Here is a 72,089-nt window from a genome sequence, read left to right as displayed (position 1 = left end):
TTTTAAGTCCCTAATTCAGGAGTAGTGTGTACATGTGTGTATTACACCCGTAAATTAGTAGAGTAGAGGCTCTGGCCAAAGTAATCTTTATTTTAAAGTCCTCTTGACATGAATTTAGGTGGAGGATAACACGGAGCTGGAAGAGCCCTTGCCTGGGCACTCCTCCCCATGCTGACCAGCAGTTAACAGAGCTCCGTCACATGCCACAGCAGCTCTAGAGGACAAACTGTAAGATTAAACTTAATTTCTGCTGTGGCAGTAGTTCATTGTTTGCCTCTCCCGGGTGGTGTATAAAGAACTAAAATGACTGATGGTTAGGTATCCATTGAGATGTTTTTTTCCTGTGACAGTGCCCTGTTTTGGTTCTTACTGGTTTTTCATTGCTCATTAGAAAATATGGGAGTCCTTCCAACAAGATCTGATGAAATCAGTAATTATTGAAAGCTGATTCACCAGAGGATTTCCAGGCATAGCTTTTTGCCAGTTTTGTATTCCAGACTGAAAAAAGATTTATGACTTAACTAATGTTATAAAATGGCTAACTTACGAAAAAGTCAGAAGACTGTGGATTAAAAAGCTAAAGGACTCAAATGTACAAAAACCAGAATTAAAGCAGAGTAAAGTGGGATATCAGTTTCTATGGATGTATAAAGCATTCTTTTTGTGTCAGACTATATCTGTATGTTTTCTATTTGAGCCTTAAGCTTTGTTTTACTTTGGAGTGTATTTTAATAATTGCTACTCTAATTACAGAATGCCTGATAAATATTAAGTGTATTGCCTCAAAAGTCTTCAATTGCATCAGAAAGCTTGGACTCCACCCCCCTCAAAACCAGACAATATGGATCGTGCTCAAATAGATGGTGTTTAATAACAGCCCTGAGAAAGCAAGGCCTGTTAGACAAAATACATTCTTAACTTTGAAGTCAGAAAATCTGAACATTTTAATTGTAGAAAGTATCCATAGTTAAGTATTTACAACGTTTTACATGGGGAAAAAAAAATCCCAATGTATGGTTTGTGTTTCTCCAAAAAAACCTGTATTCAAGTTACAAATTTGGGTTATCTATTTAGCTATTTTAACAACTCAGTGTTGTCCCTTCCAAGGACAAAGGAATGATGTACTCCCAAGACAAGCTTCATACTTATATTCCTGCAACAGAGCTGAGCCCAAACAATGCAACACTCTGAGAAGCATATCAGAGTTTCCTGATTATTTAAATTGTTTTTCTTTAAAGAACCTAGCACGGAGGTTTCCTATCCAACATTTGTAACGCTTCTAAATTTGATGATTAGGAGTTGGCAAATATATAGATCATATATACAAAATTTTTCTTCTCCTGATACCTTTAACCTTTCTTTGATCCTGCTGATGGAAAGAGGAAGAGTGAACAGCATATTAAAAGCATCACTCACAAGAGGACTTTTTAATATTACAACATGCAGGCAAGAACTGGTGTCACTAACCTTATATCTGCTATAGGCAGATACGGGTGCATCATTCAAGGGCTATCTTTCTTTTGAAATTATTAGTTTTGGTCAATTCTATTATTTCATGTGAAATTTTGTCAGATTCTGCCAGAAGCTTTTCTGTAGTCTATAGGGAAGAGGTTTGTATTTGTTTGTTTTTCTTTGTTTTTATTTGTATTTTTTTATTATTTTATTTTTATTTGTTAGTATTTCTTTGTTTTTCTCTTTTCTAATTACCTTTTACTCCTTTGTCTGGAGTGCTTGATGCAGCAACTGGTTGAAACCAAATAATTCTGTTAGCACTTGTCAGTGAAGCTTCTGCGTATGCTGATCCCCTAGCCCTGTTCTATACTTTGATGAGTCTAAAGGCAGGCTTCATTTCTACAGTATCAGGGGGTAGTGTTAATTCCCTGTAGGAAAAGAAGCCATGTCTCTGGTTTTACCTCAGAGCCTTTTTTTCAGTGTTGCTTCACACCCATGTTTCCTACTTCCTTCCTTTAGAAAGATGAGCCCTCAACGTGACTTCAGATCAAATCTCCTGTGCTGAAGATGTGAAGATCTGATAATAATTACCAGAAGTTATCTTAAGAACCTTGACTTAAATATCTCACCCCTTCTGACAGCCTGGTGGAAGTTCTGTTTTTTCATCATTCAAATGATAAAGCATTGCAACTTAGTTCTGGCTTTTTACTGCTGTGCTTGGAAACAGCGTGTTTTGGAAAAAGCTTGCGTCAAGATAATGTATTTGTTCTGTCTTTCAGACTGTTACTTGCCTGGGAGTTCTGGAAAAAGAGCAAGAAAGAACTCGCTGCTCTTTCAGTCTATGAAAATGTATTTTTCTTGAAAATTGGTCATAACAAATTTATGGAAATCATTTATTCTTTATAACGTTTTCTCCTGTGCATTATGCAGGAGACGTCTGCAGGAATCTCTTTCCCATTTTCCTTTCTGAGAACCTTTTCCCAGACAAATTGCTGAGCATCGGTCTTTGCTGTAAGTATCTGTATTCATTCAGAATAGTGAAGTAGCAACATCAACTCCTTGAGCATGCATTAGTCTGCGCTGTAATTATTCTATCAGGTTATAGAAGGTAAGAAAATTTTGTGATTCTCTAGGGACTGTCATCCAGAAACTAAGCTGTGAAGCAGAGAAGGAAAATACAGGCAGGATGTGCAGGGAGCTGAAACAGGCCGAGTCTTAGCGTGGACCGTAGTTACTGAAGGAATGTGAGCCAACACAGGCACGGGCCCAACTGGGTGCTGAAATGTACCAAATATGTTTGTTCAAAGGAACTCAGGAGTGTCACCGTCTTCCAAACTGCTTTTCAAAGAAAATAGGATGGAATTTGAGAAGCCCAATGGCCTGTGAAGATGCTGTGCATATATGCAAATGGTGCTGTAGTTTTTAAACTGTCTGCCGCTGCAGGATCAGCACAGTGCTGATCTGGATCGGGTTGTGCAGTGTCAGCCTTGTTTGATGCTAGATGGGAGCACCATACACACACATTTTATGTGACTGATGGCAGCAGAAGTGGATTACCCCGTTAACTCAGGGGAGTGCAAAGCCTCAGTGCCTGTTAACACAAATTTTATTGTGCTCTAAGAACTCCAAAAACTTTTGTCCAGTCTCTTAACTGGGCTACTCTCTCTGTCCCTGCCAATTCCTCCTGCGGTCCTGAGGATTTATTATTTCTGAGCTACTACACTTGTGTGGTACCACTCATCCAGCAATCTCCATTCCAGTCCCATTTTCCAACCTGCTTTACCATTCCTCCACTGCTGGCTCCTGGCCTGTCATTCTTTATTGCAGTGGAGTGCTGCCTGTGGTCTAAACCTGGTGTTTTTTCTTATCGCTGTACTCATAGCTGTATAATAATCCTTCTAGATGCCAGATGCTGAACTGAGAGTTAGTAGTTGCAGCTGATAACAAGCCAGAGAGGGCTTTACCTATGCAGGGCTACCTTTGGGGCAGGCGAACGAAGAGGATTTGTTAGCAGAAAGCAAATTGGCTTTAAAAATAGTCCAGCTTTTGATTTCAAAAAGCAAATGGATTTTCAAGAAAAAATGCATGACCAGAAAGTTGCAGAATGATGGTCACAGCAGGGGTAGCAACTCATTCAGTGGATTAAGTAACTTGCAAGTATTCCCTTCTTCCTTGTTGTCTTTTTCACTGATTACTGTAAAAAAAGCCTGCCAAACTGAGAATGAAGAAAGTAACCCCTGAAGTAGGAATTCATTTACAGAAGATGTGAGAAATGCGCAGAAGGAACAATTTTAATAACTATACAAAAAAGAAAAAAAGAAAGCAGTCTCAGCTGACTGACTACAGAAAATATCAGGTTTAGGTTTGAGAGTTTTCTTTTTTGGTCTCTCATCTCTCAGAAATGTTGCTGTTTACCCGAAGAAAAATCTGGAGGGAGATGAGCCTTGGGATGTAGTGGAAGCATAGATGTGTAACTGTGAGAAGATTCAGACCGCTGTCTCAGGCTGACATCTGGCACCATTGGTCTGGGGTTGCAACTGGAGCTTTGACAACAGCACTAAAGTGGACTTAACCCTGCATCTGCTGCTCCGTGGCTTTTGTTCTTGCCTCTCTTCCATCACCTGCTCAGTAATGGAACTGATCTTTCCACAATGATTCAATCTTGTCTTGTCTTTGAAGGAAAAGAAATCTGCTAGAAACATCTTATTTTTACATCTAATCAGTTCTCTAATAACCTCTTCAGAAGATGCCTGCAGAAATACCCCTGCCAGAAGGGGTGTATAAAAGCAGGAGATACCTTTCTGGCAACAGCAGTAGCTTAAATTTAAGTTGAGCATTTAGTGTGAATGAATGACACAAGTTATTTATTGCTTGGGACTTGACCTTGGACTTGGTAAAACAAAAGGCTGATCACTTTTTTTTTCATGGTTAAAGACTGAAAATACAATTCATCTTCTCTTCCATTTTAGTATTCCTACACACTGCACAATGAAGCAGGATAAATGCAAAAGCTGGGTAACTATGACCACGTAACCACAAAAATATAATTACAACAGTGTCACGACTTAATTAAGAACTGCAGTCTAGGAAGAAATCATCAAAAAGTTGTGACTCATTGATTTGAATGAGGATTTAGAATCTGAAGCCTTTGATGGCACAGAAGTTTTCTGCCAGTTTAGGCTGGATGTTTGTCACCATCAGATGTCAGACTCCAAGTGTCCTGTGGTCTCGGTGAGTTGGCTGGTAGAGTACAGAAAACAGCAGGCTTACCTATTCCAGGTGCTACTTATTTGAGTTTCTGAGGGAAATTGTACCAATTTGTAAATAATATGAGCATTTGTAGCAATTTGGTTTGTTCTTCACATAAAATATCCTCTCCCTGAAACTCAAATTTTGAGGAATTGAGCCCAGAGAAGCATGAAATTAAAGACAACACCTTAAAGAAAGAAATGTCACAGTATACTTCTCTTTTATTAACACTGCTGAGTCGGAAGTCCTCAATTATATGGATAATCATTACTGTCCTGAGGAACTGTGCTGACATCAATTTAGCCTTGTTAATTAAGACTGCTTGTAGGAGTGACTGGGTCCTTACATGCATCCTTAGGGCTTCTTTAACATAACTTTACTATTGATTTTTTGATGTCACCTCAGCTCAGCAGCAACACTATAATATCAAGAAATAATACAAGAAAAAAGATTGCTTTTATGGGTTGCAAAGAGAAAAAGCACAATAATACAGTAGACTATTATTTTACTGTGTGATTAAGTTCTATAGACCATGGGTTTATTGTAAGAACATGCATTTAATTTATGACAATCAATATACAGAATCTAGAAGTAATTCAGCAATGCATTAACTCGGATTGTATTGTTGAATTAGTCTTGTCTCAAGACTGTTTGTTGGATTTTCTGTGCCGAAATGAACTAAAGACGTTTTTGAGGAGAGACCAATGATAACAGATGCTGAGATGTAGGGAAATCTTAGAAGTATTTTCTAACTTTATGGTAAAAACTGAAGTTGGATGTGCTCTCAGCACTGTGAAATGTTTCTGTATTGAAGTTTTTTAAATTTTCCGAGGATGAGAATGAGTTCCTTTTCCTCAGAAAATGCCATTTACTCACAACTTTCATGCATGCCTTTGTATGAGTTTTGAAGGCAGTATTTGTATAGAAGAGAGTCTCCACATCTACTGGCTCTTTGGAGGCTGCGATTCACTGTTGGATTCAGCATAGTTAGGAAGATACTGATTATGCAAGTTCAATACCAGTTAGTAAAAGGCATTTTTAAGGATTATTTTCATGTTAATTATAATGATTCTTTGGGCTTTGCGAGATAAAATATCTTCATTGGTCCTGCAGCAGAATTCCTATGGTTTTATAGTATAATACAGAAAGGATGATTTTTAAGGAGCTTGTCACTAAACTGGGCTGTTCCAGGTAAGAGAACTCAAGTACCGTTTTCAGGGATCATGTTGCTTACAATACATAGAAAGCACCCTTCATTTGCTTGGGAGTTAATTTGCAAAATGTGATTTAAGTAGAAACATAACCATGTATTTAAGCAAAAGCTAAAAGAAGCTGTTATGACACAGAAGACCTCTGCTTTAATACTATAGTTTCAGGTGCCCAAAAATGAAAGCAGAGTGTGAATCAAATCTTACAAAGTGTTTTATTTAAGTCCTTTTCTTTAACTTATGGTAGAAGGTACATACAGTGATTGTGATCAGGCCAATCTCAGGTGGCGATGATTATTTCAGGAAGAAGCAGTAGATAAAAGTAAGTATTATTTATTCTTTACATCTGAGTTTGGTTCAATTTATATAAAAACCAGTTCTAAACCTAATTATCAAGGTTGCAACACAGAAATCAGAATGTTTAATGACATCTTGCATAAGAAAAGTGATGACTGGGTGATAGTGCATTCAGAGTGCCTGTTGCAAAAATAATCAATACTTTTATAACATTGAAATAAAAAAATAACAAACTTTGGTATGAGATGCAGCAACATTTCAACAAAAAATTCTATCTCTCTAGTCTCATACTGTTTTTTGGAGGTAGGCTATGTAAGGTATGGATGCTAAAAAAGAAAAATGAGTGTGTACTAAAACGAAAATCCATAATTATAAAATTAGTGAGCTTTAGTGATTTTCACAGGTATTAAAGGTGATATTTTTATATCCTGAAGAATAAAGATTTTACTAGTTTGAATAAGTACTGACCATGTAGTTCTAAACACCCATTTCATAACATGCAAAGCTTGCCTCTTTCATCACAATTTTAGTAATAATCTTTGCAGCAAGGTGTACAGTGCTGGCAGTTTTGCCTTGTGCTGTCCATGCTTCATCCTTATTAAATGACTCAAACTGGCCTAAACAACTTTCACTTGTAAAATTCTTTTAGTGAGACTTAAGTCCCGGGCTTGTTCCTGTGTTACACAAGGAGCAATGAGAGAAGAGTTATATCGAAGACAAATAACGAAGTCAGCTGCTGAGAACTTGTTCAAGCTACAGAGCTTCTGGTGTTTCTGAGGGGCTGATTGACTCCTGCCCTCACTCAGGCCTTACACATTTCTTGGCTCTTCCCAGCGCTTTGCAAAGCTTGGGAAAATGCTTCCGACAAACGTCTCCACACATGCACACACTCTCTGGCGAGATAGGGAAATACTGACTTCTTCACAAAGCACAGTGAGTAGTTTGCTCAAATCGTCCTTCAAGCTGAGAGTTGAATAGAATTCCCTTTGTGTCCTCTGCAGCCTCTCTCATTCAGATGCCATGCATTCAGTAGGACTCAGCTTCTCATTTTTTTGTAGATCAGAGTATTTCTTCTTCCTTTAACACAGTTACATAATTTCACAGTTGTGCTCTGTTGTTACTGCTATTGTTATTACTTACCGAGTCCTGCTCTATACAGCTGCTCCACATTCAGAGTCAAAATTGCCAAGATACTGCTATCATATCCATCAGCTTTACACCTTTTCCTGCTGGCATAGCTATGCTTTGAACTCCTCATTATTCAGGTAATTTGTTTACTATTAACAGTAAGGCACATTCAAGATAGCTGATAGTAAAGATTTAAAGGCAATACATTGTGGCAATGACATAGGTTTGTCTTAATGTCCAAGTAAAGTTTTTTTGATGCAAGTCAGCCCTAATCAAGTGAACAGATGCATGAAGAATAGCCATTGAAAGGCCTGACTGAAACAAAAGCTAATGAGGTGTTTTTTAGCAGGGGTTAATGAATCCAGATTCTTTAGGAAAGAGTTGCCATGCAGAATACTAAACTGGAATTTTGTTCATTTTTAGTCTAGAGATACATTCTTCTGTCCTAAGTACTGCATAAAATACAACTGAATACATGTCAACACAATACAATTCAATGCTTAGAAGAAATGTGCTGATTTAGCTCTGAATATGCTATCTAGTTCCTCCTGACAGCATTACGGTTGTGGGTTTTGCTATTAATAGTAAAACATCTCCCCAGTAGCCAGGGTGGGATAGCACTCTGCAGTTACACCAGCTAAGGAAAAAAAAAAAAAAAAGTGGAAGGAGGTGGTAGAGGTGTTTAAGAAAGATCCAAAGATTCTAGGTTGAGGATAAAAGAAACTAATAACAAGGGAAAGATGAAAGAAAGTAAAAGATCCTTCTCTTCCGGGGCTGAGGAGGGAAGGGAAAGCCTTTTCGCAGCAAAGATAGGCTCTGATTTCATGTTAAAAAGGTATCACAGTAACTGAGGTAACTAAGGCGAGCAGCCAATAGACAGACACTTGATCAACTGTAATCTGAAATGGTTAGAAAAACTGATCTTTGGAATTGCGATATGAAGGAATCTCTGTTCATACATGGGAAAAACAGGGGGGTAAAATTAACATGAGAGATGGTACTTGAAATATGATAAATGGGTCTTGAAAAAGAATCATTACTACTGCTGAATATGCCTCAGTCAATTATGCTAGCCTGCTGCTCTGTTTATTATAGTTAGGTGATGCCATCTGATTATGATCGGAATCATAAAAAAAAACACATTATTTTACCAGAAATATTTCTTGGCTAGCTTGTTGCTTTTGACAGAAATTCAATGGAGAAGGAATTGTCTTCATTTTTACTGGCTCATGTCCCACTGTAAGCAGAAAACTTCAATGAATGGGGAAAAATAACTGAACATGAATTAATATTTTGTGTGTATGTAGGCATTTTAAGTGCTTACATTTTGTGTATTTATTAATGCTTACTTTTTTCAGAATGATAGAACAGTAGGGCTTTCTGCAACGCGAGGAATAGGAACATGTAAAATGTTGCCCTTTTAAAATTAATGATTTAACAAATATTCTTTTTGTTTGTTTGTTTGAATGGGTGAGAGCTAGATAAACAACTATTATTAAAGAGTAAGGAGATTCTTGTTAAAACCCTGCATGGAGGAAAGGCAATCTCAGCTTGCAAACTGGACTGTGTATTCATCTAAGTTAGGAAAAGGCTGAAAATCCTCATATGAATCTTAAACAACAACAACAAAAAAACCACCAACCTAGATGTGTATGTAAGCTGCATTGAATTTTTTGGCAGTGACTAGAAAGATCATTAATATTTTTTAGTATCTTTGGGATGTGGATGGCTTTTTTATTATAAACAAGCAGTGAAATTTCTGTTAGGGGGAGGCAGCTGCTTGATGTGGTGGGAAACATTGACAGCAGATCAGAACTTTTATGGAAGGGGGAACAAAATTATAATAGAATAATTTTCTACTAGTGAACAATTCTGCAGTCCATGAGAAAAGCATCTCCCATTTCATATATATGAGTATGGTTATATGCAGATGAGTTAACTTTTTCTTTCTTTTTATCAGTTTTGACTTTTGTCTTTAATTTCTGCTCCAGAAATGTTTCTGGTATATTTTCTCAGCAGTCTGGGAATCTGCAGGTAGATGATTTTTTTTTTTTTTTTTTTTTTTTTTTAAGACCTCACAAGTGATACTTTGTACTGCAGATGCTCACTGATTTTCATGTGGAAGGAGATCCCAAGTGCACTTGTTGCCAGCTGTTAGGTTGGCTACAGTACGAAGCTGGACGTGTGGAAGCCTGAAGGCTGGATGGAACGGACGGTTTCGTTCTCTGTGGTACACAGCACTTTAATGTTACTCAACAGTAACACTAAAAATAGAGTATGCATTTGCACGTGACTTGGTGGAGTTGTCTGTGCCTAAACAGGGAGGAGTTTTCCTCGCTTCCTAATGGATTTAAGTTCCCCCAGGAGGAAGGGGCATTCTTCCTTCAATGGATTTCATGGAAGTTTCTGGACAGAAGCCACTTCATATGTAGCTCAAGGAACACGTAAGCTTTCTGTCTGTGGTTTTTCATCATACACAGGTGTGAGTGGACAAGTCTTCACCACAGGAGACAGTAGAAACTTCTTTAAAGAAATGAGCAAGTGCTCACCATTCGTGAGACAATTTCTGGCAGCTTCTGAACAGCATTTGGGCACCAGATGGCTTACTGCCACTATCTAGCCTACAATGAAGAGATGTTCAGCCTCTTTTTATCTACCAAGTCTCCGGAGAGAAGCAGTGTACTGGTCTCAGTGCAGACGGTATGCACAGAAATGTGCAGACATTCTGATGGGAAGATACACTTTATCTAGAGTTTGTACTCTGTGCATCTCCAACAGACATGGAGACAGTTTTCTTGGAGACAGACAGTGTCTTCTGTTAAGTAATACCACATAAAGTCACCAATGTTTTACAAGCACCCGAACGAAAAAGAAGGAAGCAGAAGCAGTGGCTCAAGTAGTGCTCTCAGCTAGGGCCGTAAAACTGGAAGGTGATTTTACCTTTCTGTTTGCTAAAGCCAGATCATAAAGGAATATCATGTGTATCCAGCCAAAAGCATAGACCACGAGACTGTTCCCTCATGATGAGGGAAGACTTCTCATTACTTTCCGAATGCAGGTTATTTTGTCGGAGTCAGTTAACCCAAACATCAAAATGTTTGTGACATGAATTCTTCCCCTGGCTACTGCTGTACTGTATTATCACAGCAGCCTCCCCATTACGTGTGTTGGACATGGGGGCATGGGCTTTGTTCCCATTTTCTTCTCCAATCCTTATGGTGCACTGTTTCATCTCACAGCCTTGCTGCATTGCACAGCGTGGGTCACAGCTGATTTATTTCAAGCTTGTAAATCACAACAGAGTGACAGTCCTGGATTATGATGTTTTAGTTATTTTTTATGATAGTGTGTGTTTACTGTAGCCTCTGTCTATGAATTAATGAGATTAGGGACTCGAGCTTTCAGTTGCTGCAAGTTATGTTACACTGATGGCAAGTCAATATCTGAAAATAGAAGTTTTCTGGAGGTGGTAATCACTGAACAGCAGGACTTACTTTGGAGTTCAGTGCCTAATGCTGATTTCTGAATGACAACACGTTAGCAACCATCAATGACAGCTTGAAATCTATCATGTTGACAATTAAAGACATCTCAATGAGTAAACCACTGTCAAATCTACTAACGTTTGGCTCACCTGTTGCAAAATAATGAGAATGGCTTGCTGACATATATAATTATCCGTGACATGTTTGATTATTTAAAAAAAAATCATCACTGAACACAGTTTATTTCTGTTTGCAAGGGCATGGTTCTCAACTTTTTAGAAAATAACCAGTTACATGGGTGTGTTTGCTGTAGGAATCAAAACCTTGAGGTTTGTTAGAAACTGAAATTAATCAATATTTGGTTTAATATACCTGCAAGATTTCCCAAGGTCTGCACAACTTGTGCCATTCTATGAGTTCTTAAGCATTTAAAAACCAAGAGACAGCTCCTCTTCCCTCAAAATTTGTGAAACACCAGGCTCTCTCCTCATAAAACTTCAGGCTGAAAAGGCCGCAAAACTGAGTACGCCACAAACTGTGGACATTAAGGTTGGGGAGAGGGCATCAGTGTTTGGCTCACTGTCTTGAGACCCCTAGGAAGGTGCAGTGTGTTTGGGCACCCGTTCCTGTCCATTTTCCTGAGTCACGCTGCAGAAGAGCAGTGCACAGAATTCCTCATGCTCCGCTGCTCCTTTTCTTTCTTCAACCCAGTTGGTGGAGACAAGCAAAGTCTCAGAGACACGCGGTGATTTGCTGTTTGGCAAAGCAACTGGGGAGGGTAGAGGTCTTTCCAACTACAAAGTGAGAAAAGAGGCAAAATTTTAACTAATAGAAAACATTGTCTGACAAACAGATTCACCGGGCATGGAAAATTTCCAAAGGCAAATGCAGGAGATGGTGTTTACTCTGATTTTTGAAAAAATATTACAAAACAGGTTGTAAGAAATAGCCTTTTATTTTTATTTATTATTATTATTTTTATTATTTTTAAGTAAAGCAATAGATATAGAATGGGGGAGTTAGAGGGTCTATAATTACTTATATTCATAAATCAATTACTTTACTTGTTTTGATATAGTGTGAGAAAAGTCCTCGTTACCTTTTGGTTTTGTTTGTAGCATACGTGGCAAGAAAAAAGGAAAAAAGTGAACCAATCAAGAAGAGTTGGACAGAATCAAATCCAAGAAGACTGCTCATTTATTCATTTTTCTGATTATTTATTACCTGATCCGGACACGTTTCCATGGTAGATACCTGGCAGTGGTCATTTGTAATGCACTGCAGGTAGAGCCAGAACTTGTTATTGCCAGAGACCCTGCCCACGTGTCCTTTCCACTGGTGTGTGTCAGTGCTACTTTGGCAGGCAGATCAATTGAGGTGCAGAGGCTAAACAAGCAGCCGCAAAGGGCAGCATATGGCACTCCACCTCATCTACGAGACCTGTATTTCCATTTGCTCTGTGAATCAGACAAGGGTTTTTTTTTATTATTATTATTTTTGTTTTTATTTCATCCTGTATTCTTTGACTTAGTCATGGCTGTGAAAGTAATGTCTGCTTCTGAAGAAGTCTCCGCACCCTGATGTTCCCTGTAACTACTTGAATCAAATGCTACAGGAAGGTAGTTTTGCTTGGTGCAACAAAACCAAAACTTTTAACAGGTGCCTCTGAACTTTGTGGTCCAAAGCTCGTGAGGCTTTGCAATTCGTCTGAGTGGGGTCATTTTAACTAAGAACATTAAGACTCCATATACTGCACCAGCTTTTAAGGGGAAAGGTTACCTTTAATAAATTGATCTTAACTTTTGTCCTTGCTTTACTGAGGCCAAAGATTGTTGTTACATCAGGAGGAAGGTAGGTGTTCCTGTAGTTAGGTATCTAACCACTGGGTTATGTCTTGGAGAACCTACTTGTGTGACCAAATACCCGTACAGGAATATGCTTAATATACATGTGTAACTACATTTTGAGTTAAAGCTTTCTTGAAAACATGGAAAGGTCTAAATCTCTGCAATTCCTCGTGGTCATTTTGTGCTTTTCTAACCTTCCTCGTGATTTGATCCGCACGTTTTGTGTTCTTTTGGTTGCCTTGTAACTGTCAGGTGTTCTGGTGCATAATATTCTGTGTAGAGAAATTACTTGGTCTTTGTTTAGTTGTGAAATGATGCCCTGGCCTGAAGCGTGAACACTAGCAATCACAAGAGAATAGGTGAGGCTGAACAAGCAGCTTTCTCTGATGCTCATTAGACTGAGAAATATGTCCCAGATACAGGGATGTTAACTAATACCTCTTGATACATAAGGGAAGTGACTGATTGCTGTACTACTTGTTCTTGTAGTGACGGTGTGTTTGCATTTTGCAAGATACCTGCCCCAGAGTAATTTTCAGTGATCCTATTGTTAGAGAGCTTTTCTATTTTGTGCCTGTGATTCATCCCTTTCAGTACCCGAGTTGCTCCGAAAATGTGCATCATGCTGTTCGGCTTCTCTGCGTTTCAGGTTTAGGTGCAGATAGCTTTCTGCCTTGTCTTCTGCGATATAATGGTTTCAGATATATGTACTTAAAAGTTTCTGATTTTTAAAGGTGGCATTGTTTGGTGAGCTGCTCAAATGCCTTTAGGTACAGGCACAGGTATGGGACATCATGGGTTTTTTGTTTCTTTTCTATCTGTGGTCTTGTGAGAGAAAGCTGGGATGAATTCCTGATTGAAATAAAACCAACATGCAGATTTGCAGCCTGTTCTTACGATGCATTGTGCAGGGTTATATCTGATGGAAATATGTACTTGTGAAGTTAGTCATGATTACTGGCTGGGCTAAGGAGTAGAACTGTACAAAAACTTCCTGAAAACTATTTAGGTTACTGGGTATACAGCTTGTTTTATAAAGATACTGTGGAAATCAAAAGAACGTAGCAAATGAAATACATGCATGACATTTCACTCAAATGCAGTGAATAAGAGGAACACTTCTCCATTAATTAAAAAAAATATACATACTAAGCGTATCTCAGATGTTATTATTTAGTACCTGGTTATGCAAAAATCAATGTGATTTTTTTCCAGCTTAGTCAACCCCCTTGCTGTTCATCCTAGTGCAGGCTTCCCTGCACACAGTGTTCCTTTCGAAGTTGGTCTAATTCTCACTCTCCTAATTAAATTGAAATTACTGATTTTATTAATGGCCCCAAAGTGTTGCTTCAAAAATAATAATCCAGTGTTTCAGAAGCTCATCCTTTCTGTCCCAGGAAAGCTAACAGCATTCATCTTTATGAGCAATCTGAGCACTGGCGTTCAATGAATATTTAATTAAGTTAAATCAATTTCCCTGGCTGTCTCTAGAATGATATACTTTATTTTCAGGAGGCTTTCATGGCTGTCTGATGAGGCAAATGGAGAAGGCTCCCTTCTTTCAGACAGGAGTCCTCTTCCAGTCTGTCACGTTGGGTAGGTTGTCTCTCCCTCTCGGTGAGGTGCTAGTTGCTTTATCAAGCGTAGTCGCTTTCTTTCCCTCCTCTAAAACTGCATGTTCCAGTTAAACGATGGTTGTTCGGGCGAGCTGTATTTTAGGCTTTCAATTTAGAGACTTTTGCAGAGGAGCAATTGTGTGGATAAAAATAAGCAAAGGTTCCTTGAATTCATTTTCTGACACATGCATCCGAGGCCTGTTTCACAGAGGCTAAGGCAAGTATGTTGTGGCTCTCCTCCAGTCTGTATCCAAGTCACCAAAGTAATAGCTTCATTCTGGTGCATTTGGAAAATATCTCCATGGACAAAAAATAGACTGATCTGACGTGTTTTCCTTTTCTTCTCTTTTTTTTTCATAATGTCACAGTTTATACCCCTTTAAGATCTAGGGTGGGTAGTGTTGAATGCCTTGGCAAGATGCTCAACTACTTTACAAGCACCTCCCTTGACTTTGACAGGAATCAGAGCTTCTCAACACTTCAAAGAATGAAGCTCTTCTGCAGTGTGAGAAGCCCTTCCGTGGTGTGAACTGAGTGACTCAAATACAGAAGGGGAGATGACGTTTTGTTTTAGACCTGTTGTTTCAGCCCTTGGTTTCTCAGCTGAGGAGGTGCTAATGAGTGCCAACTGTGACGGAGAGGATTTCTGTTCAAGTTCAGCTGTGGTAGGTCCACATCATTCAACCCATTAAACTGTCCTCCTCTGCAAGCTGTGGTATCAGGGGTATTTTGAGAAGCTCTGTATCTTTTTGATCGTGTCAAGTGACATCCCGGACTGAACACTGTAGACCGGTTACAGAGCACTGCTAGTGAATATCTTGTAGGGTAAGTAGAAAAGCAGATCTCTTGGGTGTTGGTACATTCAGCTTTTTGGATGAGTTTGTCTCAGTGATTCTGCCTATTACCTGCGCTTGCTTTTATGCAGCTAGGAAGCAGAAATTGTATTTTTGCAATATAAGGGTTGTGGCTGTATTGCCTTACCGTCAGGATTCCTGTGCGTGATGCTAGCATTAGTATGCGTTGAAGTATAGACATATCAGTTAGCTGTAGAACAAAAATCACTTGAGAAAGATCCCTGTCAATAAGGTAAACAAATGCATTAAAAGCCAGTAGTTCTAAGGGACTTAGGCAGGATGAAACAAAGACAAAATTGTTCTCGCAGTTTAAATACTGCATCAACAGAGATCATCGAGCATAAACCGTCAAAAGCCAGACTGGATCAAGGGCTTAGATGGAAGTAAGTATAAATAACTGAAATAAATCATTTACAGATTGCAAAAGAAAAAATGACATTTAACGCTGCCTTTCAAATGGCGTGGAGCCACTGCAAGGCCGTGACACCACCCAGGGTCCTACAGCCAGGTGTGTGTGTTGTTGCCGTGCAAGTTACTTTGAAGCATTTATTTCCCACCACACATCTGTCTTGGATCTAATGTGTACTATATGAACTGCTCATTCGGGCAAATCAGGTGGAATTTCAGATAGTGAAAGCTGGCATGGAATTGCTCAGGCAAGAGCTATTGCAGAGTCAAAGGAAATGAATGGGGTTTTCCACTTCAGTTTGATGAGGACTGGAGTAGTCTTCGGTCACAGAGGCGAATGAAATAATAAGAGTTGTCAATAGAAGTCGTTTGACAAAGAATCATGGTTAATGGACAAATCTGAGGTCATGTTTACTGCATTTTAGTCTTATTTGTGTTAAAATGAGTCCTGCAGGCCCAGCTGAGATTGGATTCCCTTTGTACTAAACCTGAAAAAAACACCTTCCAATCTTTTTAATCTGGTTTTAGTCATGCTTAGAAGAAACTTGTTTTTATCCTGAAATTTTAAAGCCTAACGGGAAGATTTAGAACAAAAGATGGTAAAAAGGGGCATAACTTGCTGAGTATAGTGTCTGAATAAGCTAAGACTTGTGTCTCTTTTACCGCATTGCTCACTCAAAATAGCAGATAGAAAATAAAACCAGGTTCATCAGGCATGTTCTTTGCCAAAAATTACTCATAAAAAGATCTGGAACCTGTTTTAACAGATGTCAGAATATCATTACGTGTGCTTTTTTTTTTTTTACTGTGCCATTTTGTTTGGTAACTTTTCGTATTTACAGCATCTTGGATGCCTATTTTTTAGTACATATGCGTTAAGTCAGTAATGTATTCAAATCCATAGCTGTACATTTGGAATGGTATGGGAATGCCCGAAAACCATAAAGCTGCAAAGCAAACATATCAAATTTATTTCTTTGGTACTGACTACTAAATAGTTTAGAAAGACTTCCATAAACCTGTAACTTGAAAAAGTTTTAAGCAGCCTTCAACTAGAAGTGTCCGGAGGTGAGTATTCAATTCCATCTGTAATGCACATTGTATTTCTAAAATGTCACAAGGTTTAGAGAACAGACTGTGTTACATTTCTAATAATTCTGAGATTTCTCTGCAAACAGCAACTGTTGCAAATCAGAAAAGCCTTTCCTCTTGCATTCAGCAGATTAAATTATTTAGTTTAGAGGAAATACCTAAACTCTCAGTAACAACTGGAAGCTAGCAATGCTTTCATGTTTAATCTTCTTTTTTGTTCTCTTTCAGAAAATCTTCTGTCATCTATAGCTATATAATTTTAACAAATATTCAGTTTCTGTGTAAATGAGTGCCTTAGGAGCAAAGCTAAGAAAAATAATGTGTTATGCTCACTTGTTTGTACCTGAATGAATACAAATGAAATTCTGTAATGAAAATATCCGTATAATTTCTGTTGAGGAGCAGATGTGCTCAGTTATGTAAGAGAGAACCCTGAATAATTTAATTAACTTTCTTGCATGCAACTGAACAGTGTACAGTATTTGGACCCCTCTTGCAGATCATCTTGTGAATTCAATGTTAACCTTGCAAGAGGAGAAGAGGAATTGTGCCTTTTCCCCCTGGGAGAACCAGGTGACATTTTGAAAGCCTTCTCCAATCAGGGTGATTAATTTTATTAGCTAACCTGTTTTCTGGCTGTCATTTCTTGTATCACACACTTTTTTCTGCTGCACATGAAGCGTGCAGCACACTAGGTCTTGCTCCATGCCAAGAACTTATGTGGAAGAGAAATAAGTACCATGTTTATATATTATGATTATAAAATAATATTTCTTTTCTCACGCTGCCATCTCTGAGGTGAAACATGAATTCCCTAATACAGTTTTCAGTGTTTTGTTTTCCCAGTGCCTTTTGCAGGCACACAGTTTGATATATAAAAAGAAGCATCTCTGTTAAGCATTTTGGGGGTTCCTGTTGGTTTTCCATATTAGAAGGATGCAGACAGGTTTGTACTTTGATAGTATTAGGCTACTGAGGGGGTGGGAGGGGGAAGCTTTATTGGAATTTGTAGGAAGACAAGTTAAAAGGCCATTTTTTTTCTGCCTATTTCCAGTAAAAGCTTTTATGGTGTGCTCGTTGAGGAAAATGCTGAGCTTTAAAAATGTACATGTAATGATTTCTGTAGCTTGGGGAGTGAATGCTTTCTCTCAGGATAAGCAAGATTAATACCCTTTTTTTCCTATCTTTTTCTACCTCTTTCCCCACTTTTTTTCTTTTTCTTAAAAGTCTTTGAAATAACAAAAAGTCCCATTTAAGACATTTATATTAATTGTTTAAGGGTGCAATGTACTTTTGTATGACTGCAATCACCAGCTGCTGTTTTGTTGCTCTGCAACGAGTAACTTTTTTTTTCTTTTTGATTATTGAGCACCAAAGCATCTCCTGCAAATCTCATTGTTAAGATCACAAACAGAGCCCAGTAATCTCATGCCCATCTGCAGTTTCTTACAGAGGTGGAGGAAGAGCTGGAGACTAATATTTCTCAGTTACAGCAGCCTAACTGTAAAACACTCTTCTTATGGAGGTCACTAATTCAGTAGGGCCATTTTCAGGCTGCCTTATAAATACAGTCTTCATCTGAGAGCCATTGAGAAGAGCGAGAAAGGAGGAAAAAAAAAAAAGTGGGGAGCAGGTGGAATTTACATTATAAGGACAGAAACACAAAATGGATGGCTCTAAGACAATTTGATCTACAGGAGAAAAACAGGAAAATTCAGATGTTGGCAAGGGATTGAATTTCATCACTTTCTTACACTACAGTACTTGGACTTTTATGAAGCACTCAGCCAAGCTGTGGAAGAACAGAGCAAAATGCACCCTTGATTATCAATACCATGGTAAAGTCTGACCCACTGCGTCGATTACTTGTGATAACAAGCTCATTACATATGATAATTCAATTTGTGTGCATAGTCCTGGGTTTTTAAAAGCACCCAGCTGATGCTCAGCTGTTAGAAGTGTCAGCTGCTCTCAGGGTAGCGATGCCACTTGTTTGGGGATTAGCTGGTGTGTAAAAGCTAATCCCAGCATTGATGGCAAAATTCTGGGCCTTCCTCTTCAGTGTGATTGAAAGTAAACATAGAAGAGAGGACAGAAGAAGCTTCCTATTCAGGAAGGATCTATAGGGATGCTATAGAGCATCAAAAAAAAAAAAGGCTTCATGAATGGGCATCAGGCACGTGTGTGATGCGCACACAGCAGTGTTCCCCAACCTCAGTACACACCTCTCCATTGTTTGCCAGAGGCAGCTCCTTCCAAAATTTCAAATCCATGGCTGGCAGGCAAAGAATAGCTTCTTACTCCAGTCCGTTCCCTTTCCTTTAGCTCTACCCTCATCTCTAGGCAGCAGCCTTGCAGAGTTAACAGCTATGCCATGTGCTGCGCCTCCTCAGCAAGTTAAATCAGTGTTCGACTTTAATTCCTAATGGCTCTGGCAGTGATTGGAAAGACAAAAGTAATATCAACAGAGCTTTGTCAATTAAAACCTCAAGAACCTGTCCTAATATACCCAGAAACACATGGCAGCCTGAGCAAGAAGAAAATAATTCAATTCCTGTACTCAATTACCCCTAAAGCCAAGGGCTCCTGGGTACTCTGGTGCATGACCTGCAAGCTCCTTTATCTCCTCCTCAGAGGCCTGGAAAGAATTAAGGCTCTTCTGTAGCAATTAATCCCCAAGCCAAATTTATCCAGTAGAATAGGAACATGCATTTGGGGCTGAAGATCATATTACATTGATTAGGAAAACAGTGACCTAGATCCCTTCAAAGCCGTACATGAAAACGGAGCGATTAGCACACTTTTTCCTCATTCATACCAACCTCTGACACGTCCCCATGGTTTCCCATTGCAGCAGTCATCTGCCAGTGGGAGAGAGAAGAGAGCATCAGCATTTAACTATTTGGTTGTCCAGCATCTCCTTTCTTAATTCGCTGGGTGAATTAATTATTTTGAATATTGTGAATACTGTACCTTGAAAATTCATGCAAGGGTCTCAGCTCTGTGAACGGGCCCTGGAGCTGCGGTTCAGAGGCCGAGGTGCATTGGGAGATTTCAAGTCCTTTTCCGTGAATAGATCTTCTATTTCATAGATTTTGTTCAAGATCCTTCTTTCCTGGCATGTCCCTTATCTATTCTCTTTCAAACAGCTTCTGTGTAACACATATTCTGGTGTACCACTGTGACAGCTAAGGCAAATGGAGTTGCTTGGTGGAAAGGGGTTAGGACCCTCTTCTCCTGCCTTGTTCAGCTCTCTAGGTCCACGCTGAGATGAGAGCTGCCTGTGTCAGAGCTTGTAGAGGCTCAGCTGTGTGGGAAGCTGGATGGTTTGCATCACAGCTGCCTCCTGCTCTTGGGGCCAGACTTCAGTGTGTAGGAACTGGAGTAGGGGGCCCAAAGATTTTGTTATGGCAGGAAGATGGGAGGTGGGTAGGGTAAGTGTGGAGTTTTGCCATCTCCTTTGGAATAGGAGAAATATAAATGATATAAATTTCTTTATGTAAATACATATAGTAAATATATTTATGTAATTTATATGTTTATGTATGTTTCTGATAAATTTATAATTTAAATTATAAATGATACTGTATAAATTTTAAATGTAAATCTAACAGCTTAGTCATAACTTTTGTTGTGGGCCATAAGTGCCATTTCATTTGCTGGATTTCACTGTATTAAGACCTTCACAACTCAGGCTTTCCATTCGTGCTTATGGGCATATCCTCAGAAAGGGAAGAAATTATGATTTCTTTTGGTGTTTCCACTAGTTCTTGTATAGCCTCTGGTAGCTGGGTAATCTCTACTCTAAGGCTCATCACTTTTGGCATGTACTTACAGCAAGCTTCTGAAAGAAAAACAATAACTGGGTGCATATAGGTAGGTTAATTAGTTTAATCCAAGTATAGGCAAATTAGTTTAATCCTCCTGAGCTGTTTCCACCTTGCATGGAGCTGTAATGAGCAGACTTCCAGCAGATCCCGCCAGCGTACTGGGTGACATAATGTCATCTGGGAGTGGGAGCTGGCCAGGTACGTAAGTTAGCCAGATCTCTTCCTGACATGCTGCTTTCTGCAGAAACTGGCACAGCATAATCACGTTAGCTGAGTAGGACAGACAGCTTTGCTACAGACACTTGATTAAAGTTAAGTTCCTCATCAGCCAACCCTGTACTTGAGAATAGAGGCCACGGGTGCTCAGGCTGTTTAAAGTTGATCTACCTTAAATGAGACGTAGCAGAAATGCATTAGAACCCTTTATAGGCTCTTGGATTTGTTTGGTAAGATATTTTTTTTCTTCAATTGTTCATGCTATTTTATTTTTAAAACACATTTAGTTCGAAAATGTTTGCTGTATGCTAAAATACTTGCAGGCTGTTGTTTCTAAGCTGTTTGAACTATTTATTTTTTTTTTAATGATCATCCTGGGTGGTTTATTATACAATACAGACATGGAAGGATGCTTCAGATATGAACTTGCAGACATATGATAATGTGTGCTGAAATTCAGAGCATTCCGTGCTTTGTGAATTCAGCATTCAAATAACAGCACAACTCATAAGAGCAATTGTTTTTCCTTATTTGCAAAAATATTAGTGGAACTCTGAGCTGATAAATTCTGCTTATCAGTCTAATTTATTTATAACTGCTAAATCTGGGCTCTGGATATGGACAGTTGTGTTAGATGTCTGGCATACTCAGATAGGATTTTGTCAGGGAAATGAATTTCTATTCAGTTGCTTTTGTTTTCTCCAGATTTTTCCAAGGGTGAGATACAGTTCAACGAAATACTCTCTTCAGTTGATACTCAGTGAATAATTTTCTGTGCTGTTTACCTAATTATGAAACAAGTGTTACCAACTGTCAACCTTTTATACTGGAAGAGAGAATTATTGATTTTGAATTATTTTACCATGTATTTGGTTACTTTGAGTGACAGACATTATTTTCCAAAGACGTTATGGATGGACATCATTATGGATAATTTCTACCCAACTTGTTTTCAACCTTTCAGGGCCAAAGAGTCAAACTTCATGTACATATACCTTAGCTGTTTGACAATATTTTTGGATTTCTGTACAAGGTACAGAAGGTGCTAGTGCGATTAGTCCATGACATTGCGGAATAGATCACCAAGCTGTAAAACTAAACTTACATGGGATATCTGTTTAAAACCATTTACCTTAATAACAGCATCCTCTGGCTCCTCTGTAGTTTCTTTGGCTAAGGCTGTTCTATCTTTCCGTGGTGCTTGCGAGGAAGTGCTAAGAGGGTGTTTGACCGGTGACACCAGACCCATTATTTTGAGTGCTGAGCTCATTTGTGATGGGGGAAAAATCTCCTGAGACCACCCCATGTTGCCAGAAGGCAGAGCACTCTGACCACACTACGTGAGGTTGAGCTCTGTAGGAAATGGAGGTTACCTCAAAGAAGAGGCAGCCCCCTCAGTGCCCACTGTTTTCGCCCCAGGAGCAGACAAAAAGGGGATAGGAACAGGGACCTTAGGTTAATATGGGTAAACTACTGAGGAACCAAAAGATCTGGTGGAAAAAGAGAGAGATATAAAAGCGTGCCGTGAGGAGAAATGTCTGTTTTATGGGACAGAAGTTCACAATAATTGGATATAACTATACCCAAAGCTTTCCCTGGTTATTCAAGTCGTTCAGCCAAGAAGCTATTCAGCTGTGTTTGAAAAGGAGAGTTTGAAGGTTTCACTTGTTATTTTCGGCTTGTGACATTCACCTGGAGACCACGCTGCTGTGATCCTCTTCCTACGAACCTTACTGAGTTCAGGATGACCTGGAGGCGGTGAAAGAGGAAGGATTTCACTGAGGGAGAAGTCTGTGAGTAGGCGTGGTGTGAGAGACGTTTGCTAAAACGGTACTAGGGAGAGGTGCTGGAAGTGTTTGAGAGCATGGCAGATGGTTACATGGGCATTTTCTTAGTATACACTGGGAAAATAACTGCTTTGTAACGTGGAGGTAGCTACATGAACCGTGTGTGTGTGGATCTGCATACTGGAGATGGTCTGGCCTTGGCAGCGTGGACAAGTTTACCCGGAATAATCTATTAGTTCAGTAATTGTGAGGTAAATTTTAGCCCTCACAGAGCTTGGTGTTAGCATGTCTGCACCATCTCTTGTACCTAAGCTCGTCTGCTGCTAGCTCTGAGGTGTCTTTACATCCTACTAGTAGGAGGAGGGCTGCATGCCTAGCAAGCTATGAAGAGTGGTTTTGGACTACTGCAACGTGTCCATGTGACTGGTGCTGGTGTCCCTGCTATTTTACATCACCAGTACTGCAGTAAAAACCTTAGTGCTGGGAAACTCTTGGAAATAACGATTCTGGAGGCTGTTACAGAGCACTCCTAACAGGCAGGTTAGGTATCCGTAAAAGTAACCATTTGCTGTGGGGATTCTGGTTCCAGCTGTGACCTGATATGCATGCTTCAGCGTTACAGGTAGGAGAGAGGCCGGTGTACCATATAAAGAGCAGTCCCCTCAGGCAGTAACCGTACACCATGTGATGCATGAGCCCATCTGAAACAATCTGAATTTAAATACCCACAGCAACTGCTCATGGGCTGATAAAGAATTATCCTTGACTGGACTCAACAAATCATTTTGAATAATGAAAAGAGAATCACTTAAATCCTCGTGAACAGGAAAAGGCTTGAATTGAACTGAAGGCATTCATTAATACCAGGAGCTCGCTCAACGTTTGTAAACAGTGGTGTATCCTAGGCAATCTCCTGCCTCTTCCACAGCAATGTGTGGAGGTATTCATTAATAAACAGCATGTAGTAATTGGGGCTCTACATGTACATCTCATCTTGAATTGAACAAAGTAGTACAGCGGATTTAAATTTTCACCTGAGCTGTTGCAACTTCAGAAATATTGAAATAAATGCATACTTCACGCAGAGATGAGTTGGTCAGGTTTTGACATTTATGTCAGTGAAATAAGAGGTTCTTGTTCACTGCTGCCACTGAAAATCACCAGTAGTAAAGGCGAAATATCCGTGTTCTAAACATATAGGAATGTTCTTATCTGGACTTGAAAATGACAGCTTTTGAAACTTGAGTTTTGGTCCCTTTCTCTATGCCAGTTCCCCTGCTATAGCATTTTGGAAAATGTGTATTAGTAGTGGTCAATGAGCTTCCTCAGCAGGCAGAGCTATGAAATATAACTATGCTGCAAATAGCTCATGCGTCCAGTTCTGCCAGTGCATCCTAGTATCGGTAATAAAACTGAAGTGGTCTGGGAGGGCAGCTGTCAAGGGATTCCTGCCAAGCAGTTACTGGCTGCAATCTCCCGAATGCATCCTGTACGAGTACCCAGAGCATACTTTGAGCTCAGTTTTCCTCTCAACATCACGCTTTTATATGCAGGACTTGAGACAAAGACACAATAAATCTCTTTTCTTGAAATGAGGTTTCAAGATTTGTGTTTAAATTTAGTCATGTTTAGCTTTTAAGCACAAGCGTAGTCAATGTCAAAGGAATGACAGAGAAAAGTGATACTGAAGATAACGCTTCTGGAGATGAAAAAGTGGAACCTGTCCCATAGCAGGGGAGCTTCCCTGCAAAAGGCAGGTCAGGTGCCAGTTAAATTTTCTCACCAGACAAATATTTTAGAGGCAGACTCCAGAAGGAGCCTGGGATGAAGCAGTAAGAACTGTTTTGCATGAGAAAGACTGATGTCGTAGAATATCTTTGAGATGAGAAGAACCTTCCTGATGCTCTTGACACTTGCTGAAAATATCTGTTCAGAAACGGTCATTAAAATGCAGCCTGCTGTAGGTCCCAGTTTTTGCTGTGCTACAGGATTATCTGTGTAATCCTTTATGGTTTTTGAGACTGGGCTGAGATCTGGGTTAGCACCGTGTGTCATTGCAATGTTTTGTTACGAAAAATGCTGTGATGGTGAGCACAGATTCCTTCATTTGTTGTGTACAGGAGTAACGTGTAACTTCAGAGGAGAGCTGCAGGAATGCTGAGGCTGGGTTTGGACATCCCCACCCCGCCGACATATAGTAAGATTATCAAGAGATTACTTGTTCAACGATCATATCCTAAAACACTTAGTAAGGGTGAGACTGCTCCACTCATTTAAAAAATAAATAAATAAATAAATAAATAAGACAGGTGTGAGGAAGCTGCCATTTCTGCCTCAATATATATCAATCAAGGATCATTAAAGTAATGAGTATGATGTTTTGTACACAAATTAAGATCACTGCAGTCATAGTGTTCAAACTTACATTCATAGACAGATTTTATCAACGCTGATTTTATAATAGCCACATTTAGAAAAGACAGTTTATTTAACAACTACAAATTTTCTGTACATACGTTGCTTAAAAGTTGTGTGTAAGCAGCCAGAAGACTTCATGACATGTGCAGGTAATATATCACTGCCAGGTTAATATGCTTACGCTCATTTTTGTGTGGGGGGGTCCTGAACCTCCTCAGCTGAGATTGTAAACACCTGCGAAGATTTTATGTCCTTAAAATAGAGTGTTTCAGGGAAAAAATAAATAACAATGACTTTCATAGGTACTGCATAATATTTACTGTTGCCTTTTTTTTTTTTTTTTTGAAAATAAGGTGGGTGTGCAAATATGGCATGAGGGAAAATTGATAATGGAGTTGTGGCTTCTTTCTTTCTTTCTTTCTTTCTTTCTTTCTTTCTTTCTTTCTTTCTTTCATTCGTTCATTCATTCATTCATTCATTTTCTTTGTAATGAACAGTCAGGAGAGCCATTAATGAACAGATTTTTTTGCTTCAGTGGATTTTAGATCAGGTCTTGGATAGGAAAAGTGAGACTCTGGAATTGTGCTGCACTTCATGTATCAGAGCAGACTGCTCTATGACCAGGTTCTCTCAGTTATTCTGTATGTGAGGGTTTACTGTTTAATACCAAATGTACGTGTCTGAGGATATTTGATAGGCTATAAGACGAGTACAAGTTACACTCAGCAGAATATAGGAATTGCACTGTACAGGTAAATCACAATACAAACATGACTCCAGTGACTGGTCTCTATAATATGCTCACCACCACGATGCTGGGCATCCGTAGTTGCTGGGAAGGGATATGCATGTGGGTTGAAGCCAGCTCAGCTTGGCCCGTACCAACTCCCACCCTGCTGGTCTGGCTGATTCAGGAAGACATTCATCCACACTGAAGTTTTGATTCACTGAAATCAAATATTCTCACCAACAGCTGACCCGTGAAGTGATGAAGCCAGTCGATCCACCCAACTCATGCAGCCACTGATCTAAAATGGAGGCCTCCCTCTGGTCTGCTTTGGGTTAAGTTCAGCTTTGTTTGCAACAGCCACGGTCAGTCACCCCCTAAATTCCTGGTGGAGGTGTGTCGGTGAAACACCACGTCTACTGCAGAGAAGACAGTTCATGGCCACAGTTTATTTATTTATTTTTTTTGATCTGTTAGCTGAACATTCAGTTTAAAGTCTTTTGGGGGAATTTCTCGCCTTTCCAACCTTTTCTGACCTTTGTACATCCCAAAGCTCCTGTTAGGGTCGCTGGAGGAAGATCTTACCCTTGGCACTAAGATCGAAAGCTATGGGACATTGACCTAAGCAACACATCCTCCTGGAAGTATGTGTTTGATCAGAATCTAACGTTCAGTAAGACAGGAACTTATGTAGAATTCAACATAGCCTTAGAGATTTTCTTCTTCCTTTGAAAAACAAAGCAAAACTTTTCACATATATTTGAAAAAAATATATATTGTTAGACAGAGCTGAACTTCATTCATATCAACTTCATCTTGTCCATTTGCATGGGGGTGAGGCTAAATTATAAAACAATTGAATAGGTTTGGGGTTTATTACATCTTCATTGTAAAGAAAAAAGTTTAAATTAGGTCTTACATAACTTTGTTACTGTCAAATCAATGCACTCAGTAGAAAACCTCACACAATTCAACTTCAGCAAGTGAAGAAGGCTGTTATATTGCAGTAAATGAAACAGAAATGCCACAGGTCAGACACAGCTGAAAAAATGTTTTTTTATGCTATTGGCTTGTTTCAGATAATGTTTAGATTGCAAACAATGCTGTGTATAAGCTGTGACTGTGCTTTTGGACTGATGAATACGTGTCTTCAAGTTCTTCTTTCTGTCCAAAGTGATGCCTAAAAGTCTCACGATATTTGTAGCTAGGCTTCGTCAGCTGAATTGTGACTTTTCTGGTGATACAATATCTAGTTCCGAGGTGGGAGAGCGTTGCCTCTCGCCCATCCAGCGCTGCCCTTCCAGCAAGCGTCACCCTGAAATGCTTTAGGAATAATCATCTGCTGATGTGTGCGGGGAGCTGAGGAAACTCGAAGCTGCGGAGATGGTCTTGGAGTTCCTCCGCGAGCAGCCATTGAAACTCACATCCCTCAGAGCTGCCTTCTTCTTGCGGCTGGCGTGGGAGCTCTCCCCGTCATCGAGCACTACGGTCATGCTGGACTCCATTCGGGACACGGCATAGAGGCTGCTTTGCCGGGTGGGGTGAAACCTGGCCGCCTTGAGCTCCAGCTCGTCGTGGCTGGACACCTCGATGAAGGGGCACCAGCGGAAAGCTCGTTTGAAGCCAGCTCGGAACCTGGAGAGAAAGGTACCTGGTGAGAGCCAGCCACAAGCCTTCCCCTGAAAACACGCACAGAGCTGGCTTAACACGAAGACCTAGCTCATTACTTTGCCCCTGATACTGTTTGTGGGCAAGGCAGTCAGAGTTTGCTTGGATGAAGTCTTCTGAGTAGGGGAAAAATGACAGTGGTAACAGCTTGTTTCTAGTTCTGATTTTTTTTATTTACTTTCCCTGCTTTGTAACATGGATATTTTCCTAATACTCATTTTCCCTTCACTTGCCCATGTCTAAAAATAAATATACAAATAAATAAATGCCAGCTTTCCTAGCACCGCCTTCACAGAAATTGCTGTGATTTGACTTGTGATGAAACCTGCATCTATGTTTTAGTCTTCTTTCAGCAGAAACTTTGTAGCATCCTTTTTTCTTAACTAGCACCCCAGCTTCCAGATTCCAGTATCCCTGCTGTTTCCCTCTCTGTCAGAAACACTGGAATGGGAGTGATGTAATGCCTAATAGTTATTCAAACAAAATATTTGGAAAACCGTTCACAAGAAAGATCCTAGAAAACTGAGTACTGAATGTGAGCAATATATGAACAGCAAAGAATTTGGGGGCTTTGGCACGCTAGTGCTTGCAATACTCATAAATGGGTACTTTTTATTAGTTTAATTTATAACTTGAAGGTTCAATATAAGGACTATTATTATTTTTTTTTTTTGTGTGTGTATGCCTTTGCAGCATAGAAATGAAATTTATTAGAAAAACAATTCACTGTATATTTCTTGTAACCTGAAAAAGAGCATCTTTTCACCTTGACCTCAAACTTAGCAGGCTTCCTCGTTTCTCTTGCTGCTGTGGGTTTTGTTGCAACGATGCAGCAATGTTGCTTATTGTGTCTGTAAGCTTTGTGGAGCATTGATGACCAGAGAGAAAATCTTGGATAAATTGTTTAGTGAAAGCTGACTGATCTCACCGAACTAACTACCTTTTCTGCTCAGTTTTTAGAGGCTAATAAATACGTTGAACGGATTAAAAACTATTCTTCTTTCATATTTTGCCACAGAGATGCTGTATGATGACAAATGACCACGTAGCTTCCTGTTCAGCGTTCCTCTGTTTAGAGGCAGTCTAAATATAGAAAAAGTAGAACAATAAAGCAAGAGCCTCTAATGGAAAGAAGCTTAGTGTAGGAAGATGTAAAACCCAAGCATCTTTAGACTGTATTATTTTTTCATCTCATTTTCTATGTTCTTCCTTGTTCAGGGCTTGGTTTTTCTTCCTCTTGAAATAATGTTATCTCTATTTAGATACATAAGTAATATCCTAATTAGCCTGGAAGATGAGGCTGGGCTATTATAACCCCGTCTGATACCAGATCCAGCAGAGGTAACAATATTGTGTGAATTGTCCTGACTCCCAGCAACAGGCTGTATTGTCCTGCTATGTGAAAAGGAAGCAGACACTCAGGCTTCTTGATTTCAATATGAAACTTGATTATAAGAAAACTCTCACCATTATGTCATTATTGGATTGAATTCTGAACCAGGTGACCTTTAATGAGCTTCAAAATTAGGAATATTTCTGTTGATTTCCATTAAAGAATCCAGATGTTTAATGTTGCAGTGTATGAGTGTCAAAATATACTTAAACCACATGAGCAGTGTTAATTTCTTTAATGAGTAACATCTTCTGTAGCTGCCATAAAAAACATGACCTCAGAAATTAGTAGAAATATAATGGCTAGGTTTAAAATACACAGTAAATAGTATTTTGTTATATCCTTCCAGTATTGCAAAATGAAATGATGGCTACAGTTGGTGAACAAACAGATTGCACTGTATATCACTAATAACTGCCATTAATTCCTTACTTTGCAATGTTTTTTTCAAGCCAAAACATAGGACAATTCTATAGATGTCAAATTTTGCAATTGGAAACGGGAAGGGTTGGTCTCTGAATACTGAATTTTATTCTGAAATTTTAAGTTGACCAAAGTATTTGCTGGAAATGCACATTTGGTTCTTTGTGGTCATGTCAAGTATAAACCTAAAGGATTTTTTTTTCTTCCCACTCATTGAAAAGTATTCAAGTGAAAAAATTGTCTTTTATCACATTTAAACCATTTACTTTCTCACTGAAAACATGCACACCCACTGATTCATAACTAGCTCTTACCTCTTATTAAGGCAGCAGTAGATAATGGGATTGTACATGGTAGAGCTCATGGCAAGCCAAAAACTGGCCAAATAGATTTGCTGAATGTATTTCCACCGATTTAATTGCTGATAGATCCCAGTAACTATGAAGTAAGTGTGGTAGGGCAGCCAGCAGATGGCAAATGTCAACACAACCACAATCATCATTTTTACCACCTGAAAAAGGAAATGATAATGCTTTTTAATAATATATATATTTTTATTTTTAATATGACTAGTATTTAATACCCATTAATTCTTGTATTTGGTCACTGAAGTTAGTCACAGCACATATGAGCATGCCTTTGTATCATTTTCCTTTTAAACTTTTCTATTTTTCTATTTTATTTTTTCAATTTTTTTAAATTGGATTGAAACCTCTTTTTGCTAATTAAAATAATATGAAAAGCTTCTTTAACATATCTGTGCTGAGTCTTACAATAAATGTTTGCTTACATTTGGCTATCTAAATATTATTTTATTCCATGATTAGGTGTCTAGTAAAAGGTTAGAATGTCTAATACGGACACCATACGATGGCCTTTATTGACCCTGGTGATTTTTGTGTTGCAGTCCACAAGTATATTCCTTGTTCCCAATTAGTAGATGTGATTTGAGTAAACACCAGGTTGTAGGAAATGAGCAACTGCAACATCCTCTTTAATTTTAGAGGCTGAGAATTTCCTTGGCTGGTGTTCCTAATTTGTTGTTTTCTGCAGGCAACGTAACATCCATTAGCTTCCACAGCTCCCATTAAGCACACAAGAGGAGAAGTCGAGTCACGTGGAGTTTTCACTACTTCTTTCTGCCTTCAGCCGTGTGAACTGCTAGCCTGGCTACTATTTTCAACACAAGAAGTCACACAACAGATTTTCGTTTTGGGGGTAGAATGAAACCAGACATGATGGGTCTGTGCTGGGCATATGCTTGTGCATTTGTTCAGTGCATACTGAAGAATAACAGGGATTGCTATCAACAGTTCATTCCTCTGCACAAGGTGCTGATTTTTCTGCTGTTAATAGTTTTGCCAGAAAACAAACAAACAAAAAAAAAGAGAGACCTGAAATTTCCTAAGTTAGACTAATATTGTTAGAAAATTTCAGCTAATTTAGTTAAATAATTTTACGTCTGAGTGTCATGGTATTATCCTTGATTCTCATCTTGTTGGAAACAAAGCAATTTTTCATTTAACATCTGGCACCAAATTTATGAGCTTACCGGCAGGCTGGGATTGTATTGTACAAGACAAGAATGCATCTTATTGCAGATAAATACATATTGACAATTGCTTAAAAACACAAAAGGTACCTTTCATACAACATTAATAGTTGGTTCTTCTAAGCCACTTTTCAAGAGTTAACTGTAAATCATTGCAGAAGGAAGATGAGTATTATTATAAGGGAAGGCAACACACCAAAACATAGTGTCACATACACCTGCTGTGGATGTGCATCCGTATGTCTATATCTAGGCATGTATAAACAGATATATGTGGGACTATGTGTGAAGGTAAAGATGCCTTTTTTTTTATTTTTGGTGGAGGAGGTATCTAATTAGACATTTCTGGACTGAATTTTATATCTGAAACAATGCCACAAAAATACAGTCAGATCACATTCTTACAGCATTAAATAAGATTCCTTTTCTACTCCCTTGGATTTCCCATGTTCTTCTGCTAAGGATTTACACCTCTGCCTTGCACACATTGTGCAGGTAGAAGACTTAACTCCAGAGTTTCACCACAGTCCTAAAGCTCTCTGCCCACTGATTTCCAGGTGTGCTTTGCTTGTTGCTGTGCTTTTCTGTCTGGTTGGAGTCATTAGTATTACTTCAACGCTGTCCAGGAATTCTGTAATTTCAGAACAGCTGAAAATTGAATGACTTTCCTTCACATTTAATTAGCAAACCTTGCAGTACCAGCTGTGCATGTGAAATTATTCTTAGAATTATTTACCATCGGAAAATCATAGGTACAAAATGGAAGCTTTTGAGGCCTGATTTTTGTCTCCATTTTTTTTTTTTTTCTTAAAACACAACAAAACAAAGCAAAAACAACATGAACAAAGCAAAACAACACATATCACACTCATCTTGATTAGCAGTGAGAACAACAAAAAAAATGTTTTTGTCTGGAAATTTGTGCTTAAATACTCAGTCATCATCAAGCACAACTTTCTAAAGCAAATTCTAAAGTTTCTAAAGTTAAACTAGACAAGCAAAAGATGATGTGAGGTGGCCATTAGGGTTTGATTTCATTTGTGAACACAAGTCACTGAAATGACGGACAGTAAAGCTCATTACATTCTGAATGATTCAGTTTTGCAACTGTTCTTAATAAATAGCAAAGATTACCTAAAAAGTAGCATTTTCCTCTCAGATCAGTCTATCTCAATTTGGGTTTCACTGATCTGAGTGATGGTATGCTGATAAACGTATGTTTAAGGGAAGACATGCAGTGGGGTTTCCTCATTAATGTGCAAAGTATTTTTTCCTAGAAGAAAAGAGTACTAATTTTTCATGCAAAAAAAAGGACATTTAAGAAAAGTCTTGGCTTTAAAGTCAAGTATAAGTTGCTATTGAGTATTTATAGTGCAATGCACTCGTTGGCACGTTGCCTAAGGAGATGGCGGTAAGTGAGATGTTGCAAGGCTGCAGTATCCGTGGTATATAATTGTTAGAAACACAGGCAAGTTGCAGCTGAATTTGAAGCCAACCACAAAAGTTATGAGAGAAATCAAAAAGCACATTCATGGGCTCAGAATGCTTATGGGTTGGCAGAAATGTTGGAGAAGAACAAGAGGAAGCTGAAAGGAGGGAGATTATTCCCAACTTCTTCTTTTAGAGAATGTGCAAGACTGCACCTCACGGTTTATAGCTGTGGTTCCTGTCCATCCCCTTGTTCTTTCCAAAGACTGCAAAGCTCCATTTCTTGGTGCCGTCAGTGCAATGAACAGGGGCTGCCTTCCAGGTCTGTAAACCTTGATTTCACTTACCAATAAACAGTTAAGCTCAATTAATTAGGGCACAAGGAAAGTAAATGAAAAAGGCTGAGTATGAATTTGCTACAGAAGCCTGTTTGTCTTTGTGCTGTGGTGATTCACTAAAAAAATCTCCAATGAACCTTTGCAAGTTCAACTGCAGAGTAGAAAAGAAAGCCATACCTTTTTGTTGCTGTTGTTTGGAGTATTTAGACCTGTGGTTCTGGCAATGCAAAGTTCTTTTATTTCATTTCTTTTTAATATGCCCGTTCTCCTTTTTCTATTTCCTGAGATATCACCTTTTTTTTTTTTTAAATTGCTTTCTCCCCTGTTCTGCATTGCATAGAGTTCAATAATAAGTTTGCTTTTGTGCATTAGGAAACATCACTAAAGTAAGCAAACCAGAATGCAACCAAATACACTTGTTAGAGCCCAGTTCTGCTCCTACCCCCATTTTACAATGGAGTTTACTGAAATGTGTGATCCTAATGGGTGTCTCCAACCTGTGTCCCGGCGGCACCCAGTTCCCCTGGTGCTCTCTTCAACCTCCCCTTGTGTACTCTGGGCAGTGTGGCTGGAGGAAAGAGGGGATCTTGCTGTCCCAGGACTTCTCCTTTCTGTTAAAATTAGTTGTACTGAGTCCCTCAGCAGTTGTGCAACCTCTAGGGAAGTCCTGAGGCTAGATTTGGAATCTGATGGCAAATCAAAGCATTATATATTCTGATTTTCATCGACATGTTCTGCTGATATTGATCTACTTCTGCCTGTGTCAAAGGAAAGCTACATCTAGAGAAAAATTATGTTCTTTGCAGTGTTGCCTGCTCATTTAAATCCTTCCCTTCCGAATTAGAAACATTATTTCATTAATAAACGGGTGTAATGAGACAAAATGTATTTAAAAGAACAAAGAAGACATCAGTTTTTTGAAGTTGGAGTTTGTGGCTTTGCCTGTGTTTTGGAACATCTGAAGCAGTACAAGTGAAAAAGAGCTAACAGATCCTATTACACCGAGAAACAGCAGCAGATACTTTTTTTTTTTCCCTCCTGTATTTATTTTGCATGAAAAATAGTTAGAAAAATGAGTCTGAATTAGATGCAACAGCTCTTGCAAGAATTTAACAACCCAAACCATGTAAGAATGTCTTCATTTACCCACGCATGGATATTATTTATCCATGAATACAACTTAAACATAGTTCAAGACAATCTCTGGGAGCCATAATGTGTGCCTTTTTCTGCTCTGCACTCTTTTGGAAGATGTAAAACACCAAGCTAACATTATGCTAAGAATTTCCCCTTAGGTGTTAGCTTGCAAACAGTAAATCCTCTTCCCAATCCTGGGGACATACGTCGCACTTGTGCACTAAGCACCAGAGAAGAAGCAACGCCATTATGTCCTTTGCTTCTCCACAACACTTAGCTGGAGTAAGATACCCACCTTTTGCACGAAAATTAAGTAGCTAGTAATTCAAAGGTAACTACTGGCTTCAGGATAGAGATTGGACTGTTTTCTGAGATACAGGTGCTGTGGATTTTCATGTATTTTCTACCAGGTCAGGTATTTTCTGTGCTCTTTCAGAAAGGGTAGATTCTTAATACCTGAAGTAGATGCAGATTCAGAAGGAGAAAAAATCAGCGAGCTTCAAAGTGCAGGAAGTCTTTCAGTCAGATAATGCACATGTCAATTCTAGTGCTCCACAAATAATTTTCTTCTGACTTCCCATCCATTTTTTTTTTCTCACTTTCTTGATATAAAGCAACTACTTTTCATTTCAGTTAGCATAATCCCTTGCTGCGGACCGAATTCACAATCACTTGCTTTGTTATTTAAGCTGTAAAGTTGAAAAAGATTGTCTGTTCTTGTATGAAGTAGCTTTGAGTCAGATTGCTGTCTTACAGATGCTAAAATGTTATTTTTTTCCCACAAAATCAAAGAAATTCTGACATTTTTCATAGATGGTCTTAGCTACTGCCATTTTTAATTGCACGTATGCTGCATGGCTCTCGACTTTTCTTGGGAACAGTTCTGAATTCTGTTAAATGAATTTGCTAAAGAGCCTTTTTGAGGCACAGCATTGAAGGTCTGCACGTACAGTACACAGAGGATACAGAGCAGAGAGAACGGTTCAGAAGGTGCACTGTAAGTTCTTCCCATTTTTCACTGTTTGAGTAAAATTCCTGAGGTGGCCAGGGATCATTGTGCTGCCCTTCAGCGTGGAGGAGCAGAAGGAGTTTATGTTCTTGAGAAAATGACTCAGAGTGGTTGCTGTGGAGCTGGCGTTACCAAATATGATTATCTACCTCGTGCTGAAAAAAGTGAAAAAAATGGGCTCGTGCTTATGCATTTTAAATTCAAACTATTGCTTGGATTACCACAGTTTTCTTCTGTAAATATGACCTGGAACAAATGACAGGGGACACTTCAATTTTGTTTCTGCAAGCAGAGATGAAATTTGGTGCAGGGGAAACAAAGTATTTGTATCTTTGTTTGTTTTCCCAGTAGGAATAGTTGGTTCTTAAGTCTACTTTCTGCTACATTTCTGAAAATGCTCTGGGACCTTTAATCCTCACCGAAAGGCTCTCCCAGAACCTTGCCACTGTTCTAGGACTCACCTGAATTTTCCATATCAAACTGCAGAAGGATTGGTACACGTGAATTTTCTCTCTTTGAAACAAGGCCTTGTACTGAACATTGCAATAATAAACAAATGAGGCTATGCTGAATTACACTAATTAATTATGCAGAGCAGCAATCCAGGAAGCTCAACAGGCTCAAAACTCAGGCTAAAATTAATTTGGTTTTGATTTCCCTCCAGGAAAGGGCTACCTGTGAGCTCTGTGTTCTCTGCAGGGCTGTGCATGTGGTCACAGGGTATTATATTTTACGGGGTAACTCGGCTGCAGATTGGATGGGCCACATTCAGAGGCAGTAAAAGACCTTTTGAGGCTTTCAAGGTGTGAGTGAGTAGTCTTGCATGGTTTGTGCTGCTGGTGGAATTGGCCTAACTCTGTAATTTCTAGTCTTGCTCCAGATCCTTGTTGTTCTTACCACCTCTATTCTTCTTTAGTATAGTCGTATATGTGGTTTTCCAAAATTGACAGTGCAAGGTTTTTGCTTCAGATTTTGACTTAGAAGGTGAGAATTTTGGAAATACTATTTCAGGAGGTGTTGTTCCTCAAAATGACATCTGAGTCACTAAGAGGAATAACCATTATGTAATGCATGTGGCAGTCATCTGGTTAGAAGACTGTAGCACGATGCTGGTATGACACATAATTCTATGGCTTCCTCCTCTGGGAAATAAATTACCAATTTTAGTGTATTTACGCAAACTGTAGACATATTTGTTGGCTGTGGTCTCTCTCTCAGAGAAATCATGGCATTTAATTCAGACAATACAGAAAACTAAAACAGCGGGTGGATGGAGAGAGAAGGTCCATGTGGAATAAAAAACAAACAAACAAACAAAAAAACAAAAGACAAAAAACAAAAAACAGTGGAAGATATTTTAAGGTATTACTATTCAAATTTACTTCTAGTCTTGAAAACACTATGAAAACTCAGTAAGAGCTGCAAAAACAAAACTGGTACAAGGGAGCAGAAAGAGATGACAACCAGAGTTTATACAAATGTAAGAAAGAGAGGTCTCTTCGTCATAAATGAAAAGGTCTAAGCTGTGAAATACATGTAAACAGTCTGCTGTTTTCATCACCTTCAGAGGTGTTAGAGGGGAAAATCATAACTGGACTTGAAACAAAGCAACCTTTACCATTTTATTACCATTTTATTTCAGGTTCATTCCACTTGGCTTACGCTTGCTCTTTAGATCTGAAATTGCTCCTGAGAATTCCTTCTTCTTGGGTTGTTTATTTCTTTTCTTTTAGCAAAAAATGTGCCTATGTCAAAGGCAAACGCAGATAAAACTGATTTTTAAAACTCGCCATGTTCTCAGTGACACACAATCACAATCTACAAACTGATTTTGTTTTTAGAGTACTTTCACTCCAAAGTCCAAGATACACCCAAGTCTAAGATGTATGACTCGGTGACTCAATTCAGGTGAGACTGACTTAGGAGCAGGAAATCATAAATTCAGGCTAGTTTCACAACATGCAAACAGTGAGAGATTTAGAGACAATCACTATAGAAACTTTTAGTTCAGTTCAGTTGCTTGTGTTTTTTGTAGAAGAAAGGCCGTGGATGAACATAAGAGGTGGTGCTTTTGTCGCACCTTAAACTGCCTAAAGAGATGCACGTTTACATGTAAGGACTGGAACTATTAAAAAGTATATTTTTAAAAATTTTTTGTTATTTTTTTCTGGTTGTTGAGTTACAACAAAGCAGCAGAATGCCTAGAATTGCTGCTAGCTGGGTAAATCATCTTCCAACCTGTTATTAGTTAGCCTTTTTGCTTTCTGAATTTGCATTACACCATCATGAAGCTTTGGCCTGCATGGTGCCTGCCAATAGTGCATCCATATTTCTGATAAATTATAGTTTATCTGTAGCTATATGAAATTTCAGATACTTAGGCAATATAGGAATCCATACATTGTAAGCCACAGTGCTATGTCTGTCAGATGAGTGAGACCACCTGCTGATAAAATAGTTTAATTCTTCAGCTTCCTCCTGTCTCTTATTTCTGTTCCAACACACCCCTCTTGGTTTTTCTCCATTTTACGTTCATTATCAATCTCTGCAAGGCCAAAGAGTAGACCCGTTTACAGAAGAGGATTGCTGATGAATAAAAAAAATTACACAGGCACTTCTTTTTGGCCCGAGGCACATAGCATTTGTAACAAATTGAATTTCTGCACCTCATCCCACCATGATGGGATGGGTAGGTTGTTTCACGCATTGTAACTTCTTGGAGACTGGAATGCTGATTCTCATACTGGGAGAAGCTAGGAGAATACAGATTGCTTAACTAGCTGGGAAGATATTAAACTTACCATGCCTTTGTATAGTCCCCTGGGATAACAATTATTGTCCAGCCTTCAGGAAGACTAAACAAATCTCTTGGAAAAAAGGAGATCTTCAAGATGGTGTTTGAAATAGGGAGCCACATGCAAGACAACTACTTGGATCCACAATGTCATAAATATATATATTTTTATGGTTGAATGCAGTCTTTGTGAAGTTTTATGAATAGGTTGGTACCTAAGTAGTCTGTTTGTCTAGACTTAGTGGTTGTGTGTTAATAATAAAGATCTTTACATTCAGAATTACTTACCATGTGATATGTGAGTTCACAGTGTGAGGTTTTCATCACTTGTTTTTGGTGACTAAACCTTAGATTATGAGTATGGTCTTGTTTTTTCCTGTCTTTGTCAGCCTTAGTAGGTCCTTATAATGTTTTGGGCTTTGACTCTTGCTTTTTATTTCTGCCCCTTAATAAACTACACCGCCCTGATACAGTTTATCTTCTTTCTTTCATTGTGCCCTGGTCAGCTGCCATTTAATGTCAGCAAAAGTATCATTATTTCTAGCTAGATTTTTTCTTATTTCATCCACTGATGTATATTAAAATGATTTCATGTCATGTATTTGTATGTGGTTAAAAAAAGAAATCTGTCTTTTTAGTAGTTACACTGCAACTCAGTGAGAAGCCAGGAATAATGTGCTGAATAGCTGAACTTTAATAGCAGTACTACTATTTAAAAAAGAAGTATAAGGACGTAAGACAGTCCCTCTTGGATAGGACAGTTTTCCATTATCCTAGGTGCTTGTTTGGGGAGATCCCATGAACCATTTTCCATCTTCCATTTACTAATACTGTCCCAGCATCCAGAATTGTATTAGAGCAGAGTGGGTCCCTGCTTCCGTCTTTCTGTATCTATGAATTTATTAATTTTTAATTTGACTAATCCCTTTCTGAACCTGCTGAGATCATAGCATCTGTAAGGACAGAGTCTCAGAAGCTCTGTACAAATGAATTACTCTCTCTTTTACCTGCTTCAAGCTGCTGTCTGACTAGTTCCATTGGGCACCTTTCAGTTCTTGCATTTCAGGATATGGTGATCAACAGGGGGGAGGAACATGCCCAAAACAGAGACCTGTGTGAATGATTATGTGTGAAGTGCTCACACCACACACTGGTTCTTACAGAGACCATTTGTCCAGATCCTGTTTGTTGTTTACTTCTGTAGTCTGTGAAAAAAGGGAATATTCCACGTATTCGTTTCCAAAAATTCTTTAAAATTGTTGAGATGTCTTTCTGTAGTATGTATTTGTAGTCCTTCCAACACTTCACCTGGCTATTCCTGTTTATCTGATAAAAGCTTCCCATATAGTAATTTTCAATGATTTTTCAATTTACATGTGACTGTTGTGACTCCCCTGACATCATTATTCCTACAGTTCCACATTGATTTCAACATATTTTTCTTTTCAGATGGCAGTCTTAAGTTTTCCACTTTTTCATTTTCTCCTCCACTGTGTTCAATGTACTATATTAACTGGTTAAATAGGTACATTTGACCGTAAATTGATATGGCATGTCTACTTATGTCAAAATATATATATAAAGCTTTGCAAATTTTTTTATAAAGCTAGGCTGGTAAACTTGACCATCTCTCTAATGCTTTCTGTAATAATAGTGTGAGTCACTCGTAAATGTATTTTTTCTTATTTACATGCATATTTACAAAATAGCTTTGATGTTGGGAAAATGTGACTTTTATTCAATCTTCATTGCAGTAAGAAGCAGAGGTGATGCCTCGGCCTGACTGTGGCAGGAGAAGCAAAGAATACAAGAGGAGGCATGAGTATGGAGGAATCATGAACACTGCCAAAACAGATGCACAGTGAAGTATTATCATAAAGTTAACAGAAGGAAGCAGAAATGTAAAGGTAAGGTTTAAAATGAAAAGAGTGTTTTCTGTTCTTCTGTATTCTTCCTGTTGGGTCAAAGCAATGGTATCTTCTGTTGGGAAATGTTTTTTCAGGAAAAGTTTTATCAGAACTGTATCTTGTGACAAAGACAGTAAGTGATTAATTTGATTTACACTACATAATTATTCCCTCTTATAGGTTAAGTAAACTCTGGAGAGGGATTGGAATGAAAAGTTAGCTAGAAAAAACAGTGGGGAGACAATATCTGAGGGCAGGTCTACGTCTGCCTTGAATGTGAGGAACACTGGCCTAGTAAAGCTGATAGCAACATTAAGAGCCATGTATAAACTTCCTTTATATATAACAGTATTGAAATTATAACTCTATCTTTTGAAAATGGGAGTTACAGGAGAATAAAGTAGCTGAAGATCAGTCAATATTGTGCCAGTAGCTTTAAGAAGAAGGGTTAAAGTCTGCAAAGTCCGCACATGTAGTGGGTGGATGTTTAAAAGTTCAAAAGACTCACATTAGGCAGTCTTAAATGAGTCAGTCTATGAGACATCCGATCCCTCAAAGAAGAGGAAGAGGAAAAGAGAAATGTGGTTCAAATGTTGGAGCATGAATTAGGACAGAAAGTAACTGATAATGGAGTGGGATCTGAAGCCACTGGTGTAATACTTAGTCTAGCCCTGAACTGACAAATTGTATGAAAGGTAGATAATCAGTTTCTGTCGTGAAATAGCTCCTCCCAAAATGTTTCCTCAAGTAATCTTATCATTCCCATCCACTCCTGAATTTCTACAAATTTGAAATGTTTGACCCCCTGACTAAGTATGACTTCCTGTTGTCCAACCTATATTGTGTAGAATGAAATTCTTTGAGTTCTTTATCCTTTGTGGTTGCTTTCAGAAGAATTCAGGGTGCCTTGCACTGTCACATAGACAAAGTGATGTGACTATATTAACAATTTCCTCAACCTTCAAATCTTTTCTTGGCAAACACAGTTTCTTTAATAGGTCTTACATGAAATGTTCACTAATGTCTTAACACCAAATACCTTTTCAAACAATCCTAATCAAACATGCTTTGCATTGTATCATTGCGTAACGTGGAAGATACAGTCTGCTGCTTTATAGTTCTCTGTAGTAAGTGCAGCCAGTACAGACTTTTCATATGCTTAGATATCTGCATACAAAACAGGAGGAAAACTAGATGGTTTCTTTGTTTGAATAAAAGAAAAGCCATAGCTTTGTTATCAGAGGCTGGCTGAGTGATAACTTTATTTGGATTCTTGTCTATTAGTTTATCACCCTGAATGACCTATTGTGATTCATCTTTCCAAATATGAGTTATTTCATAAATCCTGTTGAAGAGAACAGCAGTAGAACTGAAGAGCTGTCATGGAGCTCTGCCAGTGAAGTCAGATATGCAGCTAAAATATATCTGCACATAATTTCATCTCCTAGTTGCATGGGTTGAAAGCATGAATTCCAATACTCTCACACTTAAAATGCTTAAATTAAGGATTTCTTCTCTTGCATATATTTAGAGTTCTTAAGGAGTGCTGTTTTAAAACTATTCAAGTGATCTAATTGGACATATCATACCATATATTAAGAGACAAATTTTGTCTTCAGAGACCTTTAGTGTATATGACATAATAAACAAGTATAATAAACATCTTATGATAAAAAGCAGTTCTGTTCTGGGATCTTCTGCTTCTCCAGGTTACTGCTTTTAGTAGTTACTGTTTTTAATACTGCTTTCCACACTTGCTTTTGCAAACTGTCTCTCTTATACAAAATGATCCCTCAGCTTGTCCTCACAGTCAGACCCCAGGCACCCTCCACTGAGTATTTTCTTCCTTTTTTTTCAATGGGTGAAAGGGCAGTGTTGGTAATAACAGTTAATTGACCAGTGAAAACTATTTCTGCATATGTCCTGTAGAAAAGGACATTCTGTAACTTTGAAAATACACTTTTGGTAAGGGATAACATGGATGGGAAAAACTGTAATGATAATGTTGGACTTTTATTGATAATGTTAAGGACTAAAATGCTGATCTTGTGACGTGCTTTCAGTATTTCTGGAAATGAGTTTAATAGTTTAACCTTGGGGCATATATTCAAAGCATACTGGTTAGTTTCCCATGATGACTTTTCATCATTTCCTCTCAGTTCACATACCAAAATATATTTGAACTATTACAACACAACAGTAGCGATAATATAATCGCTTCCTATGGAGAGGCCAACACTTTTCCCTCTTAAAAGAGCTACATGAAGTCCAAAATAAATAACACTTCTGGTATCATGGGAAGCACTGGGTGTCACACAGTGAAGATGTCTAGACATGCCTATTATTGTGAAAACTGAAACTTGGTATAGAGCCTTTTGGATGTCTCTCATGCGTATGAAGAAGTATGAATGAGAAAATCCTAATCTTTCCTTTGATATATGCTCTGTCATAACAACAAATATAGTATCTGGAAATAAACACTTTCATATTCCTGGCAGTGTCCTGAAAGAAATGGAAACATCAGTGTTCCTCAGTATTGACAGAAAATTTCCTCTTGTCCCAGGACCTAGCAAGTTGCATTCTGCTAATGCTGCAGTGTGGTGGCATATACAACAGGTTCAAATATATTCATGTTATCACGAGTCAAAGTGGGCATTTGAAAATATGCTCACCACTGGTAAGTTAGGCTCCATGTTTGGGTAACATTTTTACAAATCCTAAAATTCAAATGTGTTGTAGTATGAAAAATTGTTAGAAATAAAAAGCAGAAGGGCTTGCTTATTGTTTGCTCTACATTTTGTTGCTTTTAAAATATTTTTCCTGTGCAGTTAAGAAAAAAATACAAGAAAGAAGCCTTCATAGCTCTGAAACATCATGAAATGTGAATTGGAAATAATCAGGTCATTAGTAATCCACAGTCCTGTTAGACTAGGCAATATTTACAGTCAAATAAGTTATCAGAAAAAATGCTGGAAAAAAAGTTTTGTGTATTTCTCATCAATAGGTATTTATGTAAAACCTAGAACATTCAATATGAACAGGCTGATCAGCACTCATCTCAAAGCTGCATGGTCCTTAATGTATTGAAAATTACAGTAAGATTCACTGTTTTTTCAGTAGGGTGAGAATCTGAGCTAATGGTTTGCGAATCCATTGTTCAGAACTCAGTATTTTAGGTCTATAAAGGCTAAGAATTTGGGCTTCGTTTCCAAATATCAGACACACTCACATGTCACTAGATAGGGAGTATGAAGTTAAAATCCCAAAGTTTTTATTTAATGAGGAACAGTGAAGTTAGAAAAAGAACAACTAGCCAACGTAGAAGACAACTTGTCAAACTTAATTTTTTTATTGAAGTAGATCTCTTACGACTGTTATTTCAAATGACTTTGTTTCTGAAAGAAAACACTGGAATACTTTGCAACACAACTGCAGATGATGTTATTAAGATTCACGTAGTGAGGTTTAAGGGAACAGTACCTTTCTCTTAGCTTTGAGCTGCTCATGATATTTGTCGGATGTGTCGCCTGGTATTTCTCCTCCCCAGAGAGTAATTCCCACTATGGAATAAGTGATGCCCATGACAAGCAGTGGGAAACAGTAGACCAGCACGATCACAATGACATGATACCTGCAATGAAAAAGCATTAGGCTGATAAGTGCTTTCAGAGCTGATGGAATGGGCTGCTAAAAGTCAAGTGCTGTTGTAACGCGAAGCATGTTTGATATTGATTGGCTAGTCCTTGGTGCTTTCACTGTCTTTTTGAAAAAGTCTTGAATTGCACTGCAAATTTAGTTACATTTTAATGCAAGTGCTTTCTGGGTTCTCTAGCTCTGATTCTACTAGCATAGATTAAGAATGACTCTATAGTAATCATGATTACTGACTGCAGAATAAGTTACCTTTGTCCATGGCTTGCTGAATTGATTTATTTATTCCACAGTCAAGTATCCTAAGGGCAAGCTAAGGGTTCTGAGCTCTAGGCTTGACCATAAATGAAAGAAGAAAACCAATACTGAAATACCAGTTTTATACAAAGACACTGATAAGCGTCCTCTGTACGTGTACTTCACATGCTGTATCTGTTGTGCGGTATCGGCATCTCTGCTGACTTAAACATTGGTAAAAAAGGGTAATTTCTTTTGACTCCTGTTAGGTCCATGTTAAATGCCATCTTCGCATAAAATTCCAGTGAATGATCAGTGAAGAATCCCCAGCTGTCTCTGAGAGTGGCCTTACTGCCCTAAAGATAAATACCTGTGGATGGCTCCTACAGTGATACAAATTATATATGATGAGGGCCTCTTTCACCTGCCCAAAGGAAGAAGAAAGGTCAAATTCAATGATGTGTGGTTGCACAGGTTTTCAGCCTTGGACACAGAGTTCATCTTAAATACCAATGAGGACATGAAAGGGCAAATGATGTTTCTGTGCCTAGATAACCACTTATTCCTAATTCTGCCAGAGGGACAAATAGAGAATATATTCAATTTAAGTGGCTGTTATTCCACACTTTCAGAAACTGGAGTGAATTACAAGATTTACAATTTTCTTATTCAAACTGATGTTTGAGATAAGTAATTGTGATAACGTAACAGAATAAGGTGGGAAGATCCAAACCTCTCACAAAAAGAACCGGAGGAAAAAAATCTGACTGTGACAAGGAGAGGCTGGAAATGCTTGTTTTCCTGTTAGGATAAACTGGGAGCTTGCTTTGAATTGGGAATTCTTTCCCCATTTCTGACCAACTCTGTCTGTATGGAAGTAGTAATTTTAAGCGAGGCAATGACAGTAAACATTGCAGCATGGAATGGAAAATGCTCGTGGAAGAGAATAAATTTTTTTCCACTTATCACTTAAATGCACCATCTTCCTAGCTCAGAAGGCCTGCTCTCAATGACTGATGCTGTTAGCTATTCTGTGTAGCATCCACTGCAAGTGTAGACATCACCATGCACAAGTGTAAAGGAACAAAAGCTTACGTAAAATGCTGTTTTGGACCACCTGGCCATGCTACATAGCAAAGAGTTCTCCCAGGCATCACCTTGGTTATGGAGTAGAGGCACTGAGGAAAGGCTAATAGGAAAGCCAAAATCCATATGCTCCCAATGACCACCTTGGTAGCAGTTGCAGAGAGCCTGGGTTTCAAGGGATCGATAATGGCCATGTACCTGTAAAAGAAAGCAAAAATAAGGAACCCTCAGAGATTTGCATGCATCTAGAATCACCTAAAACTTAGGACCAGGAGAAGGATAAAAGCAGAGATATTTATCTTCCGTGAGTTCTGATGGCATTGTGCTGTTTGGGTGGTTCAGCTACCTTGCAGGCAATGCCAGAAGAAACAAAAGGCTCGCTGAATTTCTGAAAGCTGTGGGACACCTGGCCAACCATGAGTATACTAGTAGAACAACAATATCTCAAGGCGTTAGTAATCCCGCTACTGCAGGATTCAGAACTACCTGACTGAAAAGCAACAAGGCATCTGGATCCTCTCTTACTCTGCTACATAATACAGCATTTGTCTCTAATTAAAAATTAACAGCCAGGCTGTCAGGATTATTAGTCATCTGTCGAGTAGCTACAGGAGCCTGGTAAGTTCTCATGCATTTTGTTCAGTAGACATTGACTGACTTCAGGTTGCTGGCCAAAGAACCCCAGGCTGCAGCTGGTTCATGCACAGATGTAAAAAGGAATCATACGAGCTTTGCCTCAGGTAGTGGAGAAGGGATAAGAGCATCAAGAGAAATATATGCATAAAGCATGAGAACATCTCATTTGCTTTCTCAGTTCCCATGTTCTAGGGAGGGATAGCATTCTTCTTGCTGCCCTATGATTGTATTGGCAATCCATGTATATCAAGAATTTTAGAAGAACACATGTAAAATAATTAAAATATTACTCTAAATAATTACAATTTCAAAGCTTAAAAGAGAGTAATAGGAAAACATCAAGACAGACAGTAACAGAAAAGCACATCTTGCTTTCTGTCCTTTGATCTCTGTATAGGTGCAAGGAACACAGGAGACCCAGAGGTTTTGTATTTTACATACTTTGTACCACAAACTCCATGCTTTTTACATTTTCTTTCCATGACTACTGCTTTGATTTTTAGACTCAACCCTAAATCGACATCTTTTTAACCAACTTCCCTGATCACTCTATTTCCTTTCATTTATCAATGACCAAATAATGACCTGCCAAATTATTAATAGTTTTAGTTAAATACAAACAGTTCCCAATTTATTTCCACTATTGGTTAGAATACTGTCAAGTATCAACCAGAATCACATTTATACTTCTGTAAAACTAGGGAGATACTGTCTGCATACACATAAATATATGTATACTGAAGGAGCATACCGAATAACTAACTACGTGGTTTTTAATCTGACACACTAATGCTTTCCAAAAAAAACCCACAAATAAATTGTTTTTACATTTATGCTTTGCTCCCGAGCCAGAGGGTTCCCCAGGCATATTAGAAAAATCTTTCTATTCAATATTGGAATGCAGAGCTGTTTGTGAGTGAATGTAGGAGGTAACAGATCAGCAATTTAAATCAACGTATTTCCATGGAAGTATTCAGTGCTTCTTTGGGAGACTGAAGATCTGCCTTCTGCAGTCGTTGAGAGCATTTACATTGTACACTGTGCTTCTGAAATCAGAATTAGAATAGTGATGTTGTAAGAAGCTCCTGAGGAAAAAACTAGGACAAGTCAAAAGGAAACAAATTTTAAATAACTCTTTTCTGTGTTTCCTCGTGTTTGTTTGTTTGTTTTCATATAGTGTGAAAACACCTGAGGCAGGCAGCGAATTGTGACGAATATGAAAACCAGCTTGAATTTTTCACTACTGACAGTTTTACGAAATTCTAGGAGAATGCCTGGATTAGTTTCAACAGTTTGTCATCAGTCACGGAGATTAATAGTGATTCAGGAAGAAACAAACTCACTGCCAGGGAATAATTATGGCCCATATACTTCTACTGTCTTTCGTAGTACGTGTCAAGTTATCTGATCATCTTTGACAAGATTATTGGAATATATCAGGGATTTCCCAAAGGCCCTCTTGTTTGTGACTTTGTCTTGGCTTTCACTGTAGGTCTCCAGTCTTCAAGCCTGGTTACTGTCATTGTCCCTGTCTGTTTCAGGTTTTAACGGCAATTAGAAAGTCAAACTACACCTGTTCCTGCCTACGTGTGTAGATAAAATATTTTCACCTCTTTTCAGTACTGCTTCTCTCCTTGTGTCATTTATACCTTCTAAAGAAACTGCAGTAAGTAGTACTGTGATTCTTCATCTACTCTTTCTATACATTTCTATCTCATATAAAGATGGAGTGGGATAGATCCAGAGATTTATTTATTTTTTAACGGAAAATTATGTACGCATTAAAAAGCATTGTATGGCAATACTGTATCCTGAAGGTATCGAAGAGTGTGAAAAAGTATCACTTTTTCTCATTGTATTTGTATATTTTTTTCTATTGTTGAGACTTTAGGTGTTGCTGTGGGGCTTAGAAGTTATAACATCAATTTATGCTCACAGGTAATGAGTGTAGGTAAGGTTGAATCAGAAGATCCTCTTCCAAAGTGACATTTATATGTGATTAGTTATTTTTCTTGTCTATATTTGTCCTTTGGCCATTCATAGATCATAACATTTTCAAAGCCATTCATGACGTTTACTTTTTATGTTCTCATCTTTGCCTTCAGCTTTAGATCATGAAAACCTTTCTTACAGTAGTAGGCGAGTGCTTGGGTCTATGTACTACCAAATTCATACAGTTTGCTAGATTTTTAGGAAGGCTTAGAATTGAAGTCCATTGAAATCAGTGGAGAAGCTTCCATTGATTTGAATCAATCCTTTTTCTGGATGATAGCTCTGATCTACTACAGTTACTCATTTAAAACAAAGGAAGGTGTGATTGTGATTTGTCCTCATTGTTACATTACACATGTTAGACTTGCCCAAGTCTATAGGTACAAGCCACTAATATTTATAGTAGAAATGCTCTGGATAAAAAAATATGCAAGTAATCTTTTGCATCTGTATTTACCTGCTATGGCAAACAAACTTGATTAGTTGATTAGTCAAGATATTCCTACTTTTTGAAAATTTCATACTTGAGAGATAGGTAATTATAGGATAGATATGTGGTTTAGCAAAAATATCCCTCAGTTTATGGTTAACCATCAGACACATGATAAATCCAACATCTGCCATCATTGTGGCATTCAGTCCCCGATAACATTTACTATGCTGATACCTTGAAACATCTAAATGCTCAAATAGTAGCAGATCTCATGAAAATACGCATCAGTTGGATTGTTACCCTCTACCCCTTAGTTCCACCCTCCTCCCTCCCAGCCTGGTAATGATAACATAGTTATGAATCCCGACTCTCAAACTGATCTAGTTTGAGTGTGGGTTGCCTTATACTGTCCAAAGCGCTTGATCATCTGTGCCTGCAGTAGGTGGTAACCCATAAACAAGTCATCATTTTCATATGCCTGTAGGACTCTTAAGGCAGATCCTCCCAGCCTGGGGTCATTCCTTTCAATTGCTAGTTTTCTTCAGATTGCAGACTGACACTATTTCATGTACTATTGTCAGATGTTTATTACGTTCAAATTATTCTTATTCCTAGATATATTATTCTTATTCCCAGTCGGTACCAACAATACTTCTCTCTGGCTAAGATAAAATTGTGTTGTTATACCTCTCTGTCTGGTGACTGCCCTTTAAAGTGCTGCCTCGTTTGTGTGAAATGACTCATGCGGCTGTGCTAATAGAAATTTTAGCTGTTGGCTATCTGGGCGAGATAAGCCAAAGGACAGGGATCAGAAGAAAAGCACTCTGCTTGTCTTTGTTGATGAAGTTTGAGTGATGAGCTAACTGCCTAGCTTTTGCAGAAAATGGATTACAAAAACGTAGCAGTCAGTCATTCTAGCAAACAAAATGAAATGGGAAGGAGGTGGAGGAGCCTTGAGTATACCTTCAATAACGCCTTCGTGTAGGACAGGCTTAGGTGACCAGAGAGTATTGACAACTCTCTGTTACTGAACCTTTGATAACAAACCTGTTTTATTCTAATTTACTAGTAGAACAACAATTACAATTAAGTATCTAATGTTCCCCGAGTGGCTTTTCTTAGAAACAAAACTGCTTAATTAACATAGTGAGATATTGCTTCATAGCTGCAATTGTTACACGTGTTCAACTTTTGTCATATGAGTTTGGTTGTGTTCATTTTTGCTGTGGTGTTTCACAGAATCATAGAAAGGTTTGGGTTGGAAGGGACCTTAAAGACCTGTTCCAACCCCCTGCCATGGGCAGGGACACCTCCCACCAGACCACATTGCCCAAAGCCCCATCCAGCCTGGCCTTGGACACCTCCAGGGATGGGGCATCCACAGCTTCTCTGGGCAGCCTGTGCCAGTGCCTCACCATCCTCATAGAGAAGAAGTTCTTCTTAATATCTAATCTAAATCTACACTTTTTTAGTTTAAAGCCATTACTCCTTGTCCTGTTACTCCACTCCCTGCCAAAGAGTCCCTCTCCAGCTTTCCTGAAGGCCCCCTTTAGGTACTGGAAGGCCATTAGGAGGTGTCCCTGGAGCCTTCTCTTCTCCAGGCTGAACAGCCCCAGCTCCCTCAGCCTGCTTTCACCAGAGAGGTGCCCCAGCCCTTTGATCTGTTTCATGGCCCTGCTCTGGACTCGCTCTAAGACATCCGTGTCCTTCCTGTGCTGGGCCCCCAGAGCTGAACAAAGAACTCCAGGAGGCTCTGAGTAGAGGAGGAGAATTCTGTAGCCACACAAATATTATGCAGTGAGTTGCTGTGCCCATTTGCTTTGCAGTCATTGGACTTGTGTTGTTCAGCCTCTCACTGAGATCTTCAGTTTCAGGATTGGACTTCTGATGCTTTCTTACTCCAGAAGGAGCTGGTAATAATGCCACAGATAGTTTGTTCCACACAGTAAAGGGGGAGGGGGAGCTGAATCTAAAGTACGTATCAACTGAGAAGAATTATCTTATTATGCTCATTTATCACTATAAGCAAAAACCATTATTACCCTATCCAACATAAACACTAACACTTGCAAGGTAATTATAAAATGGACTATGCACATTTAGAAATTTAATAATGTAAATATGTGCAGGTGGAGATTCAAGCCAACACTTGCAAGAATCTCATTATTCAATGTCTGCGCTGTGTGTGTGCATTCTCTAAAGAATTTTTAGGTAGCACTTTAATCACTAGCATCACTAGCCTGCTTGATTATTATTATTATTTTTCTGTGATCACAATATATCTCACTGACATCACTCTTCTTTCAGCTTCGACTGGTGTTACTCTTTGTTCCTAGCTAATTACTGCTGAAGTCACCAAGAGCCCTTCCATTGAACCTGATAAGAAATCAGTCAGGCTGCAAGGTGTAATGGCTGGCGCATGATGATGTGCTTGCTGCAGTGCTCCCTCCCTTCAAGACAGTTTTCTTATCTGCTAGGGTTATGAAAGATCAAGTTTCTTTCAGATCTGCTCAGTTTGGCTGAAGTCCACAACTTACCATTTGGTACTTGTTTCTTAGGTTTGTCAAAAACAAAAAAATCTGTTTTCTCTGAAACCATAAAACAATCCTCATTTGAATAACATTGGTAAACCCTTTAAATTACTGTTCATAATGACAGTATAGTCACGTAGCTGTGTGCTTGCTACGGTTTGCAAACAACCTGAGAGACAGCTGCTTAAGTACTATAAAATCATCCTAAGTTTGTGTATTATGTTCCTGACAGTAGAAGGTAAAAAATAATCCTAATTTAGCTTGTTTTAAGACTGCATGCATTGGTTAATACAGACAGGAACATTTTCCCCTTTTAACACATTATTTAGAAAATTGTTGCAAAAATACATTGGACGCTTACAAAAAAATGCTGCATTCAAAACTGGATCCTACAAATTCCCATCTGGAGATGCAGCTGGAATCCTTTAGTCATCCTAAGTGATTTGATTCACCTGTTTACAGTGTGTTTATAAACTCCAATGGAGAGTTCAGCCCCAGATTGCAACAGGAAATTTGTCAAAGGGAGGGATTGTAACGGGGATTTGGCAGAGGAAGAGACCGAGAGAAAATGATAATGCATGCATATAAGTGGCTCGTCGATGGCAGATAGCAGAGTGCACTTCATGAACACACAGATGCTGTTGTTCCCTAAATATAGCTGATCTGAAACTTTGTCTCCTATCATTGCATTTGGAATCAACTGGTAATTAAGAAGCTTAGTTACGGAAATTGCTGTGATTCCATGTCCCTTATTTAAAACGTGGTCCTTGAAAGTCCTATAAAATGTCTCTGTAAGGTGGGTAGAGTAGATTAAAGGAGATTGAACGAAGGGATAACAGTTTTCTGTGGTCTGTCTCATAAATTGGACTAAGGGACTTCTCCTGACAGGAGGGCTTCTGTTTCTCCTTTTCTTTGAGTTCAATCCACCTGGGCTACGAAGAACCAATTTCTATGCAAAGTTTGAAAAAAACAGCTCCATCTGCACAGACCACAGCCTGCTCTGTTATTGCGTACATTTCTGACACTGCCATCTGAATGGCTTTCTTCTTTCTCCTTGCCAGGATGAATAGCCAGGACAGATACGGAGACAGATAGGTTATTCCATTCTCTGTGGTTAGCTCAGACACTGTCAGATTATAAGATCGTTGACACCTTGGTTCATTAACTGACTATAGCGATTGGTAATGAGTCGTTTATTATGAATCAAGATTGAATTATTTCAGTGCAAGGTATGAAAAAGAACCCTTCACAACAGTAAAACACACAGCCCTGTTACAGCAGTCATTTATCTGCCTATGTGTGAACACCTTTTGTGATGAGAAACTTTCTGTTTTACATTAGGATGACTTCTGCAGGTAAGACCAAAGGAGAAATCCCATCAAAATCAGGGTCTTTTTATGTGGTCAGCAAAATGTATCCCTAGGAAATTTCTGTTCTCATCCCTAAAATTGATTTAGAGGCCAGTGATAGTTCATTTTAAAACTTCGACTTAATCCATGTTAAAACTGTAAAGATGAGTGCGATAGAAAACAACCAACCTCGGTTATCCAGCTGTGAGTTATACTTAGGTTCTTGTCCTGCTATGGGGTGCTAGGCTGCATTTGTTTTGAAATAACTTGATTTTGGCCAGACACAAATATTGTGAATGATACAAATTTGTCTCTTCTTTGCTAAACAATCAGGAATACATGTATGTAAACAATAATATTCAAGAAAAATAAACAAACAAAAACAAAACCAAGCAAAACCAAGCTCTCAACTATCTTTGGAAAAGTGCTGCAGGTTATATTCCACAATAGATTGTTAAGCTATGGATAAGGACACTTAAAAATGTATTTAAGCCTAAGAGACTGTCTAAAATGAACTTATCATTTGAACATATGGTTTGAACTTGTCAGATGTTGTTTCCTGCCTTGGACGGGAAGACTTGGGGTTAGTTGCTGTTGTAAATGTTGCTTGGGGGCTGGAATTAGATGATTTTTAAGGTTCCTTCCAACCCAAACCATTCTATATGATTATGCTGCTGCAGAGATTGGCTTATCAACCTCCATCTTTTCACCGCGCTATATGAAAGCAGCTTGTTAAATAGAATATTTATTCAATGCAAAACAAGAAGAAAGCTGATGTGCCTATATTTATTCCCAAACTGTCTCAGTATGTTACCAAAAATGTAACTCCGACAATAATTTTGACAAAAAACCCAAAGGTTCTGTATTTTTGCTTGATCATCGTGAACTTATACCACAGCAAGAAATGGCTTATTTTTCCTGTCTCTGGCAGTCTGAATCCTGTAGCAATTGGATCAGGATATTCTGCCGAAACCATTTCACCTCTTTTCTCAGAAAGAAAGAAAGAGAGAATTGTCAAACCAAGAAAATCATTTCAGGGTGCCAAGTCATGTGGTGTACTTACAAATGACATTTCAAAACAGAATCCTTTGTGTTTCACCTCTTGATTTTTGACTCCTTAAAGCTCTCCTGTTCAACTTTTTCTCTCTAGTTCTGAGAATTAATATTTTTAGAGGGCATCCTGGATACTGGAATCCAGAAATATCACGATTCATCTAAAAATACACATTCTGGGAACATGAAAAATGGGGAAGGTATTTCCCATTTGAATTCTATTGTTTGACTGGCAAAGTAGTAATAGTAAAAATAGAAATACACTAGTAATAATTTTAAAAGCATGTATTTGCATTTTTCTCTTCATGATATTTAACGACCAAGGCTGATGCAATACTATAAAGTCTTCCATTAGTTTGGACAAAAAGCTGTATTAAGCTTTAGTTTGGGGGAAAGGCAGATGGTATTCTGTGTACAGTCATAGGATACCAGAGGCAGGTAAAGCTAAATAACAATCAGATGTGAAAAAACAGCATTGTGGGGTTACAGAAACTCCCTTCATCCATCTTTATGGATGAAAACGTTCTCAGGTATAAGGGGGTTCTGCCTGGGGAAGATAGTTTGTAAAGCACAAGAAACCTGGAAGGGAACCCATATGGGCTTTGTTTCTCATCCCTATGTTCATCTCTAGCTGGTTTTCAGTGCGAGTTCTCTCTTCTCTTCCCTGTACATGGAAATCAATTCTCTGAGACATCTTTCCTTTGAATGACTTTCAGAGAGAAGGGGAATGAGAGGCCACAGTCTGCAGGTTTGTTTGGGCTGAGCTGTGTGCAGGTGAAGGCAGCTGGCTGGGCAGTGCGGGTTTTCTCCCTGCCATTTCTTCAGCCTCCTCTGTGCAGTGGTGAGCCAAGCACAAGAAGCTTGGTACCATGCCCCTGTACGAGCTCAGTTACCAATACAAATACTAGCATATATGTTTTTGGCATGCATCTTTTGCTGATGCTGCTACCCTCCGACCACAACATGATGGCGTGCCCCGTTCACTCCATATCCAGCCTATTGGACACGTTTAATGTCATTATTTCACATATGCATTTCCCTATTCTTTGGTGTTTCTGAGCGCATGGGACAGGTGACACTTAACTACCATTAGTTAAGGTGACGCTTAACTACCATTAGACAGGTGACATTAACTACCAATGCCAAAACAGGCATTTAACTACCAATTGAGATGATGTTATTCTACAGCAAAGATGCACAAGTGCAGTTTGACAGGTTTATCCATTTTGAAATGTTTAAGGCACGTGAAGGCCTTGAACAATTTATCCCAGGAATAGAAACTCATTCAGAGCCAGATGCCAAAATGTATTCTATTGGAAAGAACGTGCGTTTTTCCATCTGCCAGCTGCCTACTTCAGGATTTCAGTAACAGATTCATTTACAGGGCTTGCGGTACCGTTTTGTGACAATAGCCCTTCTGGCAGCATACACTTAGAGAGCTTGGAGAGCCTAGGTGGTATTTGAGTGATATCTCAAATATCAGTACACATGATGAATTCTAGTTCTGTTTGATAACCTGAATCACGTGCTTACAGCTTGCAATTGTCTTCTATTACAAGCTGGTATCACATTACTTGCGCTGAAGCCTAATGACTCTATGACTATATAGAGGAATTACTGACAACCATTAGTAATTGAGCAATGTTACTGGAAAACAGAAAACCGACCCGTTTATATGTGTACCTCTGTAGATATATTAGAAGTCTAAGAAATAAGGTGGAAAACAAGAATGACAAGTTTTGAATAAGGATATTGATTCGATAGATACACTAGGAAATTGATAGGAAGAACCTAGCACTGTAATGTAAAGGTTCATAAAGGAGATTAGAGCATTCAATAAGAGGAATGAAACATCATTTTAAATATAGTTTAAAATCAAGTCAGATAAAACAAAAGTATTTATAAACAATATAAAATTTTACAGTTTGAAACCCCAAATGTGACTGAAAAAATAAACTTTAGGATTATACACTCAGATAATTTACAGTAATAATGGGGAAATGCCAAAGGAAATTAGAAAGGCTGTGAGGGCTGGTCATACAATAATAGAAGAAGATAATAGTGACTTTGGTGTAGACGTAAACTAAATGCTTAGACAACGTTAATGACTGCTTTATGGAGTATCTACAAGGAGAAGCCCAAAGAAGACAAGAGGCTCTTGAGATGATCTCAAACAATGCCTAGAATCTGGCTTAAATATTAGTTTTCAAATAGTGGTTAGAGTGTGCCCACTTTTAACATCTTGGAAGAATCAATAAAGGCCCAAAACCGTCTGCTATAGCAATGTTTGATGTAGAAAGGGGAAACAGTGAGAACTTAGGGAAGCTTATTAAAAAGAAACGAGAAGGCCAACCAAAAGGAAGCAGAGACTCTAATAACAAGACTCAAACATGTTCTGAAGCGCAGAGATTCTACAATTATCCAATATTTTGTTAGGAAAGGTTGATTTGATTTTGAGTTTGATTCTTGTTCAGCAAAATGAGTGTAGGGGTGCTGGGAAAGAGAAAGTAGGGCCCATGGCTCTTGGGTTCTGATTTTCCTTCTGCTGCAAATTGTTTGATTGTTGATTTGATTCTTTGTTTGAGTCTGCCAAACTTTAAAAAAATGTAATTTTTTGATGTCCTCATATCAACCTGTTATCCAGGCCAACCACATGGTGCTGTGTAGTCCTGCTTAAACAGTCTGGGGTACCAGGAATAAGAGTGCCAAAGTACCTGTCTCTCAGTTCTAATTTTAATAGCCTCATTCCTCCTAAAAATATAGTTGCAGGCACAGTTCTGTGGGGGGCAAGAAAAAGCGTGTTTTGCTCTATCAGAAGGACCAAAGAAGATGAAGTTATTATTGAAATTTTAATGGGACTTTGGTACATTAAGTTTAAAAAATGGTGATTTACTTCAATTAGCTTCTGATTTGAAGTTAATTATGGGACTGCCATTATTAATGGCTCTCTGAGGCAGCACATTGCAGCAGCTCTGGAGTTTATGTGAACACAACATGTGAGGGAAGTTCCGGGATTAAAAAAAAAAGTCCACAAAATTTGAATTCTCTTTAACATAGGACTTTATTTTGTCATTATTGTACTGTAAGAGCTTTGACTCCCCAAGTAGCAGACCTGAAAAATGGTCTAGGACTTCTTCAGAGCATAGGGCTAGGATAGATGGGTAACATTTGGCAGACTGATCTTTCAAAAGATTAGGCCAAATTCATGGTTTTCTCTTTTTTCTTTTCCCAATAATTGGTAAAGAATAATTACTTACAACCTTGATACCACCACACCATTTTGATGCTACTGTGTTCACCTGTGTTGAGCAGCAGTGAGCCTTGCAGGGTGTTTTGCAGTAATGCAGGATTTCAATGTATTGTAAATGTAATTTTTTATATATAACTATTTATATTTTATTTATGATTTGTTGGCATATTTATATATTATTCTTTTCAAGTACTTTTGCTTATGAAGATACCTAATGCCTAAGTAATAGTTCCTCAAAAGTTTGTTTACACACTAGGAAGAAAAGAAGTAGTAAGATGCGAACAGGATCAGCAACTACTCACTGTCACTGTTGGAATACCTTGTTTAATTCCACAGCAGTTGCTTTTACAAAGAGTTAAACCTAATGAAATACAGAAATCGTAGTGGAATTGCTGAGAAAACAGTACCTGAGGAAGTTGTTTTGTAGATGTGCTAACAACAGGGAAGAAAAAGCATAGAAAAAACCTCCTGTTCTACTGAAGGTATGCTATTTCATGCTATGTTGCTACATCTCCAAACCTCCACTGTAGCCCTCAGATATGTGCAGAGGTTTTCTAGACCTGTATACTTAGAGCTGGTCCTAGAAAGAGAAGACAGTCTTGGGTCTGAACATAAAATACCAGCATACATGAACCACTACTCTTTCTGCATGCTGAATGCTACTAGGAATGGGACAGTGGGTCTTCAATGGATGGATCCAGGTGGCCTATCCCCTGTTCAGTTCATTATAGGAGTATTTTAAGAGTTTGTCCCCGAAAGGTAGCTAAAGGAACTACAGTGACCACTGGAAGTGATGTAACTGTGGCACTGTGCAGCTCTGGGCATGAACGACAGCAGAAGGAACAAATGACTGCCTGTGGAGCAGTGCAGAGTGAAATCTGTGCTGCTTCTCACACTTGAGCTGCCTTGGTTAAAACTGCCTGTGGCACTTCTGCAGTACACTGCAAACAGCCTGTTGGAAAAGAAGCAGAAGGCCACGAAGAAGGGGTGGTCAGAAATGGGAATAAACCCACACGTTTGAGTCTGTGTTCAGTGGCCAGGCAGCCTTATATTGGGCAGGATAGTAATCTTGGATGTTTTCATCCTCAGCACCAGACCCAGCACATCCTACTGTAGGAACTGCCTACTCCACAGAAGTCTGTGCCAGCCCAGCAATTTCACGGTGTACACATTTTAGACAGTATCGTCTACAGAAACCTTATACACAGAATCAGGCATGAAAGGAAAATTGTGCTGCCTGTGACCTCTTCTCAGTAATGTCTAAAGTCACAGTGACTCATTCATTCCCTGTGAATGTTAATATGGTCTAAAATGATCAAAAAAGCAAATCTTTTTGATGAGCTGCAAACCATGACTTTTCCGTATTTTGGGATGTTAACACTTTGTACTGCTAAATCACCTGATGTGATCCCATTCTTTCAGCTCCCTTGCTAGCTTAACCCTGATTTGTAGTATTATTATTTTTTCAAATGAATATAAACATGTAAGGATGACTTTACTGGGCCAAAACTAAAGCAGTCTCCTGTCCAAAGCATTGGCTGAACTTTTACAAAAGGCAAATAGGAATCAATGTTTTAAAATATATCCCCCAGCAGATCTGTGCCATGGAATAGGGCAGAATGTACATCCAAGGAGATTCTTCAAGTTTCATTTCGACCGTCAATTTTTCCTCTTGACTCTGCAGAGAGCTAGCCAGGAAATGGTTAAAGGTGCTGAATACATCAGATGTGGTTTGGTATAAAAGGAAAAGGAATGGCAGTGTGAATCGGGAAGGAGTGTCAGAGTGCTTTTAAGTTTGTCTTAAATGAGGCTCCTTACTACTACAGAGAGCTCGCCTAAAAGCAGCCTGGCATCGTTCGCTGAGCTCCCCCGAGGGAATGTTTGGAGTTGTCTCTGTATGGGGGCAGGTGAGCTTTGAAACTGTGGTGGTGGGGGGAAAGTTGTGATTCTTTTATTTATTTATTGAGACGAAAGATGGATCAGAGGAAGTAGCTGCAGTAACTAACTCACGACTGAGCATCAAGTGTTTGGCACTGATAAAGCAAGGAAAACATTCCAGTGTGTTGCTATCTGATCACTGCACTTCTGACAGTCAGTGTGGAGCAGAGCTATTCTTCACTCACTCCAGAAAAGCATCTTTCTGTATCCCAAGGAACCGTATTACACAAAACAACTTCTTCATTTCCAGTTTCCTAGCATATTTGGGAACTCTCAGGATGGTACATGCTACATCTCTGTGGATATTTGTGTCAGAAAACTGTAAAGCCCTTACTCAGAACATCCTAGTAACCTGGCTCAGCCAAAACACTGACAGCTCCAGCAGTAACAGTTAAATCCTCAGCATCAACTAAAAAAATGTAATCTTTCTGAAAAGCCCAAACTAGATGAGAATCTCAAATTAAACCTGAATTGGCAATTATTGGAAGAAACCTTTGCCTGGGTAAAGATAGTATCACTGGCTTTACACTGCCTTCTCCTTTATTTGTGGAAAGTAACACTTGGGAACAAAGCATCATTGGCAGGAGGAAAGTGCACTGATCTCCTCCTGTTTTCACCCATCCCAAGAGCAGAGAGGTAGAAGAGCTGCTATGAATCTCATTTCCAGTAGTATTTCCAGCTTTACAGAAGAGGAATTCTCAGCATCTGGCTGAGAATGCCACCTAAAATCTGCAACGAATACAGCCAATGGGAAATCATTATGTATTTGTGCACAGCACCAAGAAAAGTGCAACATATTTCCCAGTCTTTGCACCTGGAAACAAGACGGTTATAAAGTTTTGGAAGATGGCTTGAACCTCACAAAACCTTGACTACCGTCACCTGAAAGTTCTGCAGCTGTGCCAAGTCACTTCATGCAGGACCCGTAACATGATTTTGGTATGTGGAAGGGAGATTCGTGAGTAATTTCACTGCATTGCTAAAAGCAAAGTACAAACAGTCTGTTTTTCAGAATGAGAATTCAGGAATTCATTGGTTTTCTGAAGCATGTGTGAAGTTATCCCTCCAGCACAGCACGTGTGAAAATGATCATAAAGAAAGGACCATTTCCTACCAGAGAATCACAACATGTAAGAAAGACGGTCCATTAAGGCATCTCTGTTGGAAATCTGACAACTCTATCTCCCCTTTGCCGTATGGAGACCACAGCTGTCTCATTCAATTACTGTCAAGAGCGCAAAGGTAAAGTTTTTTCCCCATCCTGTTTTCTTTCACAATCTCAAAGGCTGCTTTGCCGCAAGTAATCAGAAAAAAAAAAAATCAAGCACTTTGAATCCATGTTCTTACCAGACCTCTGGGTATGCACAGATGGCAGCCTAAATGGTCTCATTAGTTAAAATCAGGAGGAACCAGGCAGCTCAGAGCTTTCTGAGAGGAGAGCTATTAAAAACAGAGTCCGGAGTGATTTCTGAGGAGGAGGCAAATGCCTCTGCCAGATGCAGAAATACAAAGAGGAGGGAAGTTTGAAATTCCCTCCCTTCACATGCAATCTCTACAGCTCCTCATCATTATGAATTAGATGGCGTCAACTAGGGGAGAGAGACTTTTGGCAGGTGGGGAAAGCAAAACCCTGAGCAATGGCTGTTGGCACAGAATTAGTACACGAAGATGGAACACAGAGAGCAGCTGGAGTCAAAGAGAGGCAGCATTTATTGTAAAGGAAAGCAAGAGAGTAAAACAAATGAAAGGCTGAAGGAGAAAGACCAAAGACAGAGAGAAAAACAGTTTTAGGGAGAGATCCTGAAGAAGGAGAAGAGCACAACCCATGAACTATTGAGGACTCTGCCTCTCGTCACTTACTAGTTGTTACCTTTGAATTTTTATTTCAGCAGCAGATCTGATCCCAATCTCTCACCCCTGTGCTTTCCCTCTCCTTTCTCACCTGTCCACGGCAATCGCCGTCATGGAGTAGATGCTGGCGAAGACAGCTGTGATGGGGAAGAAGTTGTGGAAGCGGCAGTAAGCCTCCCCAAAGTACCACTCGCTGTGCAGCGCGTAGATGAAGTTGATGAGGGTGTTGAAAGCAGCCATGGAGGCGTCGGAGAAGGCCAGGTTCACCAGGAAGTAGTTGGTCACCGTCCGCATGCGCTTGTGAGCCAGGATGATCCAGATGACGATGAGATTCCCAAAAATGGCCACCGCCACCACGGCGCCGTACGCCAGGGACCACAGGGCGATGCGCCAGGAGGGCTGCACAAACTGGTTGGAGAAGTTGGCTGCCACGGGGGCAGAAGCATTTCCAGCTGGGGCGCCCAGCGCCTGTCCCCAGGGATCGCCCAGGCTGCTGTTCCCCCTGCTGCTCAGGCTCCAGTTGGCTGTGGGGACAGAAGTCATCTCGGATGTTCCTCTCCTGTCTTCAGGGAACGGCTCTCCCACCTCCCGCTCCCCCGACCCTCCGAAATCCCCCCCAAAGATAAGAGGAAAGGAAGGAAACAAGAAGTTAGGCAGCACAGCCAAGTGCTGGGGAGGAGAGAGCTGTCAGAAAAAGCTTTGGCTGTGCTGGCCAGCCTGTTAGAGATGCTGCTCTAGCTGAAGCAGGAGAGCTACCTCTGGGTAGAACAGAGTCCCATTCCTCCTCTGTACAGCCACCTCTTGCTTTTGGTTTTGCTGAAGGAGCAGGGGACTGGGAGCTAAGGCACGTTTTATAGGCTTAGGAGTTGCCAGCGTCATGAAGGGAGCGGAGCGATAAGCTCCATCGGCTGGTAAGTTAACACCTCTTTCTCTCTGTTCTCTCTCCTCCCCTTTTATTTCATTCACTGTCAGCAGCAGTCACTTTCAGGAGCTGTGGGAAGCACCACGGGGAGAAATGAATTCTTGTCTCTTTTCTGCTGAGATTTGTTTTATATTGCCTTTCTTGAAGTCATTATTGCACATCCTTCTTAAACAGCCTTTTTGCCCTGCCTGTGCAAAGCTAATTAGTTGGCTTAGTTGAATATCCAAAAGATCAAGACTGCTTTTTATTAAAACTCTTTCCAGATCTGCTTTTCTGCTACTGTCTTTTCATTTCGTGCGTGCTTTCCTTGTAATCATTCTGCTAACTACAGATTTGTGACAGTGACCTCTTTCAGACAAAGAAATACATCTTGTCGCTCTCCAATTTCACTTCGCTATCTGTAATATGCAATTACCATCACAAACATTTATAAAATTAAAATGTGACTACCTTTTACTTACAACGCTAATGCTGGTGCCTGTAGACCCGTTTGCATATTCATCAGACACTGTTTGTTGAAATATTATGCAGCCCTAAACATAGATGTTCATAAAGATGGGTAAAATAATAGTGTTTTGTTTTCTTTGTGTATTTGAAAAAAAATGTATATTTTGACTTCTTTTTACTTACTTGCACTTACTTCGCATGTAATTCTGTAATCACTTTGAGCAAACAGCATTTTTAGGTCCAGCAATTTCTATACTGGCAGAAAAAGTTAAATGAGTAAATGTAATACCTGATATTTTCACCTCGAAGAAGTCAGTTTTCGTGTTAACAGCTGGCACAGAGATTGCATACTTTGTGCGAGGGTTGACTGCAAAGGACTTCAACTAGCAAATCTTTGCTACTCAACAGGCTGCAGTCTTTTGGGGAGAAAATGTGTTTTAGTGCTGATCTGCTCCGTACTTCAACAATTTAGAGCTGCTACTTGTCATCATCAGAGCCTTCAGCTATGACAGCAGGAGAAACTGTTGAGTACCCCTATTAGCAATGACACATTCTACCTTTTTTGTTCATTTGTTTTAATAAAAGATCCAGATATTCCCACGTGCCACTTCTTCCCTGTTTTATTTACCCAGGGGAAGTAGTGCCCGCACTTTAACTCTCATGTCTTACGGACACTTCTATATTGTTCTGAGGTCTCACCAGCTGACACGATCAAGTGGCAGCCCACCCCAAGCTCAGAAGCTCTGCTGAAATCCACCCTTTGCTACAGCATGTCTAGGATCTATCCATCTGCGGCATGTCCTTGTCACAGGCAAGCCACTGGAGTTAATCCCATGGTTCCCTGTATTGCACCCTACATCTTCCATCTGCATCAACCTTTGTCCTCTCCCTGGGGGTAAGTATGAAGGAGGGAATAGTAGTTTGCACGCTGTTTCCCTACCAGCCTTTGTGCCATGTTCTCGTGAAATACCGCGATGAGAAGCATTGTGCCAGCAGAGGCTGTAGTACCGCTGCAGTGGGTTGAACTACTCTTTAAGTGGGCTCCACAGTGAACTATGAGATACATTTCTCTGCCCTTAAAACTTGTGTAGAGGGGTCTTTGGGAAGATAGTGAAGAATAAGCAGTTGAGTAACTCAGGTGCACTTTCCTAGCAAAACCAGTGGGGTGCTGGCCAGGGGGACCTGATTTCTTGCACGTGGTACTGCCAAGCACGCAGCAGAGTGCAAACAGACAGGAGCAGCACACCAAAGCACTTGCAGAAACAATTTCCCCTGGGTGGAAACACAAAGAACTGCATTTGAACTATTTGCCCTGTGAAGTTCAGGGAGTTACACTCTGGTCATGTGTGAGCCATTCACATGTCGAACAATGTACCTCATGGGGAAAATAAGGCCATTGTGAGACCTTAAACTCTGTTCCCTCATTCTCTTTCAGCAGTTCTGCAATGCAACCTTTACAAACACTTCCACTGTTAATTACATTTCTCTCATCTTAGCAAATTCTGTCTCAGTGGTGGATTCCCCTGAAAAAGGTGTGATATGCAGTAGTTCTGCACTAATGCTGCAAATTAGGGTCCATATTATGACTTTGGGAGCAGCAATCTCATCTTTTGTTCCTCTTTTCTCACAGGAATGAAGATTGTTCTAGCACTCTGCCTTGGAAAATTGTTAGCCATTGCATACTGGTATTCTGGAGAGACCATTTCCACGTATCTTTCCCCTGTCCTTTACAGTAGCCCCAGGGAAATTGCTCCTCGGTGTATTCCTACTCACAGGGTGTGAGAAGTCAGTACAAGTCATCATCTCATTACACAAGCAAAAAAAGCTATAGGTAAATTGACTCCTTGAGATTTGGTTGAAAAAAAAATAATAATCTGGAAGCTTTTTGTATTCTATTTCCGAAATGTCAGCCAGACCACCGATGTGGTATGTGAATCATAAGAAAACAGAAGTGTCAGCTTTGTAGCATAGAAATGAAAGTGTCATTCCTCTTAGTTTTCCTCTTCAGAGGAACCCTGAGCAAATATTCCCCTCCTGTAGGGAACTTTTTAAACACTTCTCCTAGAGGAGCAGCCTGGTACAATCAATTGGAGCAGAACCAGCTCCTGCTACATCCAGAAGACTACAACCGAGGTAGATGTAGGTTAACCTGTCCTTTAGCTCCTGTCTTACTAGCATTTAACTTAACTGATTAAGAAAATAGATTAGGAAGCCAGCAATTGGCTCTTGCCTGGTGGAAAAGTTCACTTGGACAGTGAAGTCAGCTGTGCTTTTTGTCGATATTTGTATCGATTGAGGTTTGGTCAGCTGAAGCTTATCAGCATTCACCTTCTCAAATAAGTTGGACAGCAGCTTTGGTGAAAACATTTGTATTAATAACTTCTGTGTAGCAAAACCTGCCTGACTGCTGAAACTCATGTAAAGGAGCAGTACAAAAGACCAAGATCAGGGTTTATTTTGCTTGTTCTCCTGTAGAAAAATCTAGAAGTTGTAAAGGTTCTATCATTTATTATCTATCATCTATCATCTATCATTTATCATTTACTTCTAAAACTGTTTTCGGTATATGATTTCTTATGTTAAGTTTTGCCTGCTCCAGCTTATGCATATTCACAGTGGGAATGTTTCATTTTTGTCTAGGGAATACTGCAATCAGTTTGAGAGTGCCTGCTCTCTGATCATCTGCTATTTGCTGCTCTCTTTTGCCCTCCCACTGATAGCTGCTTTGTGTTTGTACAGTCACTTGTGGTTAAACTCGTGCCTGTTAGTAGCTTCCCATTCCCAGCTTCACAGAATTACTCAGCAAAGTGTAAGAAACATCCAAACTGTGATCAGGGAAGTAGCTGTGACTGTGGTTCTTCCTTTCCATTACATAGCTTGAAGCTATTTTTTTTACAGTTCCAGCCAAAGTTCTCCTACCGAGCTCAAAGTGGAAGTTAAGCTCTTGACTTAGCATTTCGACTCCAAGGTAGATTTAGAAATGTTTCTGTTCTTTGGTATTTATGGGACTATGATCTCATTTTCTGCAGGTCTTACGGCGTACTCAGAGTTTTCATCTGAAGTCACTCTTCTACTAAATTCACATGTACACTATGAGGAAGAGCCAGAGAATATCAGCAGGAGCGCACAAACAGGGATTTATGGCACACTTATGTAGCATGAATGCCAACCTGCATCATTGTAAATTACAGCAGTTTCATTTCACAAGACCCATTCTGTGGGGTTCCATTCTTTTGTATTTAGCACCAAGGCTATTGCTAAGTTGTTTTTTGTTTTAAAATTTGCTCGCTTTCTTAGACTTAGCCTTATGACTGCTTGCTCCAGCCCACAGCTGGAAGGGATGATCCTTTCTCAGAAGCTGTGGTGGTCCAAGACTTTTTCTTCATTGGGATGTTACTTAGCTCCTTTGACATCTTCTGTTCATCAGTCAGTCATGCAAAGTTTCAGTTATGGTTAATTTTTGCAATTTAAGGATATTCAATGCTATGTCATATTTGTTATGACTGTGCTAGTATTTGCTCCATATTAAAGAACTAAAGAAGCAACCAATTATCATGCAGACTTACTAGCTCAGTAATTAAAATCATGCTTTCTTACAGTGATTGGAATTATATTTTACCTTTTCTTTTTACGTGAGAACTAACTGAGAACTTTCCCCATAGACTGAGGATTGCAACTGGGTGAATAGTCTTGATAGATGAATAATAAACTAATTAAAAAATGAAGTTTTGGGCCACCCAAAGATAGCTCTTAGTAGTTAAATACAGTTAATAATTGTAGCCAAAAAATGTGGAGAGTAGGAGAGTTTCTAGTGTTAATATGGTTAGAAAGAAACTCTTAAACTTTGTTTTAGAAAGTTATTTTGCTGAAAAGAGAACACCTCTCCTCCCACTCCCTGAACACACCGGCCACTTCGGAATCAGTGGAAATTGTCCTATTGATCACCATTTTTGGTATAAAATGGATTTTTGCTGTAAAAAATGATTGGTCACAAAAAGTAGACTTTATTATTGATTTATGTTTCTTGCAGTCATGGTTGAGAATCTACAACATTCCTTACATGTATTGTGCATGGGTCTAGTCGGTGATCTGAAATGCATATTTAAAACTACCAGATATTTCCATTACTTTGTGATTTTTCTTTCTTTTTTTTTTTTTTTCTTCCTCTCTTTTTCTTCTCTTAGTTTTCTTTGTGTTTTCTTTTTTCTGCCTTTTTTTCCCCCACTCTGATATATTTATGCCAGCTGCAACTTGTAATGAAGATTTTTCTGCTATTTCCAGTCTCTTTCAATCTCTTAAACTAAACACAAATAGAAGATAATTAGAACAAATAATGACCATCACATTTTCTAGAATTATGTTTTGTGTATGAAGAAGTATTGAGAGAATAGCTGTGTCAAAACTCATAAAAGATTTTGGTAGGCATTACTGGTATGGTACGGTAGGGTTGCATCAGCTGTCACTGTGTTTTTTTTCAGGTTTGGCATATAGTTTTAAAGCTACTGCTTGTGCCAGGTGCTTTTATTTTCCTTTTAATTTATCTTTTTACCTCATATGTAAGAGAACTGTTAGGCTTCTTCAGTGCACAGACGTCATTTCCCTGTAGCAGGATTGTAGAAAACCATCTTCCAGAGGCCTTTGTCCTGCTAGGCAGCTGTTCAAAAGAATTTCATTTTCAAAGCACCTTTGTTTTCTGTTTGAAGGGTCATATCTGAAGAGGTATTGACTAAAAGTGCTTTCCTGTCTGTAACTCTACACGCTTGCTAGAGTCACTTTTTATGGCATTGTATTTTGAAGTGTGACATGCTTCTGGTACACACAATGTTCAAGTGAGAATAGGCATAGACTTACAAGACTGAAATTTAGCATAAAACATAAAAATTCTAACAAAATAATTGAAGAAAGATATTTTCCCAGTATATTTAATTGTCCAGTATTTTTGTACTTAGAAGAGATCAAGAAAATTCCAATATGGAGCCTTCAGAAAAAGGATATTACTTAGAGTTATGTAGAAGTAACGCAAACAGCTTGGTTGAATGCCTGTCAGCCTTTAGCAATTGTTCCAGCCTTTTCTCAGTGTGGAATAATTAGAATCTAACATGATTAGTTCTTGAAGTGAGGACTTGATTAGACCCCAGGGTGGATCCGAGGCATTCTGTTGTTTTTGGCTGTTGTAAGACGTGATGCCATACTTAATACATTATCCCATTTCTCACATAGCTGCAACCAATAAATTTCTTGACGCTTAGGTTATTTCAAAGAGTTCTTCACTTCAGAAGATACCTTTTGAAGCAACATAAAGGATAAGGAATTGAAATACTTTTCACAGTGCCATTTCACTGGGAAGCGTTTGCCTCATTGCCTTTGTTAGAACTACTTTCTTTAAAATACCTTGCAAATAAATGATTTACTATCTGTAATGGCTCTGCATTTATTAACTGCATGGGAGCCCAGAGGATTATGCAGTCCTCTTTTGAGCAAGAGCATCATAACACTGCGGAAGTGTTATCAGATCATTGCGTTAGGCTTTGCACACATAAACAAAAGTAGTATTTTAAATGGGTATAGGATCCCTTCTAGATTCAAATAGTAATGCTTTTTGGTCACCTTACAAGTCCACTGTGTGATAGATACGTTAAAAAAAAAAAAAACTGGAAAGCAAGAAGAACCCTTTCATATTGTTGCTAAAGTTATTATGCCTTGCCATTTGGGTTCACACTGTAGTTGAACCAGAGGTTCAGATAGCCAGTACCTTGTTTTCAGACACTTCAAGAAGAGAAATCTGCAGCAGGAAAGGGTAGGACAACATAGATCTCAGTTGGATGTTGAATATTTAAAACTAGCTGAAATTCTAAAGAATGGTTTTTAATATCCTTTCTTAATGCTTTGCTCGTTGGTGTATCTGTGGATATAACAGTGCAGTTGCAGTTTCTCACTGCGTGGTATTTTTGGACTCATGAACTCCATAGTCTAGTTATGCATTGTATGAAAAAGTCTTTTGTCATTTAAAACATCAGACTTTTAATTTAATTGTGTGCTATCCTAAATATTAGTCACAGTTTTTCTTCCACTTAGGCATGTCTATTCTGAGATTTACATAACTGAAAAGATAATGTGCAAAATTACTCAATGACCTTGCTTTGTAACACTTCTTTGTTTCTAAGTCTTCATCTGTTTTGTTTTTTTTTTCATTGCACGTAGTTTCCTTTGCTGAAATTTTGCAAGAGATTTTTATAAGAAAAACAATACATTTAATTCCTGATTTGAACTCAATTTTCATTTTGTGCAGATTGTTTTCCCACCCACACCCTGTGCCTTTTACCAGCTACACTAGGAAAAGATGACCAGTTGGTTGGGGCGATACAATCTAATATGCTCAAGAGTGCAGGGGATCTAAGTGCATTTCCAAGCGCTTATCCTGGCATTACTTATTGTCAAGATTTGGACTTGACATCACGGCATGTCACAGGGTCTTCTTGGTCCCCTGTTATCCAGATCAGAGGCCACACTGAAGCACACAGCTGTTTTCTTCTACCGCCTGCACTCAGCTGCAGTTTGCATCAATTCCCGAGTGGAGGAATGAGTGAGGAGGTGCCCTACAAACCTCGATGCTCGTACATGGTCATGTCTTGCTCAGGTCGTGAGCCCAGGCCCAGGATGTCAGAGCTAAAGAACTGATTAATGACAAGCTTTCTTCTAGGATATGATGCTGAGGCACAACTACACTGAAACTACTTTTAGAAAAAAGTAATACTCGGCACGCGTCAGGATGAGTAATTTCTGGGAGATTAACTAGCAATAAACAGCATTGAGACTATTCTGAGTTAAAGATATGTTCACAAATTATTTTCTAAAGGAAAGCTTTCTCTTTGATGATGAAAGAAGTAGTAGTGTGTCTTTAGATTTGAGAGATTGATCTTTGGATCCTACAAAGTACTTGGCTTCAGGTGTTATTTGGATTTCTGTTGTCTAGCTGTGGGGCTCTGATTACTTGTGACAGTGGTGTATGTAGGTGTATCTATAGCTGCCCTTTCATTCTTGTGTTTTGGGAATACATAAATCCATGATAATTTGAAATAGTATTTCGAAAAAAAAAAGCGAGAAAGAAATCATTACACATAGATAGAGCTACTTAGTTAAACTACTTACATAATACTGACGTTAACGTGTCTACTAAACCAATTAGTCTTTAATATGTGTTACTGGTGCTCATTTTAAAAAACGAATAAAGATTTCAGACTTCTCTGACAAGCAGTTTCCCTATTATCTTACTTTCACTGTTGTATCAAGAGAATACTCAATGTTACTTGCCTCCTTCATTAGAAAAGAATTTTTATGAATCATTCTCCGCACAGCATTACAGGCAATTTGTGGATTTGGAATATTATCTACAGAGAATTTCTTAAAAAAAATAGTATCATCATCATCATTTTAGAGGACTGTCTGATTGGTACGCTTGGATGAGACCATATTCTGGTAGCATAGGGATAGTTTCTTACTCTTTTCTTTGTTGTATAAGGAAAAAAATACAAAAGTATAAACTTCCATGTGATAATATTTCATTCTTATCAGTTTTGTCAAAATATTTTAAATTCTAAGTGCTATAGAAGATTCAGAGTCAAGTGAGTTTTGTAATTGCTTTTGCAGGAAGCATACGATAACTAAGTAGAAAAGCTGTATCTGCAAATTCCATAGCAAATATAGGAGGGGATGTTTTAGCATTGTGGCTGATTTTGTCTTGGACTGTATCTTCTTGCAATGGAAATAAAGGGTCAAAAGGAATGCAGGAATGTAGGAAGACATTTTGCTTTCTCCTCTCCTTCATTTTGAAGTCTAAGATTTGTGACCTGCTTACTACAGAATCCATTCTTTCTTTATCAAGCGATTTAGGTACAGATGGAGAAGGAAGCTGAACTTGTTTTTTCTGCATCCTAAACCAGTATCACAGGCTACATGCTCACAGTTACTTATAATGTCTGTCAATATGTGCCTGTCAATGGAAAAGAAACAACTTCCAAAAGTGATGCATAAGGGGTATGGCAATCTTTAAGACATACCATTACATAGATAGTATTTCTAAACTATAGAGATTCTTTAGCAAAAATGTCTTGTAGTTAGTTGGTTTTCAGCAGAAATAATAATATACTTTATTTTCCAAAATACAACGTGGTCTGCCTATGTAGAGTTTTATGGAACCCATTATTGAAGTAATTGTCGTAAGGGATATTGTTTTTCAATCAAAGTTAATCAGTTTTGCTAAATATTTGTTTGTTTGTTTGTTTCTTCTTTTCCTGTGTCTCTCCCTAGTGCTCAGTTTATATTTTTCTGTTGCTGATCCTTCTCCTTCCTTTGGAATTGGGATGAAAGGAAAAACAATTATGACTGTATCAGTGAAATTCAATTTTGGGCTTCAAGGAGTCAGTCAGTCTCTTGCTCCTTTTCTGCAAACCACTGAACCATCTTATTTCTGCTATGACATCTGTTTACAAAGGAGTTCTTATTCATCTGGTTTCCTGTCTTCATGTGGAAAGAATATAATTTATGCGGAGTACTTGGCATTTGCCTTTCATCATTCAGAATTTTTCAGCATGAGATGGCTCATTTCTCCAGTCAGTCCAAGGAATGACACTCTGAAGTTATCTGGCCAATTGTTTATTTACTGCCGAAGCTCACATACTTGGTTGATGTTCAGCAAGCTGCATTATAGTCCAAAAAATGAGAGAAAATATGACTGATTACAAATCAACTTGAAGATAACTGGGTCACAGTGATCCCCCCAGAAGCTAGTAAAAACTAGTGACTAGTTGAAATGATAAAGAGGATAATAGATGTAGAGAGTAATTTTGTTAGCTTTTCTAAAGGCAGATTTTCTAGAAATATGCTCTGTGTAATTTCCCACCTCTGCTCCCTCCAGACAGCAAAGAGTTTTCTGGACAAGTTTGCTGCAAGTGGTTGTGTAGATTTCTACTCTGTTTCTGCCTGCTCAGTAGGCTGCTTTTAAAAATGTTCTAGTTTTATTCACAAGTTCAGAGGAGCTTTTCTGCCCTAGTCATGTTTCTATGTTTCTTAGATCTTAAGGGAAAACAGAATAATTGCATTTTTGAGGCGTTTAGAAAAAGTAAATTGTCACATTAATATCCATCACCAAAAATCAGTTATAGTGGAGATAATCCAGGAAAAGTAGATATAATTTAGATATGAAGCAGGCCATGATTTCTGTGGTCATCATAATTCTAGAAATAATTTGTATTGCTGAATATATCTTCCTTGCTTTGATCATCACTTGAAAAAAATAAGTAAGGAAAAGCATATTCTTACTCAATTTTGTGCTTTTTCCTAGAATGGAGAGAAGCAAAAGACAGGTTGCTGAGTGGTAAGAGCATTGAACTGGGTTTCTGGAGTCCTGCATTCTAGTTTGGCTGTAGCATAAGCCAATTCAGATAAATCAGTTCCTCATTCGACTGCAGAATTCTCACCCTTCTAACCTCCTTTGTCAAGTGCTCTGAGGTTACTTCAACAAAGTGTTGCTTTTAGGTTAAAAAGCCAAGCATCTGTAATTTTGTCCCAAGCTTTTCTGTGTATGCCACTTCTTGCAAGAAATCTTTTTAACGTACTAAGTCACAATACCTTCTTCCTATTTCAAGTGTCACACAAGCTCATTTGGCAGAAAAAGAATCTTGTTGCAAATGATCTGACCTTTCTCAATAATTCAGCATGTTTCAGAGTCATTGTGAGGACAATAGAGAAGTAGGCAATTTATTTTCTGAGGCAAAATGATTTAGACTAATATTTTTTTTTTTTTTTTTTTTTTTTTTGGTGGATACAACATATATCACCAGACCCAATTTTAAAGATTAGTAGCAGAGAATGAGGGTGAGACACAAAAGCAAAAGGTAGTAACTTATATAAATTGTGAAAAAATGCATCTTACTTAGACAGTCTCTGAATGTTAGCATTCACATTTGGAGACTGATTATTTTGGAACAGAGTGGAAGGTATTTAGATATTTACCATCCTGTCCTTTTATTCAATCATTATTATTAAATCTCAGGTAGTAATGTGGCATTTTTTTTTTGGTTTAGACTCAGCCTCTCAATTCATCTTACACGAAGACAGATCCTGCATGCTCTTTAGCTATACCATACTGTGTAACTGTACCATACTATACTACACTATATAGTTCCACTATACTACCCTATGCTCTACTATACTGTACTGTACTCTTCACTGGGAAAATGAAGAACCACCCATTGTAAGGGAAGATCAGATTTGACACCATCTAAGGAACCTGAAGGTGCAAAAGTCCGTGGGACCTGATGAGATGGGTTCTTAGGGAACTGGCGGATGTCATTGCTAAGCCACTGTCTGTCATATTTGAGAAGTTGGGGCAGTCAGGTGAAGTTCCCACTGGCTGGGAGAGGGAAATCATGACCTATTTTTAAAAAGAAAAAAAAAAAAGGAAGACCCGGGCAACTCAGACAGTCTTCCTCTGTGCCCAGGTAGACCATGGAGTAGATCCTCCTGGATCTCATGGATGATGTGCTGTAAGGCACGTGGAAAATAAGGAGGTGACAGCCAATCCAAGTTATGGATACCCCATCCCTGGAAGTGTTCAAGGCCAGGCTGGTTGGGGCTTTAGGCAACCTGGTCTCGTGAGAGGTGTCCCTGCCCATGGCAGGGGGGTTGGAACTGGATGGTTTTTAAGGTCCCTTCCAACCCAAAGCATTCTGTGATTCTATGGTTCTGTGACTGTATGACTCTATCATTCTATGCTATCTCTAATAATGACAGGAGTTGATGACAAAATTGCTTTCCTCGCACTCACTTTCTAAAGGAACAAACATCTTTCATTTATGAGAGATGTAATTACCATATTGCTTAATGACTGGTTGATTCCCCTATTTCCTTGCTCAGCTTGCTGACTGATGTTCAGTGTCCGGGTTTGTAGTCATAAATTACAGTGCAAAGTAGAAACTGTGCCTGGCAAATGCTTTCTTATATTATTTTCATGAGCAAGATTTGATCAGACAACTTTTGTTATTTTTTGTAGCCATTTGAAGAAAATTTTTCCTGTGGAAAACTTGCCTTTGTAAAAATTTTCTTTGCTTCTCTTATTTTTCATTTTCCAAAAAATAGGCTTGAAAACGGAAAGTTTTCTTAGCAAAAAGTTGAAATTCTCAATGTAATTTTTCCAGAAAAACATGGAAGTTTTTTGCTTGGAGTGCCTATTTCTATCAAAACCAGTCACAAACTAGCATCTTGACTGATTTTTTTTTATAGTAATGGAAATTCTATTACTTATTAATTCAGCCACACTTCTGCAACGTGTAATTCCTTATTTGTTGATAATTATTTTTCAGTGAGTGGGCTCACACCTTTCACAGGTAGACTGCTCTACTTTCCTGTCAAAGAAGGCTTCTCTCCTTAAACTTTTAAGGAACTGGTATAGT

At 38.9% G+C, this 72,089-nt stretch overlaps 1 protein-coding gene across 1 annotated transcript; it reads right to left on the bottom strand.

Annotated features, from left to right (window-relative positions):
• Positions 1–26,939: 26,939 nt before the first annotated feature.
• TACR3 (tachykinin receptor 3) lies at positions 26,940–59,813 on the bottom strand (the record flags this gene model as incomplete). The annotated part of the gene is made up of 5 exons (XM_084285437.1): positions 26,940–27,249; positions 29,413–29,609; positions 42,744–42,894; positions 44,247–44,435; positions 59,362–59,813. 5 exons carry the CDS (start codon positions 59,811–59,813, stop codon positions 26,940–26,942), a joined length of 1,299 nt encoding a protein of 432 aa, XP_084141563.1.
• Between the last annotated feature and the right edge of the window lie 12,276 nt (positions 59,814–72,089).

This window comes from Netta rufina, assembly GCF_964035555.1.
Source record: "Netta rufina genome assembly, chromosome: 4".
In the NCBI taxonomy this organism is placed as follows: Eukaryota; Metazoa; Chordata; class Aves; order Anseriformes; family Anatidae; genus Netta; species Netta rufina.
This window is presented reverse-complemented; position numbering and strand designations above follow the sequence as displayed.